Source organism: Lacerta agilis, chromosome 5 (assembly GCF_009819535.1).
Source record: "Lacerta agilis isolate rLacAgi1 chromosome 5, rLacAgi1.pri, whole genome shotgun sequence".
NCBI classification, from domain to species: Eukaryota; Metazoa; Chordata; class Lepidosauria; order Squamata; family Lacertidae; genus Lacerta; species Lacerta agilis.
In genome coordinates this window covers 42134462-42205471 of record NC_046316.1, presented here as the reverse complement: position 1 = coordinate 42205471, position 71010 = coordinate 42134462, and the positions used below count along the sequence as shown (strand labels likewise).

General features: G+C 41.8%; 2 protein-coding genes across 2 annotated transcripts; both read left to right on the top strand.

Moving 5' to 3' along the window:
* Positions 1–12783: 12783 nt before the first annotated feature.
* HMX2 (H6 family homeobox 2) lies at positions 12784–15232 on the top strand. Its single transcript, XM_033149466.1, is given in 3 exon segments — positions 12784–13392; positions 14600–14983; positions 14986–15232. Coding segments are annotated over 3 exon segments (834 nt in total). The 5' UTR covers positions 12784–13100; the 3' UTR covers positions 15144–15232.
* Positions 15233–23076: 7844 nt separating this feature from the next.
* BUB3 (BUB3 mitotic checkpoint protein) lies at positions 23077–37163 on the top strand. Its single transcript, XM_033149465.1, is given in 9 exon segments — positions 23077–23150; positions 23152–23196; positions 23198–23267; positions 25726–25795; positions 27649–27800; positions 31050–31208; positions 32193–32370; positions 32647–32863; positions 37031–37163. Coding segments are annotated over 9 exon segments (975 nt in total). The 3' UTR covers positions 37041–37163.
* The last annotated feature ends 33847 nt before the right edge of the window (positions 37164–71010 follow it).

Here is a 71010-nt window from a genome sequence, read left to right as displayed (position 1 = left end):
CAACAAAAGCCTCTTCAATTGTAATATCTGCTAATATCCCTCTCTCCTTTTCCCCCCGCCTCCCCCTTCCTGACAGATGTGGCCATTTAACAACTTTAGGCCGAAACGGGTGTGTATAAAATGCACCCATTTAGCTCTGACAGGGCAGATTTCACGCCCTGTCTGCCCTGGTTGTAAATTCTCCTCCACCTCTTCGCCAGGCCCAATATATCACCATTTCACCCAGGGCTTTTCCTGACCTGCAGGAGCATATGCCTCACTTTAACTCAGCAAATCAGAAGGAGCCAACAGACTGGCTGGCTCCCTCCCAGGCCTGCCATTTATTTATTTACTTATTTATTTATTCCTACCCTTTTCCCTGACAAGACTTAATGTGGCTTACAGATAAAAAGAACCACTAAAAACAATAATTACAACTATACAATTACAATTAAAAGCAGCATGTTGCCAGGCCTTTTAATCAGAAGCAGTCAGTTCCCAAAATCGTGTTGGAATGAGAAAGTCTTCACCTACCAGTTGAAGGACAACAAGGAGAGAGCCAGTCCATTTCTCTAGGAAGGGAATTCCAAAGTCTGGGAGCAGCTACCAAGAAGGCCATGTCCTGCGTGTGCCTGGGAGGGTGGTAGGATTAAAAGTAGGGCCTGATCTTCTGGTAAAACTCAGCGTAAGGAGAGACTTTTGCAGGACAGTCAGAGAGCTAGGTTTATGCAAGCACCAGTTTATGCAAGCACCAGTAATAGATATAATTAATTAGCTAATTTAAAGGCAAGTAGTAAGTATCAGGCTTGCAGTCTCTTGAGCTTGCAGCTGTTCCTCACAGCCTAAAAGAGTTATGGGTTCTAGGCCATTATGCTCAGCTTCAGCTGAATGGGAAAGTCTAGTGTAGAGAAACACATCCCTAGAAATGGAGGGAGGGAGGGTCTACCAGCACCTGTTTGCCCCTTTCCCTTCCTGGATCCACAGGAGTCCCAGTGGTGGCTGGTGTCCCATAGACCTGGTGAGGCTACTAAGAAGTCACATTTGTATGAGTGGATTTAGACACTAGGAGAGGATATATTATTTATCTTTCCTTGAGTGAGATCAACAGAGTACCATCCTCTGCAGCTTGAACCCTGTATGAAAAATAATCCAGGATGCTTTAAGGCAGACTGGATTTTCCCTTTTCCCCTCTTTAAAGGCAACAACCACACACACATTGTTTTGTGAAGAAATAAAAGTAGCATTTACTTACACAATTGAAGCAGCGGTTACAGTAGCAAAATGAAGGCAGGTTTATAACTACTATGTAAGTTACAAAAGTACAAAATGTAAGCTCAGAAATGGTGTCTGAACTGCAGAACTCAAGACACGCACATGGTCAGCTCGGAAGCATGATGAAGAAAGAAGAGGCTGTCCAGGCGGTAGTTACAGCTTCCTGCCAAGGCAGACCAAAGAAGTGATATCACGGAGTTCTCTCTAGCAATTTTTACAGAAAAGCTCTGTGACTCACAGCCCTTTAATGGGCCTATCTGGCAAAACATGAACTGCTGGCTTGACTGCAGTAATGTCTGACAACTTTGGAGGTGTGGCCAATCGGAGGTCAAGGAGGCATGTCCAAGTTCAGATTTTCTCCCCATCCTCCACCCTTGCAAAAGTCTTGTGGACACTTAGGCACCAGTGTTTTACAGTTCGCACCTGTAACTGTGGAAAACGACTTGTTCAGAAGGGATCCCTGATGCCACAGTTGTCCTCTAGTAAGAGAAAAGTTGTGCACCCTCCACTTGCTTCTCTCCCTATCCTCCTCCTCTGCAAATAACAGTGGACACTTAGATATTGCATTATAATACAGTTGTACCTTGGAAGTTGAATGGAATCTGTTCTGGAAGTCCGTTCGACTTCCAAAACGTTCAAAAACCAAATCACGGTTTCTGATTGGCTGCAGGAAGCTCCTGCAGCCAATCAGAAGCCACGGAAGAACATTCGCAAATTGGAACAATCATTTCCGGGTTTGCAACGTTCGGGAGCCAAAACGTACGAGTTCCAGGGTGTTTGGACAACCAAGGTACGACTGTACTTATCATTTAAATGTTCCGCCTTGGTCCAAAAGGGGTCCCTGCTGTCACAATTTCTAGTGTGAATTCATGCCACAATAATTGTACATGGACCATTGCACTGAATTCAATGGGGATTGCTCTGTAATATGTCTAGGATTGCAGCCTGAATCGGGTAGTCTTAAAACTGCAAGAGGACTGTTAACACAGGGCCCTATACATTTCCAGATCAATCAGAGAACATTAGGTCCACCCCCAGCTTACTCTACAACTCCCCCACCCACCCACAAAATTGTGGAATAGAATGGACGAGACTCCACTGACACCTGCACAGGGTTGGATAATACCAGTTGTTTGCTGCTCAGTGGCAGAGCACGCACATTGCATACAAATGGTTCAGGGTTCAATCCTTAGCATCACAAAGCAAGGTCCAGAAAGACAGCTGCCTGGAGCACCACTACCTGTCCATGCTGACAGTACTGTGGCAGGTGGATCAGGAGTCTGACTGCCTTGCACTGAGTCAAACCATTCATCCAACTGATCGTGGGTGGTCTCACCATCTGTAAATGTTTCCCTTGAGGTGAGGATGGGGAGAACATGCTTTGCTAGCAGCACCAAGCAGGATTGAGCCCTCTGTTGGGGTACCAGAGAGATATAGAGGGAAAATGCAAGTTGCAGAACTGTGTCAGAAAAGAAATTCCTGGATTAGCTTCTGCAAACAAGCCTGGCGGTTGGCAAGCTAGATGTAAAGATATTGACAAACAGGAGATTTGGGTGGTTTGCCAAGAAGATGGAGGGGCATAATGTCACAGGGGGGAAAAATGTCCCTTTTGAAATCTAAAGGTGTTATGGGACCAAGAGGAGGAGGAAGTAGGCAGAATTCCATGCAGCACTGGCTGGAGGAGGCTGCACCAAGAAACAGGGAGCCATTCTGGTGGACCCTGCTTTGAAATTAGGATTGTCCCTCCCCCCCAAAAAATAATACTGATAGACTTCTACCAGTTAGGCTGAACCCTTCTAACGTACCCTAAGGGCTTGAATGTGTCAGGACATTCAACCTGACTTAAGGCAGCATATCAAATGTATGTATGGGGGAAACCTTATATAAAAGGGGGACCACCAGTATGAAAAATCTGGTCTGTTTAGCTGTTTAGGAAGCTTCTGAGGCCTTCTGCCAAGGACTTCTCTTTTCAGCCCAGCTCTAGGAAAAAAATTAAGTGAGGGGCCTTGGATTTATTTCCGATAAGCCCAAAGCACACAGGCCTGAGCAAAACCTTGTGAAATATCCTTAGAAATAAGGGGTAGCTTAACCCCTGTGCAGTCTATCATGTTGGGAAGATCCTGGTGAGAAATACCAGAGAATTGCTTTTAGAGCCAAGGAAGCCAAATGTTGAAGTATATTTTTAAAAAGATTTTTATTGGGAGAAAGGGAAAACAGGAATAAAAAAGGAACAGAAAGGCAACAAATCACACACAGAGACTTTAATGAAATCAAAAAGCCAATCTAACTTGAATTTTATGTGCTTCCACAGACTTGTAATTCAGAGCATGTGCAGAGTTCATTGCGGAAGACATGGTTCTAAATCAGCAGGGCAAAATGATTAAAAAAAACAAAGCTTCACTTGTTTATGAAAAGTAGAGACCAGAAGCAGCCTGCCTCTGACAGAGGGAGGCTGTTTCGTGATGTCGGTGATCTCTGGGCCTGTCAAAAATTTATTTAAAGGCTAGCTCCGCTGCCCTAATGACCCTGAGCTTACATTACAAAAGGGCTAGAGACAGTTCTGACTAGCTGGCCCATTAAAAAACAACAACAACCTTGGAAACCTTTATTGGGAAATAAAAGACAGGAAATCTGTCTGTTGCAGACCAGAGGAGTGGTCTGATCAGAAGACACTGTTGATCTATATCAGAAGATAAAGTTTGTTACAGCCTCTCAGACAGAAAATCCCAGACACATCTCTCCTGTTCCCTGGCAGTAAACATACCAATAATACATAATTAACAATTTGCTGCCCTTTCATGACATTGAAAACCAACTGTCTGAAGCCGTTCAATCTACCTAATGGTAGGCTGGCCCTGCACAGAATAATCTTGGTTGGGATAGGGCAAGACTTCCTGTGTGCTGATTATGGTCTCTATCACTGAACTATGAAAATACACCTCACCCCCTTAGTTTTCAGAGGTGGCAAATTTTCCTCCCAGGCATCATAGGTCAAAGGCAGTCTGGAACTGAGGACTTTTCTCATAGGACAGCTTTCTATGGCTTCAGGAGAAGGTCTTTCCTTTTCCCGCAAATTCTGGAACTAGGAACTCTGGGGATTGACTCTGACAGTGTTCTGCATTGTAGACTGAGTATGTGCTTTACTACTGAATAATGACTCCTCCCAACAGAACATGCACATATCAGAAAAATGGCACAGAACTGGAAATCAGTGGGATATCATTGTATTCTGATGCAGCATATATAGAAAGAAACAGCAGCTCAACTTGAATAAAATATGGGGGGACAGTAAGCCCTGCCCTGCATAATCGATTTCATGACACGGTGTATGGACACTATGGGCAACGCCCATCAACTTTTGGGGGGGCTTGGCTTTGACCCCTAGGAATTGGCTCCTATGGAAAGGAAGGGGAAGAACATATTGGAAGTGCTGTTGCCTTATAGTTCAAATAGGGGCTAGAGCAAGAATTCCCAATGTTATGCCTGTGGGTACACATGCGCCCACAGTGGCCTTCTGTGCTCTTGACAGGGTCCCCTCCCCCTGTTGAAAATAGGCTTGAAACAAGTATTCTGTTGTAGTCAGTTAGGATTGGTTGTGATGGGTGCTTAGTTGCTGTGTGTTTGCATGTGTCTGTGTATATAGCCCAAGACAATGTCTCCAGTTTGCAGATGTGCTCACAATCCCAAATAGGTTATTGAGCCTAGCATAGACTCTTAACAAGCTAGAAATAATCTTGAGGAACTTCCCCACCCACCAGAGAACCATGTTGGTTGGGAAACTGCTAGACCCAAACGTGTAATAAGGGGTTGTACATAGCATCTCCACTCCACTCTAAGGGTTATCTTGAAATTTGAGAAAGAAACCAAGAAAGCAACCAGAGGTGGAAAAAAATTGCACTAATGAGTGATTTCATCTACCCTCACATTAACTAGGGAAATGAATAATTGGGTCATGATAAAGAAAGAAGTGAATCTTGAGTGGTTTCCAGGATTTGATGGAAGTATTGTCAAGCCATTTGGGAACGGTGACCACAGTGCTATTAAATGCAACATATACAGGAGTGGAAACTTGCCCACAAAGTCCAACCCAGCCACATTTAATTTCAAAAGAGGAAATGAGGGGATTCATTAAAAGGAATTTGAAAGGGAGGGTCAGCAGGGTCAAATCCCTTCAGGAAGCTTGAAGGTTATTTAAAACCACTAAAACAGAAGCTCAGGCACAATGTATAGCACAGACTAAAAGCGCAATCCTATACATGTTTTCTCAACCCCTGGGACATCAATAGGACTTACCGGTACTCCCAGATAAATGTGCATAGGATGGCAACATAAGTTCAGTGGGATGTCAGTGCTGTTAATAAGGAGGGCCATGGAAACTATGAAAGGCAAGAAGGTTTTCTTTTTTTAAAAAGGGAATTTTTTCCCAAATGAGAAGAATTGGAAGGAGCACAAACTCTCAATAAGAAGATAATGCAGTAAGCCGACAACTTACACACATTTAACTTGTGCACCTTCAGCTTTACGCACTTGGTTTATTTTTATTTTTTTAAGTAAAAAGGGGGTGGGCATCCAGAGAAAGGATTTTGGCGATTCCACATTCCATTGCCTCCATTGTCTTTTGACTATACACAGTTATGGCTTTAGGTGTCATCCCCAGATTGTAACCCCTGTGCATGTTGTGGCCTTACTGTACACCATGGATAGGCAAACTAAGGCCACGGGAAGTTTGCTGACCCCTGCTGTACACACATAAACAGAGAGCCTGCAGAACAAAAAATGAGATGGATGTTGCCAAACATAGTGAGTTGTAGCCAATGCTGTGTAAAGGAACTTGTTCCGTCAGTGCAAGGATTCATGCTTGCACACTGGGATTTTTTGCTCTCCTGCATGCTCCCTTATTCTGTTTTGGGGATTCTCCTAATCCTTTGGAGCAGATTTGGGGAGTGTGGGGGGCATGCAAGTGGGAGGAAGTTCTGTTTTGCAAATGTAAATTCTTACACTGATGGAATAAGTGCAATGGATACTGCCCCTTACAAAAAGTTTTGTTTTTTGGGTTTTTTAAAATTAGTAATAAGAAACCAGATTAAGTTAGGACCATTATATGACAAAGGTGTGAAAGGGTCCCTAAAGAAGTACAGAGAGATTGCAAGGCGGGATAGTTAGTTATCTACATTAGTCTGTATTACAAAATATGTTGAACAAATACCCACCCTAGAAAATTATGGGTTTGTCAATCTAACTTGTTTCTCAAGTAAATGGGTGCAAAGCATGATTAAAGATACATGTCTTAAAACATGTAGAACACAGATAGGGAAACTCTTTCAGCCTGAGGGCTGCTGTGCCTTCTGGACAATTTTGCATGGGCCAGAGGGCTTCCTCCGCCTTGGGGGTCAGTCTCTCAGCCTGCCCCCGCGGGAAGTTTTCATAACACAGTCTAGGGGTAAGTGGGTCGAGAGGCAAAGTAGATGGAACAATGAATTGGCTGGTTTCTACACAGTTTCACACCTAACTAGCCTCTATCTAGGCAAGCAAGAGACACTATCAGACTTCAAGGACACATGTTTTGGGACCCAAATTTGTAACTCATCATAACAATACAGCAGTAACCATGAGTACATGTGCCCCAGTACAAATATCCACCTGCCTCAAATGCCTGGTGGAATAAATAAATGTGCCTTGAACTGATGGCAAGCACTTCACAATGCAGATGATTGACACACTTCTAAGGGAAGGGAGTTCCACAAACAGGGACCACCACGAAGAAGGCCCCACCTCCAGCCACCAGGCCAACACTCATCAGCGATGCCATGAGTTGGCATAGAGACACACTCTTTGAAGTCTTTGGACACAAAGTTGTTATGGTCTTTATAAGTCAACGTCAGTACCTTGAATTAAGTGTTCAGTGGGATTTACTCTCGTGTAAGTCTGCACAGGATTGCAAAGAGAACTTCAGCATCCAAACATGCTACTTAGAGAGCAGAATCACCCTAGCACATTTTCAAAGAAAAATCTGAGCACATAGCTATTAACAATCTGTTCAGGATAACAATCTGTCTCAGGGCAGAGGGACAAGAGCAGCTGGTAGAATCTCTTTTGGTTTAAGGTTGACAACTCAGTTTTTGCACTGGTTTTGGCTGGAAAGGGATATTCCATCTGCAGCCTCAAGACAGGGGATACTTCTTCCTTAAGGCCCTTGAGTTACTACTGAACTAGCCCTGTTAGTTGCCACTAGTCTTCCAGGTCCTATTTCTGTCTTTGCTTGCAGGCAAGGTAAATAATGGCATATCCCTCTGCTCCTTAAATCCAGTGGAGATTCTAATCTGTATAGGTGACTGCCAGCAAAAGGCCCAGTGGGTGATTATGACTATTCAGACCTTTTAATTATTTTGTTGTTGTTGTTCAGTTGTGTCCGACTCTTCATGACCCCATGGACCAAAGCATGCCAGGCACGCCTATCTTTCACTGCCTCCTGCAGTTTGGCCAAACTCATGCTAGTCGCTTAGAGAACACTGTCCAACCATCTCATCCTCTGTCGTCCCCTTCTCCTTGTGCCCTCCATCTTTCCCAACATCAAGGTCTTTTCTAGGGGGTCTTCTATCAAATCTGGTTCTGGAACAGGAGGGTTAGTGGTAGATGTGCCCAAATACACTTTAGTCCTCCCTCACATTGGGAAACTCACCATTAGAGCAAATCCTGCTGTCCACCCAGTTATATTTATAAGCCAGCGAAGACTTGCCAATTTTTTTCCCCTGGCTGGGTTTCTATGCCTTTAAGAGCAGCAGGGGAGGCTGAAATGTACAGCGCAAAGCCTATGCATGTTTACTCAGAATAAAGTCCTACTGTATTCAATGGGTCTTACTGCTGAGCAATCCTGGTTTAGGGTGGCAGGCACATTAAGTAGGTGGGAGCTTCACCTGTAAAACTCCTACCTATCATACAGTTTTATGGGGAGGGGTACAACGTGACAACCTTTAATCCAGAGAAGGGCTATAATGTAAAGGGTGATGTTGCCCATAGAACGGCCTCCCACTTTACGTATCTGTCTACCTAACGCGCGTTTAGTGACAGCGGATAAGGCATGCAGGTTGGTAAATTATTCCGGATCGATGGCCTAAGATAGTGTGATGTCACAAAACTAGGAGCGTCGTTCTGCAAAGGAGCTGGAGAGAAGCGGCTTTCTCTCTGTCTGTCTGTCTGTCTCCTTTCTTTCTTTCTTTCTCTCTCTCTCTCTCTCTCTCTCTCTCTCTCTCTCTCTCTCTCTCTCTCTCTTCCCGGCCCCTTCTCTCCGGGCAGGCTTTGGAGCGAGCAGCTTTCGCCGGCTGCGGAGCTGAGTGAAGGACGATCCCTTACATTGTGTTTCAGTGCGGGGTCTTTCCGGGTTAATGAGCTGACATCATGATTAAAGCTGACCATTTGTAATGTGTCTGGAGCCTGTTGAAAAGCACTGAAAAGGTTAATGCGGTAAACCAGGACAGCACCTGCCCCGCACGAGGAGGGGAGGAGCCGGGCCACTTTCCCTAATCAATTAGCCCCTTAATGAGTCTATCCAAAGTAGTTAAGGGGAGTGAATGATCGTGCCGCGGCTCGCTCGTCATCTCGCTATCCCTAATTATTTTATAAGCACTTGATTCAATATGCCGAGGCCTAACACGGGGGCTGGGAGTTAATGAAAATGTCATTTGGAAACGTCTTGACATTTGTCTGTATTGATCGGAATCTTGCTTTTATCTCTCATTATGTATTTTGGGGGAGAGAGAGGAAGGGGATAATCAGCCTATTAAGAAAGCCCATCGGGGGGAAGAGGGGGAACCCAGACGTCAAAGAGGACCGAAGGAGAGGGGAAGACGTTGACTCTCAGGTCTCATCTTCCACGCCACACAAAAAACGCTTCTAGGGCTCTGCTGTCTCCCTTCCTCCGAGTTGGGCCTGGGTAGAAGAGGGGTGGACACTATGAAGGAAGCCTAGTCTTGAACCTCGGCGGATTGACGCACTGCCAGCGTCCATTGTTCCAGGACTCAGCTTGTAAGAGCGGAAGTGGCAGCGGTGGAGTGGGAGTCAGTCCCGCTGGAAATCGAATTCCGCTCTGGGATCCCTTCTCCACTTCCTCGGATCCCAGCTAAGCGCGGGCTTGCGACGCAAAAGGTGCACTGCACACGCTCAGAAGCGCTCTTGCCTTAGTTGCTGCGTCACCTTTTCAGAACTGAGCCTTGGCTGGCGCAGATCTGAGCCTAGAGAGGATTGCCGATCCTAGCCCCCTGGGAGTAAGCCCCATCCAAGTTCATTAGGACTTTTTTCTGAGTAGACATGGCAAAGCTTGCCCCGAAGATTATTATGGAGCCCCCAAAGAGCTGGAGCAGAATACTGTATGTCGGACATGTCAGGATCATAACCGCACTTTAAATTGCTTCCTTCACCAACGCAAACAATGACCCAATGAGAAATGTGGGAGGATATCCAACCCCAGAGCAACGTTGGGAGTCGGAGGGGGTAAAACCATCCTGAATGTAATTCTATCTTACGTTGCACATAAACCATAAATATGTACCTTCTGCAGTACTTATGAATGTAAAATGTTGAGATTAACTCCAAAATCTGTTGACAGTGCCTAGTCTTGAAACAGTGCCTTTGAGCATGTGAAGAGTGACCTATGGTCACTCAGTAATCATAAATGACCCACACACAACTAGAATTGATAGCAAGAACTTCCACAGTCTGCAGTGTGCCCATAACCCCCAATACCGCTTACATTTAGACAATGAGCACTGAAAAAAACTTGGTCAGCGCTTCCAGTATGCAAAGCTTATGCGGAGAGGGATTTGAACCCAGACCTTCCGCCTTCCGACCCAGCGTGCAAGCCAGTAAACCTGTTTGAAAGGGAATATCGTTTCCCCCCAACTTTGGGAATTTAATGTGGTGAATAGTAACTCTTGGTGCGCTCATTATTTACGCATTGTAATTGCTGCATTCTGTTATGCAGCACGGTTTCAGAATTCAACAGATCGAAATTTGCCCCGCTTCGCTGTTGCAGGTGACGCTATTCGAATCCTGCCGAACTGAATCCGTGGCTACTATAAATCAGGATCCACACTAAACTCACGAATCTTACTTCCTTCTCACTGGTACGTTCCAAAAGAATAGCAAAACTCCCTCTAACGCGGGTGGCGAGGGCAAAAGAAGCCAACAATCAGAGACGTGCCCTCATGCTCGGGGAATCGGGGCAACTTTGCGGGATATAGTTTTTTCTTCAACCCCGCCCCCCCCCCCAAGATGTACCCCCTTCAAAACTACTAGTCTCAACATGTTCCGGAGTCGCGAAATGTTGAGTCAGGTGCAAACGGAGGAAAAGACGCGCACGCGCGCAAATGGGTGCAAGATGGGGAGAACTGAAATGGCCTCCTGGTGAAGGGCTCCGCTGGCTGGCTGGCGCTATAAACAGAAGCAATTGCCCTTCGGAGGTGAGAATACATTTGCAACACTTCGTTGCAGGACCCACTTTTCCAAATAAAATAAAAGGGAACGGCAGTGCCGTTTTCATACTATGTTTGACAATCCCCAAACAGGGAACTTGAGGAATAAGCGGTTCGAAGATGTCGACGGTGGCTGGGGCGTTCGGGAACCAACCAACCAACCTGTTGGGATCTGTTTCGCCGAAAATATAAATGGCCCTTTCAACTACTGGCAACATTGACATCGCTTTTGCTCGCTTCTTCCTCCTGAGCTGGTGAATCTCACGCAGATAAAGCGCGGGAAGCAGACAACAGGCTCTTACTCCACAGCGGGGTCTTGCGTAAATCATTAAAACAGGCAAATGTTGCATTATGGACGTGCTCTTTTCATTAAGACACCTGTCTTCACGTGCCTTCCCGATGCGATTGGATGTCCCTCCCAGCTGTCCCTCCCAGCAAACAGTGGACGACTCTTGTTTCGATTCGTTTTTTTCTCAGCCTCCCCCCCCCCAAAGGAAAGTTTCTGAAAACTTTTGGAGAAAACGATTCTCTCCCTCCGCCTAGCCCACCCCTCCACCCACTTTTTGAGCGCGATCAAAGCTGTACAAGCCCAGAGGAAGCGGGGCGATTGTATTACAATCATTGGAAACCATTTATGTCAATCCTCTCAGAAAGCCTAAATAATTGCATATTGTTACATACGTCGTATATATCTATATATACCCTGCGCCATCGGGATGGATTACATCCCTTGGGGAAGATTAGGGATGTACCTGCATGAGTTTGGGAACGGGAAGGCATTTCTCAGCTTGTATTGCAAGCGGTCTCTCCCTCTCTCTCTCTCTCTCTCTCTCTCTCTCTCTCTCTCTCTCTCTCTCTCTCTCTCCCCCCCCCCTCTTCTGCTGCGCGCTCCTTGCCTGGGCAGCTTGGCGCCAGACAACTTGAATGCGCGCAGTCTTTTCATTTCCCCTGCAATCTCCCATCCGTGGAAAAGCAGGGGCTGCGGCTGTCCCCACCCCACCCCACCCTCCCCCCCGCACACCCCTCCCTTCTCCCAAGGGATGCAGATGAGTGACTGTCCCGTTGGGCTGAGGGTTTAAACAGCAAAGCGAAAACATTGGCTTTCATCAATGTATGGGTGTTTCCCCCCCCCCTTCTTCTTCCCCGATTGACATTGCTAGACAAGATATTTCGGGGGCTGCGCGGGGGATAAAAAGTGAAGATAATGAAAGCGCCAAGGACCCGTTGCTAGAATGCTGCCCTTCTGGTTTAAATACCAGATCTCTTTCCATAAGCTGTTTAATGCCAAGCCTCTTAGCCTTCCGCCTGAGCCCCAAATGCTTGCAGAGCCAGACTGGAAATGAATGGAGAACACAAATACACAAGTGCAGCGGGGCATGTGTGCATGCATTTAAAAGGGGGGGGGGGAGAGAGCTCTGAGGACTGTTGCATGAGGAGAATATTTTTTTAGGAAACACATATTGTATACTAGCCCAATTAGCCATATACAGTGCTAGGAATGTCATCTTTCCCCCTTCTCTCCCTGCTTTTGGTAGGAGAGGAGACGTCTACGGTAGAGTTGCTTAGCCATTTCCTGAACCACTGGGAATAGTTTAGGACCCCTTTGCTCTGAAAATCAACCCTGCTGGTTTCAGATTATTCAAGTGTGCTTCAGAACCCAACCTCCGCTCCCAGGACTTTAAAAATATATATATATAGGCAATGTTAACTATTTAACACCTTGGCAAAATGTTGGCGCGAATCAAACGGCCATATCAGATAGCTAAACTGTGTGATCATTTCAAAGCCTCATTTCGTTATTTAAGGCAACAAACCAAGGCAACTTCGATTCACCCTAAAGAGTTACAAATGATAAGGGCCAGCCCTGGAAGGGTGGATTGGGACACACGTCAAACCTGTGTGGGTTTTTAGCCCCGACTAGACCGTGGGTTTAATAATAATAATAATAATAATAATAATAATCTGGTCCGCTTCCCTTTCGTCTGTTTGGACGAGAAGGGTCAATCCGCCGATCACGTCGGTTTCAGTGGCCCTGCAAAGTCGGCGGCTGACAGCGTTCTAGAATTTTGAAACTTTCCGGGGCAGCCTGGCTGCCTGTGATTGGCCGAGGCGGATGTAACCTCCATGCAAATGAAGCCACGCCACCCCGCCGCCTGGAGATCAATAGAGATCTGAGAGAGAAAGGAGCATGCATTCAGGCTCGGCAAGCTCAGGGAAAACCTGCCAAGGCACGCCAAAAACACCCCCCCAAACTGGTCCCCCCAAAGGCAGGCGAGGTAGCCAAGCCCCCCAGGCAGCCCCCGCACCCTCCGACGAGACCCCCTGTCCCCAGCGCGCCTCTAAAGCGAGAGCTGTTCTCCTCTTGTTTCTTATGAGCCCAGGATGAGCAACAAAGAAGACCCGAGCAAGTGTTGTCCCGCAGCAGCTCCGCTCTCCAGTTTCACCATCCAGTCTATCCTAGGCAGCAGCACCTCGGAAGGAGGCAGGGAGCCCAGCTCCAAGCAGGCAGCCTCCGCCTCCGCTTGGCCGAGCAGGAAGAGGAGCCTCTCCATATCCTCCGAAGAAGAGGAGCCAGATGAGAGCTGGAAACACCCCGCTTGCTTCTGCCCCGACTCGCATGGTCCTAAAGAAACGTGCCACAAACACCACCAACCCATCAGTTTCACGTGTCTCAGTAAGTACTGGACCAAGGGGGAGGAAAAGAAAAGAAAAACCATTCAAACCCTCATTTACTTCCTGATTAGGAAGGATGATATGTAGGTGCATCTAATTATATTGGCGGACGGTGTTCTTAGGAATAATGCATGTGTGTGTGTGTGTGTTGGGGGGGGGACAGCTTTGCAAGTAACCACTGTTTTATTTGAGCAGCAGTCTTTCTGATCGCCGGGGTTTTAGGGGGAGAAATTAACCTAAATGACATCAGGGATGGAATACCGGTAGGTTGTGGAAGCCCAGCGAACAGCGGTTTGAGCTCTTCTGCGAATGTATAGGGTGCAGTTTTCAAGCTCTCTCAATGCTATTTGTTTGGTTGTTTTGAAATCTGTATTTGTTTCCTTTTGCGCGTGCTAAATTCGGATGTCATACAGATTAAGGGACCTTTTCGTTTTTAAGAGACATGTTATTATCTTATCATGCCTTTTCCGTCCAGTCTTTGGGGAGATCACTTCTTTATTATGATTGATAACGGTGATCTCCCCCCCCCCTCACTCACCCCCACAAAAAGGCAAGAGAAGTCGGAGGCTTTTCGCAGGATTCCCGAATACATAATTTATGAAATGTTAAGATATAAAAAGTCAAGTTCTCTCGATTCAGCAGGAAAAGGGTCGTATTTGAAAACACGGACACGCCCTTGCATCCAGTTGACCAAGAATTCAGATTGAATTTGGTGGCGCTTACAGAACCCCCCCCCCCAATAAGAAAGTATGAATACGGTGGCAGCTTTAAGCTGCATTCCTAAATAGAATAACTTCCCTGGGAGTAAATCCCATTAAACTCAGCGGAGCTTAGTTTTGAGGTGGCGAGTATGAGGTTGCGCTTTTAGAATTATAACCGAGAATGAACTGGATTGTAAAGGCTGCACTTGGAAACAGAATGAGGGCTGCTCCCCTGTGAGGTGCACTTGAAGTTTTTGCCTGACCTTGAAAGGACTTCATAAATTCCAGTTGCAACTCGTTTATAAAATGATGACGATGATAAATATTTTCTTAGGAAGATATAGAAGAACTGGAGCTCTGGAACAAGCAGCAATCGACTCCCTGGGTTTAGTGTTTGGTGGGATTCGTATATTGGTGTCGGTGGGTTGTGGTGTCTGACACGGCCATGCCAATCTGATCCGAAAGGCATCTCTACCCCCCTTCCTTTTTATTATTTCTCCCTCCAAGGTAACCCGAAGGGGAACAGCTCGGCGATTAGTTCCGACCGGACGCCGCCTTTCCTTTCTCCGTCCCAGCCGGACTTCAAGGAAGAGAAAGAGAAGCACTTCGGGCCGAGCTCGCCGGCTTCGGCGGAGCGGCAGCGGGACGGCTCGGAGCGGCAGGCGAGCTCGGCCAAGAAGAAGACGCGCACGGTTTTCTCGCGGAGCCAAGTCTACCAGCTGGAGTCCACTTTCGACATGAAGCGCTACCTGAGCAGCTCGGAGCGCGCCTGCCTGGCCTCTAGCTTGCAGCTGACAGAGACCCAGGTGAAAACCTGGTTTCAGAATCGCAGGAACAAATGGAAACGGCAACTCTCGGCGGAACTGGAGGCGGCCAACATGGCCCACGCCTCAGCCAGACTCTCGTGGGGATGCCCCTGGTTTTCAGAGACAACTCCCTCCTCAGAGTGCCGGTTCCCAGATCCATCGCCTTCCCGGCTCCCTTATACTACCCAGGCAGCAATTTGTCGGCCTTACCTCTTTATAATCTCTACAACAAGATCGACTATTGAACTGACGCAGCCGTCTCCACCCACGACCTTTTTTTCACCCGCCCGCCTGTTATTCATAGGAAAGGAGAAATGTGCTTCTTGCATTGTTAAGAAATACACCATGTGTATTCATTATTATGATTATTTTTTAAGGAAAAAACAAACAAACCCCAGACCATTTTATTATGGGAATCCTCTCTGGGTTAGTTTTGTTCTGCTTGTTTTCTAGACTGCCCTAGAGAGTGTGTCACTTCCAGCCCTCTCTCCCTCCACCCCCGTCCTCAACCCATTTTCTGACATAATAACAACGTGACTTCCAGACCTCGAGCAGAACAGGAAACCCAACACATTAACTCACGTTTAGAAAGAACCGCGCGGCTCTGTCTGCGTGTGCGCGCAGGTAGGATAAAAGCAGGGCGCTGGAGTGGCCAGCCATTTTCGAGTCTCCCCTCGCCCGCCCCCACTGTTCCTTTTTGCCCTGAGTATTAATTATATCTGCGGGAGATAATAAATAATAATAGTGTATTTCAGATCTGTACATATTTTTAAAAGAAAATAAAGCATTTTAAACATCGTTGGTAACTTGGATCAGATTGCTTGTGTATTTCAGTTGGCGTACACCCCCGCCCCTAAAAAAATAAATACAAGTATTTGGATTTTAGGTGTGAAAAGTTGGATGCGTTCTGCCGTCAGGGCCCCTCTCGCTGGAAGTCTGAAAAAAGAGGAAAGTTTCGTCTGTGCAACGATGGGGGGGGGGTTTCTCTGTCGCTGAGGTCGCAGGATATCTCGATTCATCTCCAGCTGCGCTCCTGTCCAAAAACTGTGGCAAATGTCACAGCGAAATAAATCCAAGAATAGACGGGGAGCATTGATCAAAATAAAGCTGAAATATTGATATATTCGCCATGCTGACAACGCTGCCATTCCACGTTGTTTATAGGCCATACTGAAAAGAGTGCGGCTCACTTCCTCCTGCGGTTAGGATCAGGATTAAAGTAAGGAGAAAGACATGCAGGAAGTTTCAAACTTCTTTCATACTATTTAAGATGAGCATTGTCGTTTAAGGATATTTAATAAACAGCCATTTTTGTATGGGCTCAAACGATCAAGAACCGATATTCCACACACCTTTAAAAAACAAACAAAAAAAAACACTTCAGGCTACACAGTCCATTACTAAATCCAGCTGTAGTTACTAAATTTACACAGGTAAAACTCAGAGGCAGGCAGCCCCGATCCTAATGGTTTTTATTTGTAATGGGGGTTCTGTTCACGTCAGGGGAACTTCCCTTCCCTTCTCACTTCCCCCAAAAATGTTCCCTGGGTCGCAGTCCTACCATCCCGAGTCTAAGCACATCTCCCGAAACTCTTAGTGGTTACTGAGGTGTAAAAGAGGGAGACTCGGAAGGAAGTTCCACTGAGTTCAGTGAGAATTACTCCCAGGTAAGTCTGTATTGGGCTGCATCCTTATTTAGAAGGGGAAAAAATCCATTGAAAGCGGCCCGATTTTCCGCTTAAGGTGCCAATTGGCTTAAATCGTTTTAACTGGCTTTGGATCTGCGCTGTTTAGAGGCATGCTACGTGATTCGCATCCAGCCCATTGATATTAACCGCAGCGCCACTTCTACTTCTGTGCCCTCCATCGTAAAACCACAGATGGGGCGCGTTCTTCTTTCTCTTCCTCCTCCCCCTCATTAAAGTGAATGGAAAATATAAGCTTCTACACTGCAGATCCGGGTAAAAGTTTGCAAATGTCAAACGCATTCGGATCAAAGCGGCTCATGTATATAGTTATTTGAAAAGAAGATGAACGTCCTTTATTAAGCGATCGGAGCTGACAAGTGTTTCCGGAAATGGGCTTTCTTCCTAGTTTGAGGTGTATTCTGTTAAATGCCAAGATCTCATGCCAGCTCCTTTTTAAATAGAAATGTGACATTATAACCAAGCCGTGATTGATCTGAGCGTTCACCCCAGCGCTGCGAAACACCTGCAGCCTCCGATGTGCCGAGAGGAGGAAGCGAATCGTTTAAACAAAAAGTAAATACTTCATCAAGTGTTATTTAAATCGTAGGCGCCGTTACGTGGTTTATCACAGCCACCTGTTCCTTGGTTCGCTCAGGATCTTATAGAGAAGACTATTTAAAATGCAATAAGTAACCACAATCCAGCTAAAATTACATTTACGTTTTAAAACGGAGAATGGGGGGAGGGATAACACCCCATATAGCCCGTGTAAAAAATAAGCTCTGGATACGTTCTTTCGTGGAAAATAATATTTTTGAAATTGTTTATCTGAACCATTTCCTCAAAAGCCAACGGGGCTAATTCCCTATTAAGTGCATGCACGGACCTTTTATCTCAGAAACAAATGAATTTAGGGCAACCTGGTCCTTCTATTTTAAACAAATAAAAGATCTATATAGAGCATAGGAAATTTATTATTTAAATTTGACCGCGTAAGTGGCCGTAAGTTCCACTGTAATGCACGGGAGATATTTTTTAAAAAAGTTTTCATTATGATCAAGGTTGTGTGAATATTTGTAACTAAATAAAAAAGAAGTTTTTCAGGATCTCACTGGTTATGAAGTGTTATTCAGATTGCCAACAAGCCGGATTGTTTCCAGTAGGAGTACATGGAATCAGTGCCCATCCAATCTTTTCCGCCTCTTGACTTCAGACTATTACTACTTTCAGTTTCCTTGAATGTTTCGGTTTTGCCTCACTATTCATTAATATCGAAGACAGCTTTCTCGGTAAAACATACGCAAAAACAAATGATTCGAATTAAAGTGGAATTTCAGTACAAGTTTATTGGATTTTAAATGACCCCTCTCTGTCACCCACATAGTACATAGCATCACAGACGTGCATGGTGTTTGCATATATTCGGTTTGCATAACTTAGATCCGTCACCCATCTCAATCGCACGCAGTGAAGCAAAACAAAAAAAAATCGTTTTGAGAAGAGCAATGGATGCATTTGGTTTCCATGCAATCCTTATCCTCGTATTGCAAATCGTATTGCTAATCAATCCTATGCATTATTGCAAACCTTGGAACTGGTCCAGCACACCAGGAGATATTTTAAAAGTGTTTTGCAGGCCAGTGGCGATACAGTGGAGATGCAGGCAGTTTGGCTCTTCTATGGAAGCGTGCTCAGCCACCGCAGGATAGTAGAGGAAACTGTGGCCGTGCTTAAGTCAACGACATAGTGGCCCCCAAGAGTTAGTATTGCACAGATCTCGTTGTTTCCATCACTTTTTAAAGGGTTGCAATCCTATACCCACTGACCTGGGAGTAAGCGCCATTGAATTTAGTGAGGCTTACTTCTTAAGCCAGCCTGCGTAAAACTGTGGTTGGTGTGTGTTAACCTGAAATCCTTCTGTGAACGGTTGCTTGCAGTTAATCTGCTTTAATTGCACGCATGACTACACATAAGGATTTAGCAGGTTAAAAAGGGGGGAAACAATGCGAGCTATACATTGCAATCTGCTTTAGCTGCGAGGTAGAGACTGATTAACCTTGGGCCGTCAAGTGTCTCCCCAGCACCTTCTTCCTCCATCCGGGAACTATCCCCAACTTGCTGCTTCTGCGTCGATTCAACCGCGAGGCATCAATGGCAGGGCTATTACAACAATATTTTTTCATGATCATCGCTTTCGCTATTAAGAGCATGCGCGTTTAATTTCCATCTGATACCGCTTGGACTTTTCTTTCAGAGGCGAATTGTCCTTTGTCCTGAACATGGGATTATGGCTATGCAAATATATCACGATCCAAGAACTCAAGGTATTAGGAAGGGGTTTCGAATGCTGCCTCAAAGCGAGAGGTATTGAATAGCAGGGAAGCCTAGCAAGAAGAGTCAAATGCTCGTATTCTTAATTCATGTGGTATACATGTGTCTTACTTGGCTTTAGATGTGAAATAATATTTTGGGTGATATTTATATACACATTACTGAAAACAGTTCCAGCAACAGTTCTGTAGGAATCCTTTCTATCAATATAATTATGAAAGTTACACATGGACAAAAGTGTTTGTGTATGATGCATGCACGCCTAAATGTTGAAATCCAAAGTATAGGCCTAAGGAAACACGATGTAAATAATCAAGAAGTGGGAATGAAAAAAATAAAAAAGCCCCGGGTTCCCCTTTCTTCCCAGTTTTCTCACATATACATAGAAACACGTGTATACATTTAAAGCCAAAGCTGCAATACTTTTTAATTCGGAGTCGAACTGAAAACAACCTCTATATAAACAACCTATATGGTTGTTTATACAGAGAGGTTGTTTTCAGTTCGACTTTCTCTCTCTCTCTCTCTCTATATATATATATCCCGTGCAGAGGAATTTTGGCAATCTTATACACACTCAGCACACAGATTCCATGGAGACTGCTGGATGCAAGTGTGTTTTCTGCTACACAACTGCTACGTAGTGGTGGACGGGCTGCAGCATACAAGCGATGGCGCGGGTGTGTACACAGGAAGATAAAACCAGGGGGCTTATGGAGGAAGCGAGAGACCTACCGAGCACTGGCCTATGAGAGTTGCTGTGGTCGTAGGACAACGACCCAGATCCAAAGCGCTCTTATTTGGAACTATCTCCCTATTAAGACGACAAAGGACCTTCTTTCTGCTCAAACAGGTTCGCCTTGAGCAGCCGCTTCCATTCATTCTCCAGCCTAAAGAGCCACGTTCACAAACGGCTCTAGAACCAAAGGCCTCCCCGTGGTGAGAGGAGCGCAAGGCTTTGTCCCAGAGAGGGGCACGTAAGAAAGAAGGAAGACTCAAAGAAGCAGACGGGGCTTCTGTAGGCAGGGATGGGGGGGGGCACTCGCCGAGGCAGCAGCGGAAGGCCGCGTAAGGGTAACTTGAAGCCCGTTGCATGCTGGGCGTTGTAGTCGTCGCTACAAAACGCTGCCTCGCGGAGCATGCCGGGCGTACGTACGTGAGCCGTTCAGTCATTTTAAACCGACCAATCGCCGGCTGAGGCTGTCGCCGGAGCTGGGGCTGCTGGGAGTTGGCTCGCTGTTCGAGGCGCGCGCGCGCGTGGTGAGAGGAGGAAGACGGTTGGTGCGTGTGAGAGTGAGAGAAAGGCCTCGTTGGAAAACTGGAGGACAAGGTAATAGGGACGCCCTGGTTGTTGTTGTTGTTGTCCCCTACCCCCGCGCGCCTTGGGACGGAGAGTCCTCGCAAAGCCTGGGGGACTCTCGGCCATTGCCTCTCCAAGCCCTCGGAGGGAAGCGCGGGATATGGAGCCCCCTCCCTCTAAACCGGAGCTGCGGATCCTCCTTCCAGGCCACGCCCATTCCCCCTATTCCCGCGTCATGCCCGCGCGCCCTAGCTGCCTTCTTCCCTTTCTGAGAAATCGGGGTGGGGGAGGGGGTGTTAGCCACTGCAGATTTCACGGTGCTTGGTCAGCTGTAGTGCTGATTAGTAGCGGGGAAAGGCATCTAATATGGAATAACATTTGGTTAAGGAGTAATAAGCAGGGGGCATCACATGAAGAACCCCCCCCCCCAAATACCTTAAGGTTTCTTTGTCGCTTCTGGGGTGAAACATTTAATAACAAGGGGGTAAGGTTTTGTGCTTGAAATGATGGTTCAATACAAAACCAGGGCTTTGCTGAATCAGGCCAGTCGTCAGTCTTGTAGGAAGCAGGCTTCTAAGATAACAAGATGCCATTGCAAGCAGTAGCCCTCTGTGACTCTTGCTCCCTAGCAACTAGTACCCAGGATCTCAGCTGGTGGTTCTGATATGGCTACCATGACCATGAGGGACATATTCTCCATTGTGTAATACCATGATCATGGTACTTTGATATGGGAAAACAAGCAGTGGTTTAATCTTAGAGTGCTTCTGTTTGGGGGAAATTCTCACATTCCTGGTGTACACCTTAAGAGATGCAGTTGGAACTAACAAAAGGGTATTAGATACATTGTATAATATGAAATCAGTTATACTAGCATGTTGATTTCTCCACATGCTATTTGATTATTATTCATTTCATTTCTATACCGCTTTATACTTTAAAGAAAAATCTCAAAGCGGTTTTGTTGTTGTTGCTAGGCAACACCACTGCCTCCTGCAGTTTGGTCAAACACATGTTAGTCGCTTGGAGAACACTGTCCATCCATCTTGTCCTGTCGTCCCCTTCTCCTTGTGCCCTCAATCTTTCCCAACATCAGGGTCTTTTCCAGGGAGTCTGCTCTTCTCATTAGTTGGCAAAGTATTGGAGCCTCAGCTTCAGGATCTGTCCTTCCAGTGAACACTCAGGACTGATTTCCTTTAGAATGGATAGGTTTGATCTTGCAGTCCATGGGATTCTCAAGAGTCTTCTCCAGCACCATAATGAAAAAGCATCAATTCTTCGGTGATCAGCCTTTATGGTCCAGCTCTCACTTCCATACATCACTACTGGGAAAACCATAGCTTTAAACTTCATAGACAAAAACAACAGGCAAAGCGGTTTACAGCATATCAAAACATCAATAAAACAATCCATAATCAAACATTTCTGAAGAAAGTAAAATAAAAGTATGCAGTCAAAGCAACATAATTAACAGAAAACTAAAATATTATCTGAAAGATTTCAAAATAAAACATTACAAAGGAGATCAGCTACAGAATACATATTTAACACAAAGTTAACAAAAAATCATTGCTAAGTGAAGTCAAATATAAAATGTACATTTAAAACAACATAATTAACAAGAGAATAAAATATAAGCATGACACGGCTGTTTGGCAGGCACAAAAAGATGGGGCAAAAGAATCAATAATTAGGGTTTGTTGCCAGGCATAGCGATGTCCCTCTGGTCTCACCAGGAGCCTCTTTAGTAGGGCTGGCTGAGTCGGCCCTGCTCCCTAGGCCAGGTGGAAAGGGCCTTGCAGGGAGCAGCCTTCACGACTCATAGTAGGGTGATGCTAAGCACTGATGTTCTCAGATCCAAAATAACTTGTGCATAAGCAATGTACAAGAGCAGAATTTGGTCAAGCTGCTTCTCCTCCTACCTTTCTTTTTGTGCCACATTTCTACTGTTATGGGGATAGTTCTTTCTTTTTTCCCAAATAAGATGTTACATTATAGGCTGCTCAGTAACTTGCCAGATATTTATTAGAATAATTTTTTTAAATTCAGAGTCAATGTAAAATTTTGTGCATGCATACAAATAGTACCAGTTCAGCAGTAGCTTAAGGTATTATCTTTTTATGATCTCATTTTTTTGTAATTGGTGAAAGTGCATTTTAACCATAGTAAAATTGTGATTACCTAAAAAATGCTTAACAGCAAACAGGCATTCGGAAAACCTTTTTCCAGGCTTAAAAATAAGTTTGCTCACATGTTCTTGAGGTATCAACATACAGTTGTACCTTGAAAGTCGAACAGAATCCGTTCTGGAAGTCCATTCAACTTCCGAAACGTTTGAAAACCAAAGCGCGGCTTCTGATTGGCTGCAGGAAGCTCCTGCAGCCAGTCAGAAGCTGCAGAAGCCCCGTCGGATGTTCGGCTTCCAAAAGAACATTTGAAAATCAGAACACTCCCAGTTTTCAGTCGTTCAGGAGCCAGAACATTCGACTCCCAAGGTGTTCAGTAGCCGGGGTACGACTGTACTTGTAATGTGTTAAATACTAGAAGAGTGGGTAACAAGAAATGACAGCCACCAAAAATTATATATAAAATACAGATTCAATGAAAGTAAATATACAATCCAAGTTCCTTACTGTAGTTCATTGTTAGGATTTAAATTATAAATAGAAAATGTTTTGCAAAGTACTTAATAGAATGTAGTTAAATTGGGTTGGCCGCTGTGAGAACAGAGTTCTAGACAAGATGTGCCAGTGGCCTGATCCAGCAGGCTTTTCTTGTTGATGTATGTAATTTCTCTTTAAAATCTACCAAAGAGAATAAAGAAAATAATAATCTATAAATAACTTTTGTATTACTCAGATGACTGGGTCAAATGAATTTAAGTTGAACCAACCACCGGAAGATGGAATTTCATCAGTGAAATTTAGTCCTAACATCTCAGTTTCTGCTTGTTTCATCTTGGGACACTTCTGTTCGATTGTGATGTTCCCGCCAACACCATGAGACTCAAGTATCAACATACAGGAGCTGTACTTGACTGTGCTTTTTATGTAAGTCTTTTTTTTACTACTTTGTGGTTTTACTATTGGAGTTATAAGAAGGGGATGCAAGGTATAATTGACTTAATTAGTAGGTTACTTAAGTCTAGGCTGGATTCCAAAGTGCCATGCACAGTGTTTTGCAGACACAGGGTTTTCAACTCCTCCCATCTGACAAGAAACTACCTCTTGAAGACAGGGATGCCCTCTAGAGCAACCCACCACCCTTTTTGTGCACAGAAACACTTTGCACTTGCACATGGGCTTCTCTGTATCCTGGCCTTTTATTAATGATTGAGCTATATGTTAAGTATGCCTTAAGTTAAGTAACAGGTAGGTAGCTGTGTTGGTCTGCCGTAGTCAAAATAAATAAATAAATAAATAAATAAATAATTCCTTCCAGTAGCACCTTAGAGACCAACTAAGTTTTGTTATTGGTATGAGCTTTCATGTGCATGGACACTTCTTCAGATATCTGAAGACGAATGTACACGAAAGTTCATACCAATAACAAACTTAGTTGGTCTCTAAGGTGCTACTGGAAGGATTATTTTTTTTTATTTTTTTAAGTTAAGTAAGCTAAGCTTGTTTTGATGCTTGTGTGGGTCTGATGTTTTGTTGTAATGGGGAATGAAAAAAGAATGCTAAAGATAGTCTTGTTCTCCAACAACCAGTGAAAACTTTTAAAAATACAAGTTTCCTTCATCATTTTTTTTAAAGGTACCCTTACTGAGGTTTTTGGTAATAAGCCAGTTTAACAGGTTAATAATTATTTTTAATTGGTTAAGACAGATGGCTGAATAGAATTGTTCAATTGATAGTTGTGTTTTGAAAACTACGTATTTTGATTGTAAGCCTGTATGGAAAACTGAGAAACCAGTAAAATTGTGTGGTATCGGTGGTCTTCTGCTCATGCATTACTTCTGCTTTGTCCTTCACTCTGTAGCCCCCTGAATATCCCCAATATCTTGTTTGGAGGGTCTGCCAACCCACTGGAAGAGAATATAGTGGTAGTGGTAATACGCAAAAATGGGGCATTCTGTTCCATGAGCAGAAGTCTGCTGCACAATTAGGTGGACATCACTTGATGTCACCCACTGTCATTTGATCTTTTTGTTGCCTAGTCAAGTACAGTATTTCATTCCTATATAGTTATTGTCAGGATCCTTCCAAGGGTTGCTCATGAGTAATGACAGAGCCTTCAGTTGCTAAAACTATTTATTGTGCATTCCTATATACAGTGTAGAGCTTGTTCAAAACATGACCGCTCAGTCACTTGAAGAATCCGGAAGTGCCGCTCTTTGGTTTCCTGCCCAGCACCAAAGTCTTGGGATCCTAAAACGACGTCTGCATTGCCTCCTGACCCCCCGATGCTGTGCTGGCGCCGGAAGCAGCATCTCTTCCTCAAATGCTCTCTGGCTAGCGGTGCTGGGTCTTTGCCCAGTTTCTCCAACCCTCTGCACCTCCTCCTCCCTTGGAGAGACCTCAGGGGAAATGCTGGAGGAGTTAGAGTCTGTTGACAGAAGTGGCTGTGGTTCCCTGTAACTTAGTGAGACCACCTCTCATGAAGGGCTGCTCTCCCAGTCCTCCTCCCGAGGAGGACCTCTTTCCCTGCCCTCCTCGCGAGTAGGACCTCCTCCTAGCCCTTCCTCTCGAGTATTCCTCCTGTCCCACTCCTCCTGGGGAGGAGGACCTCTCTCCCCTCGTTCCTCCCAAGGAATACCTCTGCCCTGGCTCTCTTCCCGAGTAGAACCTCCCCTCGCCCTCTCCTCGCGAGGAGCCAGGCGATCCCTGACAGTTATGCTGCAGGATTTCATCAACATTAATTATTTTGGAAGCAATATCAGATCACCGTTGTCAAACACATTTAATAACTGAGAATTTATTTTCTAATCTTCAGTTTTATAATTTCGTGCATAGCCTTTGCCCCAGTGAAGGAGCCGAAGCCACTTGCACAGGGGTGGGGTTCCAATTCCTCCCACAGTTATAGTAACCATTGTGGGTGACCTTTGGCTGTACAGTGGTACCTCAGGTTACATACACTTCAGGTTACATACTCCGCTAACCCAGAAATAACGCTTCAGGATAAGAACATAAATCGTGCTGTGGTGGTGCAGCGGGTGGTCCCATTAGCCAAAGTGGTGCTTCAGGTTAAGAACAGTTTCAGGTTAAGAACGGACCTCGGAACGAATTAAGTACGTAACCAGAGGTACCACTGTAGTGCTACTGTTGTCATTCAATCACTCTGTTCTCTTGTGGAAATAAAATAAAATGGGTATGTAGCCAGTAGGAGAGCAGTGCCATCCCAAATTCTTATATGTATGAGTTTGAAAGGGTCATGCTTCATTGATCCCTTGCTGACACTGTTGGATAAGACTTTTTAAAGCAAAAATAATGCCTTTATCAAATATTTGTTGGTTCCTTGGAGTACAGATGTAGAGCATAAGTGAACAACTTTCTTCTCTTGAAGGACCCTACGCATGCCTGGAGTGGAGGATTGGATCGACAGTTAAAAATGCATGACTTGAACACTGATCAAGGTAAGCTAATTTATAGGTATAGTAGAATCTGCAGAAGTAGGAGAAAATAGATTGTTTCAACAGTAGATTAATTCACTGAAAATTGTGTCATGAAATAGAAAAGTATTGTGACTGGAATTCTTAGGGTATAAATACAGACAGCATTAAAGTACAAATTAAATGTTTTTCCTTTTCTGTACAGTTCATATTTACTATGTCATTTGGCTTTATGTATGCACTTTCTGTAACTTCCATTTATTTCTGTATAGTGTTGCTCTTGATTTTATTTAGTGCATTTAAAGCTTTATTAGTCAATGCAGATTTTAGGCTAAGGAAAGAGTTAGTATTCCATGCTAAAAACCCTGTGGTATTTTGTCTTTAACTGAGTATAAAAAACATTTGCAGGGTGGTACATTTTTATTTAAAAACAATCTTTTTGTTTTATTTACAGTTCTATTTTTGAATGTTGAGGAAGGGAAATTATCAAAATTGCTTGTATAACCTTGTTCTATGCAGTATTTTTCTATCCTTTATGGTTTCTTTTCCCTTTAGAAATGTATTTATGGACTATTTAACACCCGCAACTTGGTTTTTACAGTTGTTTAGACTTGCCTGAGATTTTGGCAGAAGGGCATTATTCCACGTATATGTGCATACATATGCATATGAACTATAAGATCATAAGAGTGATGTGCGGGGCTTGAATTGTTTTAAGGAACAATGGAGAAAATGCTGTAAACGGATAGCTCAGTCGGTAGAGTTATGAGACGTTTAATCTCAGGGTCATGGGTTTGAGCCCTATGTTGGGCAAAAGATTCCTGCATTGCAGTGGGTTGGACTAGATAACCCTTGTGGTCCTACCCACTCTACAATTCTAAATATGAAATCCTTAAACTGTGATTAGATTTTTATTTTGGGTGGTAGAGAAATCTGGGGGACATCTGTTGAGTGAGATTTTGAGGTGTGAGTATGATTGCACATTCTGACTTGATAAGAGGACATTTAACATCCACCCCTTTACAAATACCCTACAATATTGATAAATAGTCATTGTAGTTGATGCAGGGATAATAGGATCAGACACCTAGCTGTTTGGAAGCAGAGTAACTGAATTTCAGGAAGCTGCTTTTCATCATTGTAGAGGATGAAATTAGATGCTGTGACACTGTAAATGGATAAGAAGTTTCCAGGCAATGGTTGCTTGATGTCTTGAAAGATATTGGAGAATTGGGTTTGGAGGAGAAAGCTATTTAGAATAACTTCTAGAGGATTAAAAAAAAGTACTGATTTCTTTCCTAAGTTGGAGAAAGAATCTGAAGTATTATAGGATTAGTATTCAGCATCACTTTAAAAGCTTCTAAAACAGTTTAATACTACAGGATACATTGCTAAAATGGATGATGCTGTGGAATAAAGGTTTATTGACAGTTTTGCTGAAAGTGCCTAATTACTCACAAGTGGCAAAGGCATGAACTAATGTGGTCATGCTATATTCACCTACTATTAGATCTTTCAAACACACCATTCATGACTCAGATTTTCAGAGGACCCCAACAGAGTTAGGTGCACAAATCTCTTTTGTTCATTTGAAAATCTCTGCGTGGATACCAACACCCCCCTTAAGCTTCTTTGAAATACTGAGTTGATATCTATTAGTCTGCATTTAACACTTCAGAAGTGTATGTCTATTGAGAAGATTAGAGGATCAAGCGTCCTTTGAAAGATGTCCCAGCATGCACATACATTAGTGAATGGTATATCAGACCCTGTTACCTCTGTATGAATATTGTTTTGTCCTTTTTATTAAATTTGATTATCAAAAATATAGTGCAACTAGGTGTTCAGATTATTACTAATCTTTTTTAAAAAAACAGACAATCTTGTTGGCACCCATGATGCTCCTATCCGATGTGTTGAATATTGTCCAGAGGTGAATGTAATGGTAACAGGAAGTTGGGATCAAACAGTCAAGTTATGGGATCCGAGAACACCTTGTAATGCAGGAACATTTTCTCAACCTGAAAAGGTTTGTATTTAAGCAATTTATAGTACAGTACTTTGTGTGCCTATTCCGAAGTAAGCCCTATTAAGTTCAATGGGGCTCTTTTTTTAGTAGACTTGTATTTTTATGTGGTTAAGGAATACATTTGAGCAATTAAAGTATTAATATATTTCAGATCAGTTCATTGATTGCATTAAAAATTTATAAACTATTAATGAGGGTAAAATTACAGACTTAAGTGAGTTTTTGCATGATTAACAAGTACTACTTAAATACCATAAAAATACAAAGTTAACTCTCAGTAATTAATGCAAGCTTAGCTACAAGAGGAAAATATAATGGCACTCTTCAGACATAACACAAAACCATGGTTTGTTGTTAAGGGCTTGAGCAGCACAAACCTTAGACTTGTGTGCTGCTCGACACACAAAGGGACAATATTTAAAGCTTTAGTCCTCTTTTTTGTTACTAAACTGCTTTTTCCCATTGCTCAACCTTTAGTAAACTGGTTTTTAGAAACCATTGTTTATTAACAAACCAGGATAAGACTTGGGTACAACAGGGAGATCCTTTTGCTAAAGCTATATTCCAGAAACCCAGCTGGTAGTATTGCCTGTATGTTATATTGTGGTGTCAGTACACTAATATAGGAAGGGCTTTATTGGTGTATCCATTTATGCCAATGTAAACAGGAAATTTTGACCATCACAGCTTGATTTCTTTCAGCTTCTTATTCAGGGTCCATGAGTAAGGTCCAAGCAGCTGATTTGCAGCCTGCTGTAACTTTGGTTTACAAGTACTGTAAGCAAAGTGATGGGAAAAAGTTATGGCCAACAATAAACCTTGAGTTATGCATTTTAGAGTAACTTGAACTGTGCAACTTTTATTTTAACATGTTAGTGCAGCCTTATGGTATGAATAGCTGCATGTTTTGATAAATGGATGAGATGAGGCTTTAACTTCTTCAGCTCGCTAAACAGCAGTTGTATTAACAGTATTTAAGAACTCTTGCTAGTCTTCATTTACATAGATGAATACATGCAAGTGTAAAACTTTTTAGTTTTTGTCACTACTTTAAATACTTTCTAATCACAATGGTGAGCTGTCAGTCTGGACCACATCATGTCTAAATAGCCCAGTACTGTGGGCACTACATAATCTGAATCTATTGGCAAGATCTTTGATCAGAATAAAAATGTGTTGTTTTTTACTTGTGATTTATGGTTGCATGTAGCATGTAGAAAACTGATGAATTGCTCACAGAATGCCATATAATAGACAGTCACACTGAATCAAACTTCTTATTGGTATAGCAAGGTTCATTATGTCACTTTTTTAAATAGTATCTCTGATAAATGTGTATACCGAGCCTATTTCATGATATTGGTTTCATTTGATTTATGGCTATGGGGTGCTGTAAAGAATACTTCACAGGTATGACACCAGTCTGTAAAGGAGATTTAAGGTACCGGTAGTTAACACTCCTGATGCAGTTTTTCCTATATAATTTTTCCATAACATGGTTTTTGTGTTATTACATTTTATACTGTATGCATTCTTGTATAGTAATTTGCTTTGTGTCACTGTTGTTTGAGACATTGACAATTTATCATCATCAATAATAATAATAAATTATTATTTATTGAATTTATATACCGCCCTATACCCAGAGATTTCAGGGCAGTTCACAGAACAAAAGCAAAATATAAAACCACAAAATATATAATCAAAATAAAAACAACCTACCCCCCAACCCACATTTTAAAAGGACATAGGATATCAATCAAATTAACCAAAGGGCTGGCTAAAAAGGAATGTTTTTGCTTGGTGCCTAAAGGTGTATAATGAAGGTGTCAAGGTGAGTTTCCCTGGGGAGCGCATTCCACAGACAGGGAGCCACTGCAGAGAAGGCCCATTCACAAGTTGCCACCCTCTGGACCTCTAGGAGAAGGCACATGAAGAAGGGCCTCGGAAGATGATCTCAGGGTCTGGGTAGGTTCATATGGAAAGAGGCGGTCCTTGAGTTATTGCAGTCCTGAGCAGGTCAAAACCAGCACTTTGAATCAGGCCCAGAAACTAATTGGTAGCCCGTGCATTCTGTTTACATTCTGTTAGTCCTAGTAGAAATGAAAGATCTGTAATTAGATACCAGATCTGCCACATGTTAAGCATATGGAATGAAAGCATGTATAGTATATATATTTTTAGAAAGGTAAAATTGAAATATCTAATATGTAACTAGTAGCTGTTACTTGAAAGAGTTTTACCTGTTAACAGATTAATTGCTTAGTTGCACAACTTTTGTTTTTAGTTTAAACCGATTTAAGCAACATTTTCTAGTTTATCACAACCATTAATTTTTTTTATCGGTTAGTTATGCATGCTGAAATGGCCAGAGTAAATAAACAGTTGAGTGTTCAGTATAATATATTTTTGATGTTCCTACCAGCAATTTTTTCTCTGTGTGTAATTGACTGGTAGGTTATTGTTTTCTGAAACAATAGACAAACTGTTTCTTTAAAATTATTTATTTAATCATGACACAGATGTAATGATGCTTGATCTGCTAACAAGGGATAAGAGATTGAGAGCAATCTGAGCTTGAGCACTATCTCACCTTACTTCTTGCAGATGGATCTTCCCCTTCCCACCCCACATTTTAAAGAATTTAAATTCACTTTTTTGCTGTCAGAGCCTAACATTACATATGCACCTGGGTTTTAAAAAATTAACTGTGTGTATGTACTAACAATGGTTAGCTCCAAACCACAACTATGATTATAAATGTATATGCAATCCATAGTTTGTGCTAACCATAGTTACTGAGGATTTGTGAAAGCTGGGTTTAGATGAATTGGCAAGGACATTGTTATAACTTAAAGGGTAGAATTAGCTTTTTGTAGGTTGGTTGGGAAAGGAATGGTCTCCCTTTGAGGATGGATAACTTTTAGCAGGGACAAGATAGATATAATAAGGAGGAGAAACAAGAAAAATTGCATCTCTAAGCAAAGCTTAGTATGTAAAATTTTGGTATTCTACATGGGTAGAATATTGATCTATATGTATGGGTAGACTATACATCTTGTATAGCCCATGTAGAATGCATTTTAGTGTTTCATGGAGAGTTACGTCTGCTAGTCTTCTACTTTAAAAAATCTTTTGTCACTGAACATGTTAATGGAACAGGTACTTTTCTACCTTTATGCTGCTAAAGTAGAAATCCCAGTACTGAATCTGGAAAATGTAATGCCACTTTATAACTTTGTTTCCAAGGTCTATACATTGTCTGTGTCTGGTGATAGATTGATAGTGGGAACAGCTGGTCGGAGAGTTTTGGTGTGGGACTTGCGGAACATGGGCTATGTTCAACAAAGAAGAGAATCAAGTCTTAAATACCAGACACGTTGCATCAGAGCATTCCCTAACAAACAGGTATTTAAATTGTGCTGCACTATTTCAAATGAAAGTTTGTAGCAAAATAGTCTCAGTTATACCAGCTTTTGATATTTATGATTATCTTGACTCAAAAAGTTTGTTTTGAATCTTGCTAGTTTTATTGCTGTCTCTAAAACAAATGATATATTTGCTGTGCTTTCCTAAGGAGGTTTTGAAGCTGCTAATGGAGTGGGAAACTAGTGGAAATTTAATATTGTATTTAATTCTAAAATTATCACAGAGCTCTGAATTATGCAGGAGCAGTAGACTGGCATAAATGCCATGCTCCAAGAAAATTAGTGTTCTGGGAAATACTGTTACAGGATTTAGATAAAAAACTATTTGCTTAGGAGTCATTTTCTGTGCTGGGCATGGCTCTTTCCTGGATCTATCAAAGCTACAAAGAATTAACAGAAGAACAAGAGTGTCTTTGTTTCTCTCACTATTCCCTTCTCTGGGGTTCAATGTAGTGTTTGGCCATTATTTTCTGCTCTTCTTGAGGTGGGAAAAATATAAAGGAAAAGCCTAACAGACTTTTATTGATGTCAGATAGCAAGACCTAGCTAGCAGATATAGAGTTGTCTTATGCAGAGGAGGCATTAAATGAAAGTGAATTTTGTTAGATGTTATTTATAAGCAAAAGGGTTCCTCCAATGAGGTCTCATTTGGAATCTGTTCTCACTTTCTAAAAGGCATTAGTGTGTGCCCTGATTAGAGTTAATGTCAGAACTGGAATGCAACATTCTTTATCAGGACAACACCGCTAAGAGAATAACCTATAATTCCCCTGGGAATCTTCTCAGACATTTTCACAAACCTTTAGGACTCAGAGTGCACCTGTGCCTCTCAATAGTTAAATGTGACATACAAAAATGGGTTGTACACATCTTATAAATGTTCCATCAACATAGAGCAGTTCATAAAAAAAACCCCCTATGATCAGTCATCGAAATAAGTGAGGATTCTGTCTGTGTCCCATAGGGCTATGTGTTAAGTTCTATTGAAGGCCGTGTTGCAGTTGAGTATTTGGATCCAAGTTTGGAGGTACAGAAGAAGAAATATGCTTTCAAATGTCACAGATTGAAGGAGAATAATATTGAACATATTTATCCAGTCAATGCCATCTCTTTCCACAATGTCCATAACACGTTTGCTACAGGTAACATGAAACTTTCTTTTTTTTATTAGTGCTGTTAGTTGATAATTCTTCAGTTATATTGACCAAGCAGTCAGCTGGTTTGCATACTTGTAAAACTGGTAAGATTGTTTCATGTGAAAATTTTCTGCAATAATTCAGAACCTATTTTATATCCTGTACCATGTGCTTCTCCCATTAAATAACTGAAATTTCCTTGCACTTTCTAATTATATTTAATTGCACAAATATCAATAATGCTTGTTTCTGCTGCTTTGGCTCTTTTCAATCTATTTGTAGGTGGTTCCGATGGCTTTGTCAATATTTGGGATCCGTTCAATAAAAAGAGACTCTGTCAGTTCCACCGCTATCCTACAAGCATAGCATCTCTAGCCTTCAGTAATGATGGAACCACCCTTGCAATTGCATCGTCATATATGTACGAATTGGATGACGTTGAACATCCTGAAGATGGTATCTATATTCGGCAAGTGACAGATGCCGAAACAAAACCCAAGTGAGTAAGTTTCACCTGTATTTGAGCTTTTTCTACCGTTTATTCTAGGATTTATTAATTTTCCTAAATTCATGAATAGCATTATTGATTCCTGGTAGATAGTGCAGCTTGACAGTAGGACTAGAGTTGATTTTATCTTGTTCTCCCCAAGCTTTCAATATCCGTAGGTTGATAGACGGCTGGTGGATAAAATTGTCTACTTGTTTTGTGGGAGAAGAATGTCAAACTCTCATTCTTCTTGAATAGGAGCTATTATATGAAGTCATGGCATTATTGCCAGCTCATTGCTTTAAAATTAAGTTGAAGAATTCAGGATAATACATATGAGAGAGTCTAATTATATTGGATTTTTAAGATTTCGAACTATTGACAATCTCTTTGCACATAGATCTAGGCTTCTCATCTATAGTACACCAAAGCGGAGCTGCTATAGTGATGGAATAAATTATAAGAAAATAATTTTGAAATGGTATGTGTAACTCTTTAATGTCCAGAATTGTGCCGTGTTTCCTGGTAAAGAAAATACTAGTTCTTGCACAAAGCTAAAATGAATTTAGCCTAAAGCTTAATACATTGTGAGTTTATATCTTACATTCAGTTTTGCCACTTGAGTATATTACAGTGCTAAGAAAACGCATATGCCTGCAGTGTTTGGAACCTCTGTGGGTATTAGCTCTTCCCACTAGTCCCACAGCTGCTTGCTGTCTCTCATTAGCATATTTGCCTTCAGGATGGTGGGGAGCAGCAGATATGAGCACATTTGCTGGTAGGGAAAGATAATATGCAAAAAGGCCTTTATGCTGTATTATTTATAGGGATGGGTAAACTCCTACTCCTTGCTTGCTGGAACCCTATGATCTGCCAGTCAGACCTAGGTACACAATAATGCATACATAGACTTAGAATTAAAGAACAGAGTGCTTCTGAGCCCATTCTGAACCTATGAATTAGTTTTTAGGGCCAAAACTGAACTGAGCTTAAAAGACATTTCACACAAAAAAGCAGTCACAGTTGGGTTTTTTTCTTTTTCATTTCAGCACCCTTAAGGTGGAAAATGTTTTTGTTGCTAAACATTTAGGAGTCAGAAACCCTTGCTGATCACAAGATCTACCAGTACCCCCTGAGCTAATTTTTGCTCACCTCTGCTGTAGTATAGGTGCGTATAGGCGAGAGATACACATATCTACCAACATTCTTAGCTCTTTACACTAGCTTCTTCTTTCTCTTGTTGTGTACATGCACTACTTCTGTTTATGGAAGGAGAGTGGCTCTTGTTGGTGGGAAAGCTCTGTGTGGCTTGAACTTCCTCCTGCAAGAAATTGGCAGCTTAGAGTGATTGTGGGCATTCTCACACTTGGTTGCTTATTAAGATGTAGAATTTGCCTCACATAACATCCAAAAAGTGGGTATTTCTTAATTAAAACTTAATCTGCTTCTGGTGTGGACTTCATGGAAGTCAATGAAGAGTGGCTTTTCTAAGCCCATCTTGTGAGTACAGTTACTTGCCTCAGAATAATGTCAGGCAAATAAGCTGGTGTGGGCATTCAGGGTCCCTGCATTCAGGGTTTGTGGGCATTCTAAAATATTTGAAAATGTATTCTCTGTCTTTTCTAAATGCCTTTGCTCAGGGCATCTTATAGTAAAGCATCATCAGGTTTTTTTATTATAAAAAAATCAGTACAGCTAAATTAAGCTAAAAGTAATTAACATTCAGTTTGTTGTGTTGAAGGAATGTTCGTTTTGCACGGGAATTTCAGAAGATAGATGCCATAACGGGGAGGGTATTAGGTTACACCTCTACCAGACCAAAGGAATACAGAGCTGTGTCTCCCATGAGGACCATAACAAAGAACTTCAAAGGGTTTAGGTGTCCTGGAAGATGCTGTGTCCCTGTGCCTTGGCACTTTTAAAAAGGCTTATTAGCACATCTAGGTTATAAACTTGGCAACTGTACCTGTGTTCTTGAGATTATTATTTTTTAAAAAAACTGTTGAGGGGCTTATACAGTAATGGTGGAATTCATTGTTGCGCTATGGCGAGCGTTTTGTCTACACAAGCATTTCAACTCCCCCCTCCCCTTTTCTGGGACTACTCCCAACTCGTCCAAGCCAATTTGGGGGGTTCATTGGGGAGGGAAGCTCCATTGTGCAAGTGAAGTCTTTGCACAGGCTTCCATTGATGGGGCTCATTGGGTGAATCCCACCCAATATGTTTTCAAGCTAGAATAGTTAGTGTTGAACTAGTGCCAGAGATATCCAGGCCAGTCATCACATCTCATTTTAATCTACTTCTCTGAGTTGTTTTGAGGATAAAGTAGAGAAGAATTGTGTACACCAAAGTGTTGCATCATGGTAAAGGATGCAAATAGGAGACAAAGATATGATCATGAAAAAATGAACTAAAATGAACAATACCAAATTAATGCTAAACGTTTATTTAAAATTTCCACCTTTTTCTTTTTATATTTATATGCATAATTTATTATGTAAAATCCTGCTATTTCCCATACTTTTGTATTTGTTGTGTGATAGAGAAGCATCATACTTGGGTCATGCAGAGAACCTACAATGATCTTTACACCATTGGAGACTTTGAATTATGTTGTGTTGTGTTGGATTCAGAGTGACACTCTGAAAAAAACAGGGATCCAGCAGAGGCGCCTGTTGAAAAGTGGGGGGTGATTTTTGCTGATGCCATCTCACACAGTGTTCCAGAAGGTCTTCCAATCCTATGGATCAGTTTTTCTGGGAAGGCAGGGGAAATGAGGAAACAACAAAAAACACCCCTCTCCTTTTCCCAGTAGGAGCATTCCAGGCAGACTTTTGCTTATAAAACTAACTGTATAAATTTCTTTATTTCTTTATTACAAACTTTATTATACAACAGTGCAATCCTAAACATGTCTACTCAGAAGTAAGACCTATGAGTTCAGTGGGACTTACTCCTTGGTAAGTCTGTATAGAGTTGCAGTACAGGCTACCTTTCCAAACCTCTTTATATTGTTCAGTTGCTGTATTGTCCTCTCTAATCTATGTTGAGTGAGATACTGACATTAGAACATTTAGTAATGATATTTCCTTTATGTTTAGCATAAGGAAATTGCTGTGCTGCTTCTGGGGGGTACTGCAAGCACTCATGGTATTTAAATTCTTAAGAGCCAGCATCACAGTTCTACTTTCCAGGCATAACCAGGACTTAAAAGTATATTTAGATTTTTAGTCAATTTCTCCTAGCCTTGACTTTGTCATGCTGTCAGCTGTTACACTAATATGAATGGAACTTGCCAAAATCAGTATAGTGGGATTAAAAAAAAAGATATTTGGAACTACTTCCCACATTACACCATGTTAATGGGAGTGCTCCTGCAGATTACTGCATTAATCAGAATTGTAGCATGGGAAGCAGTTTTTCACTCGATTGAGGGCCTGGCCATATGACTTTGATTTCAGCTGTTTCTATCCTTGCGTTGTGTTTGCTAATTATAGGGATGCTTCGTTCTGCTTTCTGAGGAGGTTAATCTTCAATTTAAACAATATTTCCTCTTGGCTGTCCATTATTTTCTGAAACAGATGGTTCATCATTTCCTGGGCTGTTAAACACAGCAAGGTTAAGGTTAGACTCCTGGGAATTAGTTAGTTTTGAATCTTATTACAGGATGTAGAAGCAAAACTAATAAGAATAGTACTTAATAACATTTTGTTGCTGCAAACAATTATTTATTAGCAAACAATTGATCCCAGAAGGGCAAATTGTTTGAGTCGGTAATGAGCTGAGACAAGGCAGAGCATATCTGTGTATTCGCAAAATAATTGTAACATAATTGCAATGCATTTAGACAGGCATCTATTTGGACTTCTTTCTGCCTTTAAATGAATTTCTGAAACATTAATATGCTTTTCAGACATGTTCCTTTTGCCAGTCTTCAACCAGACACTGAAGAATTCTTGTAGTAATCCATAGAAGTTAACTTGTGCCAAGTGATAGTGTCTCCTAAATTAGAGCTTTTCAGCTTCAGTTGCAGGCTTTTAATTGTTAGATTTGGAAAGGCAAAGAAATGACATGTATGATGTATGAGGTTTAGTCAAGTTGGAACACTTTGTTGAAAATTTATTTGCAATGTTATGAAAAATCAGATAGTTCTCTGAGACATGCTTCTTTATTTTGCAGGTCTACTTAACTTCCGACACAAAGCTTCAGTAATTTTCTCTTTCAAAGTACGTCCACTTGCTCGTTACAAGGCTAGCATAAAGCAAATCCTGGATTAAATGAAGATACATTTCCAATAATGCTGTCACAGAAAGTAGTGTTTTGTGTAATCATTCAGTATACTCATATCATTCTTTTATTTTTAGCTTATCCATGAAACACTGTTGTCTTCAGTCTGAACAGTAATAAACTTTTCTTTAGTTGGTTCCTTTGAAATACGTTATTTTCTAGTTGAACTTTTGTACTTATTTAATAGTAGTTTAAATAGTTTAATAAATGCAGTTTTCAAAATAATAATGCTATCATAAGTCTTGGATTTATCAGTGGGGACATCTACTTTTTAATCTGTTATCTTTTTGAGCATGGTAGGGTGAACCACATATTCAGTTTTATGTTGAATAAGGGCTCTCTTAGGTTGGCCAAAGGCTTAGCTTGAAAAAACCTTAGAAGCACACATTGTCTCCAGCTCTTGCAATTTACCTTTGCAAATTGTATTTTGTCTTCCAACATGGCTGGGAAGATGGCAAAAGGGGGATTTAAGATGCGTAGTGCACCATTAAAGAGTGATGTCAGCAGTTTCAGAAGTTCTTTCTCAGAAAAGAATAAACTGGTTTTAGACATTTGCCCCCATTCAGCAAGAGAAACTGCTATGATGATTTATTGCATATTAATGTATTATATTCTGCTACTCGGTAACTCTGAAGGCAACTTTATTGATAATACGCAAAGAAAAATACAAAGCAAGCCAGTTAATAAATTAAATTCCATAGTAATAGGAAGCAAAGTGATAAAATCAAGGGGTGATCGTATAAGAAGTCATCTATGTACATTCCACCCAGCAACACTTCAAAACAATTGTGAAGCATTATTAAAGCTTATAAATACCTGGTGGCAGGGATTGTAAATTGGTAGGAGATAGGAACCTAGCTGTTTTGGAGATGACAATGTTTAGACATATGTATTTTGCGAAATTACATTCAAAATGTGCATTTAAGTATGTATTTAAATTAATTTTCATGCCTTTATAAACAAAACATGGATGTGGAAAGAGGATAGAAGGAAATTTTGAATTAACACATGTGAAAGTAACATGGAACAGAAACATACATCCATTCATGCCTAGTACATTGCTGCTTCAGAACTGAGTATGCTAAGTATTTGTACCTGTACCATGGTTCATATGCAGCTGTGCTGGAAGCTGTCTTACTTTGGAAGCATTAAAAAAGAAACCACTACCTACTATTCTCTTCACTCTCAAAACACCTTTGAGAGGCCAGACTTCATAGCTTGTTCTTTTATTGGGCTGGATCACATTTAGCTTTGCGCCTGCCCAGTCTATGAGTGATCATCCAGTTGTGGTCTCCTACTTGTGCAGCAGGTCTGCACAAATGGGACGTTCCATTGCCTCCCTCCTGCAGCCCCTGCCTTCATCTGAATCTACTCTGGAGACATTTGGAAGCAGTTTGGGACAGGCTGCAGGGACAAGGAGAGAACGGGGAAGTTTGTTATGTCCACTGGCCTGAAGTCTCATTCAGTGTCTGGGCGTTCTTCAGGTTATGCTCCTAAAACAATAAAACCTGGAGAGTAAGTATTTTTGCAATAGGAACAAGTGGGATTTTTTTCAGCAGCTAAGGTTTTCTCCTGGTTATCACCGACATGTCCAAGATAAAAACTGCCATTGGGAGAATAGTGGTAATGGCGGTAAGCAAATGGGAGCCTGCATAGGTAATACAGCAAGATAACCTGGCATGATGCAGAATGACAAAATGGTTGGGACAGGGCAACAGCTGTGTTCATGACTGAGATAAGAATATATGCAGTAAAGATAGGCATTCTTTCTCTAAGGAGGCAATTAATCTTCCTTTTATTAGCTCTCCTCCAGAAATATAAATACAAAGGTTTCGGAGCCAGAAGAAATCATACGCAATGAGCTTTCTTTCTCCTCTATGAGAAACGGCTGAGCGAAGAGGATATACAGACTCCTGATCAGTGTAATTGAGTTCTAAAAAGCTCCTTAAGTCATTGCCTCTTGCTGAATGGTTGAGGGCATTCCAGAGAAACATGGAGTCACAGCCATCATCCTAATAGACTCATCCATCATCCTTGCCTGCTTGCAGGGGTAAAAAAAGTCACAAGATGTCTCTCAAGAAAGGATTATGATAGTATATGATATTAGAAGCCAAGTGGCACCTGTGCCCCTAAATACTCCGGCGCTGTACCTGAATGTAAATGTTGTCTTGATTGAATTAATGAGAATATGTGCAGAACTGTAGTTACATTAAGACTGCAATCCTAAACACACGGGGGAATAAGCCCCATTAACATAACAGAACTTAGTTCTTAGTAAACATGCATAGGCTTGCACTACACTGCTATTTCAGTGATTCCGTATTAAGGGGGGGAGTTGTTAGATCTGTGTCATTAGAAAATGGCTGTGATTCCAGTGAATCTTAGAAATACTTATCATAATCTAATATCCACAATTCTAACAGAATCCACAATTCTATTATTCCTGTCCACATGTTTTCTCCTGCAAAAAGGTCTTCAGAAGAATGCTGCACACAGTAGTTAAACAGTACAATTCACATGGACATAGATTCCTTGAATGCTGTTTTCAGAATGGTAGAAACCCCCATTGTTTTATAAGCCCTGCAGTGTCTTTCATGCATATAGCAGCCCAAGGGGTGCTGTTTGGTGGCTGCTGCTTCTGGCTGGAGATTTTACATGCTTATACTTCACCCACCCAGGCAGTGGGCCAGGGATGTTCAAATGACCATTGTTTCCACATTTTGCATAGGCTTATTTTCTGGAGTCTTGCTAGAAATAAGTCATTGGCTTAATAATAATGGTCTACCTTATCCCATTAGAAGTACTGATCATTGCCAGGCCACAGTCACCATTTTCAGATTAGGATCTTTGGTGTGCTGCTTATAATTTAGCTTGTGCTCCTGTTTGTGGGGCCATCAGATTTCAGCAAAAGTCAAGATTTTCCTTTCAAATATGTCATTTCACAGGAATGAAGTACCACAACCTAATGGGTTATGTGACTCTGAATTGTTTAGTTATTCTGAATTGTTAAATCCTTTCTCTTATTAGCTGTGTCATGCAAAGTCTGAATTTTGATCAGCATTTTTATTTTATTTTAAAGATTTAAACCAGGGACCCCCAAACAAAGGTCCGCAGGCCATTTACCCAGCCCACGGCGAGCCATTTATCCAGCCCGCGGCAACCCCCGCTGCCGCAGCTGCCCACTTCTGGGTCGACAGAGCGCCGGAAATAGCTTGTGCGCATGCTCAAGCGTCATTTCCAGCGCTCTGCCAACCCAGAAGTGTGCCAGAAATGACATGCGGAAATGATGTGCACAAGCTATTTCTGGCGTTCCGTTGACCCGGAAGTGCGCCAGAAATAGCGTGTGCGCACGCGTATGGGCCCATGCTCCTCCAACCTGCCACGCAATCGGCGCTGGAGGAACCGGCCCGAGGACCCCAGATTTAAACCCAGTGTGGTTTTTAGAAAACGATCTTGAAAGACAGCACCTTGTACAATGTATTACAGTAGTCTATCCCAGATTTCTTAGCAGTCACTTAAAAAACTATTTTCACTCTTGATCCCATTTACAACTCTTGATGATTCTCCTTTTTAGCATAGGTTTTGAGGACATGGTCACTCCCAGTTTGGGCTATTCATCTCTACAGCATTAAGTCTTGATTGATTTTATTATTTTACTTCACTTTCCAGACAAGTGTTGCATGAACTATTGCAGACTAAGTGACCCAGATGTTCTGTATCATCTTGACCGGGGTCAGCAAACATTTCCAGCAGGGGGCCCGGTCCACTGTCCCTCAGACCTTGTGGGGGGCTGGACTATATATTTTTTTTTGGGGGGGGGGAGGAAGGAATTCCTATGCCCCACAAATAACCCAGAGATGCATTTTAAATAAAAGGACACATTCTACTCATGTAAAAACACACTGATTCCCGGACCGTCTGTGGGCCGGATTTAGAAGGCAAATGGGCCGGATCTGGCCTACCCATGATCTTGACTAATCAAGTGACAGCTATGGTTGTGTGAACCATTCATATGCACTAAAGATGTTGTGAGAGGTTCTACCCTTTATGGCTACTGACAGAACCATGAGCTTGAAACTTACAGAAGGTTCTTAATACACCTCAAATTATAAATTTTGAAAAACTTCATTCAATTGAAGCATATATCAATTTTAAAAATTTTTTAAGCCAACTCAAATTCAAAAGTGTAAGGGTTTTTTTGAATTAGAGTTCTTAATCTGAGAAACAAGAGTGTGCTTGAAGTTTCTGAGTTGGCCACAATTAAATCATTTCCCCCATGCCCCCTAATGTCCTTAATCAACCCCCCAAAAGTATAAATTATTAAACATCTTTTTGGGATTAAATTTTTATTCCTAATTATACGCAAAAGATATATATCATAAAATATTCATCATATAATTGTGATTAAAATGTACAATCTCCCCAAAGATGTGATTAGCAATTTTAAACACCCAAAACTTAATTAAGCAGGTAATGGGTTAGAGCTAAGTGAGACTTTTATAAGGGTGGGGGGAATTAAAATTATATTTTAAGAAAGCTTTTTACCACTAGGTCTAAAGATGTCAAGAGAACAAGCTACAAGGACTATAATAAAAATGAAGGTGGCACACATTTTTGTGTGTGTATTCATGAAAACCAATAGTATTTGATTATATTTTTTTCCTGTGAGCTTTTAAAACCATCTTGCCTCATCTTGTAGGGAAACCTTGTTGCATCTAAAGCTTTCTCTGTTTCTTTGCAATTTCTTCTCATGTTTAGTGCATGATTCCATGTATTTTCTACCAGCTACAGTGGAACCTTGGTTCTCGAACGGCTTAGTTGCAAACAAATCAGCTCCTAAACGCCAAAAACCCGGAAGCAAGTGTTCTGGTTTCCGAATGTTTTTTGGAAGCCAGACGCCCGATGCGACCATCAGCTATTGTTTCCGGGGCGCCTGCACCAATTGGAAGCCGTGCCTTGGTTTCAGAAGTTGAACGGACTTCCGGAATGGATTACGTTCGAGAACCAAGATACCACTGTATGCTGAAATATGCAGAGCTCCAATTCAGTGAGATCTATAATGTGAAATCCAATGTTGCATGAGTAGATGTCCCTTACCTCCCTGAATCGCCCCATATATCCCCAAACCACCCACACAGAGTCTGGCACAGAGGAGGAGAGAGGACAGAAAAGTAAAGCGGAAGTCCATTCCATTGGTAGACAGACAGACAGATACAGCTGGATGATAATAATAATGTCACCCATTCAAGATTTCATGAAGGATTCCCTATCGATGGAGAACTGAGTACACTAACAGATACTAGGCACATTGCTTCTGGCCTAATCCAGATAATGAACCTGGGCCAATGTAACCTTGTCAGAAAATGAGGAACACTAATCAGCTGCTTAGGAAGCAGCCCTAAAGAACTTTTACAGCACTGTGATGGATTATTTAGTTAATTCCCAACGTTTATGCCACACCTTGAAACAAATGTTCAGCACAACTAGCAAAATTAGTATAAAATACAATAAAGAACTACAAAAAAGCAAGCCCACATTCATTTTTTTAAAAAAATAATAATGAATTAGATGATAATGATGTCATCTGTCAGGGAGATTATATAAACAGGGTATGGCCAAAATTCTGAAGGCGAAAAGTTTTCTTAAAATGGAAAACCTTAGGTCTGTGGTAGAAAGCTGTCAAGGGAATGAAGCAGGTTTCCTTAGGAAGGGAGTTTCAGAGAAGGAGGACCTCATTCTCATCCAAACTAGTTGTGGGCAGTGGGCGCACGAGACAGCCTGTTGTTGATTATAGGTTCCTACAGGAGAAGAGACATTATTTGTATTTGGCAAGGTTGAATATAATAATATATAATATTATTTTGCTGCTTGAGACAAACAAAAAGATGGCACCCACCCCCATTCCACTTTGAAAAGCTGTCCAGACCAGTACTGACTCTTACCCCAAAATTGGTAAAGGAACAACATCCATCTCTAAACCTGAGGGTAGCAGGCTCCATTACGGGGTGCAGATCAGCCTGTGTGGTGCACAGAATCAGGGCTGGCCCTGCCATTAGACAAAAGTCATGCAATCTCCTCATGTCACAGATGGAGAAAGGAACCAGCTATTCCTTCTGGGTCTTCTTCTGATGAGAACTGTTTGTACCATACAGACTGCTATGCATCCTCAAAACTAGCCTGCTGCCTTGAGGAGCAGTGGAGGAGATGTCCACTGTGCCAAACTCTGTGTGGGTGGTTTGGGGATATATGGGGAGAGCTTCAGGGAGGTAAAGGACATCCATCTCCCATTGCCATCATTACCAAAAGATTCAACTGCCAGCCCAGTCAGTTGCTGTACCCACTGTGGTCCCTTTGCAGAATTTGTTTTGAAGGAAGGAATTTTGGGATCTCGGCCCAGGGAGGCCCATGATTCAGCCTGCTTCCAGAAACTAAGGAGGTCTGGGCTGGGACAGTACCTGAATGGGAGACTAACTGTGAGCTTCACATGCACTGCTTTGAGTTTCATGAGAGATAAATAACAAGTGGTTATGCGAAATCATTAAATAGGCTGCTTTACCCATTGGTTGGTATGAGTAACCTCCACAGATAAGGGTAATAAAGTCATGTTTTTGATTAAATATTTTATTTTAATATTTCATTCACCTTTCCTCCAAGGAGCTCAGGCTGGCTCCTCCACATATTACCCCTACAGCCCTGTCAGTTAGGCTGAGAGTGAGTGACTCGCTCAAGGTCACCCAGTGACCTTCATGGCTGAGTGGGGCTTGGAATCATGGTCTCCCAGGTGCTAGTCCAACACTCTAACCACTGTACACCACTGGCTCATTTATTAGGTGAAGTACTAGAAGTCAGCTAGGAAGGGCATCACAGGGCAAGGCCTACAACTCAGTGGTGGTGGGGGCACCAGCAAGCTCTGAAGTTCCTCCTCCCTGTCCCCTCAAACGCCTTTTGAGTTTTCAGAGCCGGCAGGCATGATGAGCATAAAAGCAACAGGCGAAGTGAAAAACCACGGATGAATTTGCTATGCATGATGGTAGCGGCAATTCTTCAGGCGCGCAACCATATTGCTTTTCAACCCACTTCTCATGCAACAGCCTCATTTTAAGCAGACGCTCAAAAGACGTGCTTTTAACCTCAAAATCTTTCCCTCCTAATTTGCAATATACAGAATCGCAAACACATTGCAGCCTCAAGTAAGTACATTTTTAAAAAAATAAAAAAATGTTAATACTCCCCTCCCACACACCCCCTCCCAATCCCGAAGGTTTAATTTTCATGATTATGTTAGATTATGAGTCATTTTAAATCATGGTATCCAGTAGAGACTGCTCCTACTCAGCAGCTCTTTTCAACAGTTGTTTATGGTAGTTTCAGCCTCTTTCTGCCTCTCGGAGGCTCTTTATTTTTAAAGCAAGGCAGACAAGGCCTAAAATTATTCCATTAAAGAGGTGCAATTTTTGTAATGGGACTTAGAGTGCTCTGCAGAAGTGCAGGCAAGTTTCTTCAATATCCTGAGCATTATTCGCTCATTTAGTTAAATGATGTTTCTAATTCCCTGGTAATTACATGTAATGAGGCACTCTTTCTCTTCTTGATGAGACTTTAGCTTAATATGAGATGTCGTCTTTTTTCCCTTTTTTTTTAAAAGGGATAATTACCCTTCCCAGGAAAAGTGGGGTTTGTTGTGCAGAATATAGCAAATTATTTTATTTCCTGCCATCTTGACTGCCAGTAAATTATAAAATTAAGTTTCAGAGAAGCATTAGCACCATTTTGGAAAAAGGCTTGAGATTCTATATTGCAACCCCCCCCCCCCCATCTCCTTTATTCATCTGCTGATGTCCTCTGGGACCGTTGGGCTATTATTTAAAAAATAGATGTTTTTCTGCCAAACCCCAGTATTTGGTGGCTGTGTGGTAGCAACATGGGTTTAATTTTCTTGGATGAACTCCAAAGCTAAATTTTCTTGTTAGCTGCTTTTTGTGTCAGGTAATTATCTTTATAAAGTTAAGCAGCACTTTCTTTTAATCCTCTGCCTAGTTTTATTTTATTACTTTATCATGTTCATTTCTTTCTTTCTTTCTTTCTTTTTTAAAAAAGAAAGCCTAACAGGTTAACAAGATGGCAGAATATATTAATAAGCTGCTTCAACTCTGATTTTAACATTTTGGCTTTGTGTTTAATTTACTGTATAGCTGAAATGGAAGAGCTGTACAAATAAATCTATGGTTTCAATTACCCGGTTTGGCAGCTTTCATTGTGAATTTGCTCGATTCTCTCCTCCAACATTTAAAGTTGTGTGGACAAATTAATTTTGGTCTAGTTTGTAGGTTTAAAAAAAAAATTAAAGGGAAATTCTTTATTATGTTCAGTTGCCAGCCCATTTCATCTTCTGGAATCAACACATTTTTTAAAAAAAATATTTTTATTAAACAAATTCAAACAAAACATATTATCAATCAATGTAACCAATGTTGCCCCCCACCCATCCCTCCCTCTCCCACCCCCCAAAGGCTTCCCTCAGCTCCCCTCTCTGGTTTGTTTATACATATCCTTCTCTGCATGTTGTAAAATTGTATATATCATTACCTTATCATATGTTCTACTAGTAAATTTGTGGATGTTTATTCAAAACCTGCCATGGAGTCCAAATCCTTTTGTTGATTTTTTAAATAGTTTGTAAAAAGTTCCCATTCTTCCTTGAAGTCATGGTTGTCCTTCTCACGTATTTTATATGTTAACTTTGCCAACTCCGCATAACTCATCAGTCTTGGATCAACACATTTACCTGTGTTCTATGCTTACATGTGCTAGATACCGGTAAATACGACTGGAACAGGATGCACATTTCTAATCAAGTGATCTGATCCAGAGCCTGCGTTTGATAAGCTGCTTCTATTGTCCCTTGCACAAGGGGGCATCCCTTTACAGGGCAGGGAAACTCTTCATCTTCAAAGAGACACATGCATGGAGCTGCCAGTCCGCTGAAAGGTTACAAGGAAACGAGGGAGAGACAGCTTCTTGCAAATACGATACATGCAGGAGAGAACTGCTTACTCATATGTTAGTTTAGCAGATCAGGCTTTAGTGTAAAACAAAATAGCATTTTCTAAATAAGGCATTGCTTGCAAAGGAACAATATAGGCAATTTTTATTTATTTAAACTCTCCATATAACAACCCCAATTGCTGGAAAGGTCTCAGGCAGGAATCCAGCGAGAGAGAGAGAGAGAGAGAATGAATATTTAGCCATTATGCTGAAAGAGCAGAAGTTTGTATTCCTGTCCTAAACGCAAAGTTATATATGATGCTCAGCCACATACTATTTGTCTCTGATGTTTTTTCTTTTGTAAAATGTTTCTGCCGTGGTTGCAATCTAAAGTTGTGTGTGTCTTAATCCTTTTTTCCTGCATTTCCCCCATTTCCTGCATTAACACCCCTCTCACCTTGGCTGCTGTTCACCCCATGGGAGCAAAAAGTCACGGCGAGAAAAGCAGCTTGGAGCATGTGCACAGATTATCTCCCCAAGTAGCTCTCCCTCTCTAGACTGCAGCCTCTGTGAGGACAGTGTGTATTTATTTCTGCAGCCATGTTTTGCAAAAAGACAACAAACTGCACAACGGAACATCAACTTCATGTGCGGACCTAATGTTCAAAGGGAACTCTTTCCACTCTCTCCAACCTTTTTTTACGGGGGTGAGAGGGAAGATCCTATGGCACACCTGCAGAGCTTGGAACATAAATAGCAATTGATGTCATATTTGTTGTGCTGCAAGTCAGTTGCTTTTGGCATCCCTCTTAGGACTCTTCCTCTTCAGTTGATGTAATATTAGGGTACCAGAAGTTCACAAATTCCTAGATGTTCACACATAAACTTTGGTTTATAGAACTGGGGTCAGATCTTTGTGTCATCAGCTATGTATTGGTGCACAACTCTAGATCAGTGAACTTTTGTTCATAGCATTGAACTATATGTCATCTTCCATCTGCTGACATGACTGATACCTCATAGACACTAGTCATTATAGTCTGATATTTAACATCCACTCTTTTTCTTCCCCCACACTCCTACACAGTGGAATATTCAGTTTGGAGTGTTATAAATGCCTTTATCCAGTCTCATTGACATTTTAAACAAACGGTGATATATTTAGTACAATAATTACAGTTATTTGATTACTTTTCTCTTAGCCTCAAGTAGAAGGCAACTGACATATGTGAGTGCCCCTGAGACTAATACTCTGTAATAAACCAACATTATTTATTACAAGATGCATTTTATTAATAGGAATTGGCAGTAATTAATTCACTCAAGTTGATGTTACTAATGATTACATGTAATTCATGAAATATTTATGTAAGAAGATGGTGGATGAAAATGATGCAAAGGTCATTTTGCTAATTAGTTAAATATCTGCTGCAATTCACATGAAATGTTTTACCTCTGTATTGTTTCAGCTTTGCTGGAATAATTCAGCTATGAAATTGGGGAGGGGGATCCCTAAAGAAAACAAAATGGTAAAGATTATGATTATTGGTTTGAATGCATGCTTGGGCTGTTTCCATTCTTTATTCATTTCCCCCTCTCATAAATTCACTTCCTTGTTCTGAGTGAAAGATCCCACTGAGAGATAAAGCCACCTCAATCTAATTTAGGTTATCGGTTTCTGGTGTGTCTCCCAGTTTAAGGATAAGTTAATATATCTTTGTCTGTTTAACTTGCTGCTGCTGCCTTTCTTTTGAATCAAATAATGCCTGCCCAAATTAATAGCAGGCATCTGAACCGGAAAGATCATGGAACCAAAGTTGCTCTCTTCGATTTTCATATCAAAGCTCTTCCTGACACCAGCAAGCACCAGGTTGGTCTTTTATGCCTATCAATTTGGCTTTTATCCAGGGCTTCAATTATACTGTTTTTTGTAGGGTTTTTTTTAAGAGTAGATTTTGTCTCAAGAAGGGCCATGGCTATACCAAGTCCCTTTACCATAGCCATGAAAAAGATCAATGGTATCTGTGATGGCTATTTGTAGGTGTAGCGGTGAGTTGCATTCTGGTCTAGAGGTTACTATGGCAACCCATGTCGTAGGCCTCTTCTTCTGGGTAGGGGGGAATCCTGGCTACAAGAAAATTGGACCCTTTGACCTACCTGGGCTGCAGTTGCTGCAAGAAGCGAATAAATGGGGCTTTGAAAAACAGTAACTTATTGGGGCGGTGGTGGGGAGAGTCTAGATGCAGGATGCTTCTCACAATGAGGACCAACACCACAAAAATGTTTCTGCGAACAGCCTTCTTGCTGCCATTTTGTGTCTCACTCATCATCACATCATTGTTTTCTGGTGGAGATTGTTACCAATCCAATACTGCTCACGGGTGTGAGACTCTGGTCCTAAATTAATTTAAGAAGGTTTATATACCCCTTTTGAGACCAATGGCCTCAAAGCAGTTTGCAATCACTAAAGTAAGCTACCAGAGTGCTCGTTTAAAAGACGTCAGTGAAGGAGCTTGCCTGACTTTCCCTGGGACTGAGTTCCATAAATGGAAGGCCACTGCAGAAAAGGCCCTGTTCCTTGTGCTTTGCCGGTCGGAATCTGAACAGGGTCACTGACACAGATATTAGGGAACATGTAGGCTGGCATCAGAGCTGGTCTATTAGAGTGAAGCGATAGCCTTAAGTGTCAGATGTTGGGGGGCAGAGATGCAGTCTCTTGTTTGAGCCTCCAACCATTCCACTCTTGGAGGATAGATATAGCATATCCTGTGTTCCCCGAACTAGTCTACTGCTCCCAGGTGTACTGTCCTGCTTCTAGTATGTAAGATTCATCTGTCAGTTCATTTGGTTTCTGTCTGTGGAACGTCACTGGGAAGGAGTACCTTTTTGCCCTTTGCTTCAGGCAGCAAAATGTCTTGGGCTGGCCTTGACAGATAGCATCAGGCCGTCCCTAAGGCAATCTTCTGGTCCCAACCCATTTAGGGCTTTAAAGGTTTTTGCTTTGAATCAAGCCTGGAAATGTACTGGCAGTCACTGGAACTGGCGAAGTCTCAGTGTGATAGGATCTGATTGCTTGGCTCCAGCCCAAAGATGGTGAGATGCCTTCTGCACCAGCTGTGGTTTCTGAGCTGACTTGAAAGACAGCTCACACAATGGCCTCTGTGTGGAGCTAGTAGCAGGTGTTCTGACTACAGCAACGACAGAGAGGAAGCCTCAGGTCTAGAGGCCAAATGCAACCTCTGTGTCTCTCCACCTGGCCATACCCCAGCCACACACTTCAGTGACCCTGCTTTGTACCCTTCTTGGGAATTTTGGCTTGGTTAGAATGTGTCCCTGAACTCCAGTAATACCTCCTGCTTGTTTGGATAGAGGAGAGAGAGGAGTTTGTAGGGACTAGCCAACTGTACAGAGGAAACATTCACATTTGTTGCTCTGCCCACCACTGTCATGTGACCCCTTGGAAGGTTGCTCAGAAGGGAATGCATCCCTTGGCCTGGAAGAGGTTCCCCACCTTTTCTCATCAGCTGTTGCCATGTTGCAGCATAGTATTCAAGGAAGCAGGAGAGAGTAAGGTCCTTGAAGGATGCTTCCTTCCAATACATATGACTGGTTGAGCATGTTCACGCTAATGAGATCCAATGGATTTTATGGATTTGAAAGGCAAATATGGACAAAAGAGAGACCAGAAATCCAGATTCTCTCTCTCTCTGTGTGTGTGTATGTATATATGTATATATATATAGAAGTTTTGCAAGGGCGGTATTTGATGGACTGTGGCCTATGTTATTGACAAAAATCCAAGAGTCAACAGATAATAAAATGGAACACAGGGATATGCACATATCGTTTGGCTGTCAAGTGAATTCCATCCTACGGTAGCAGTTCGTGCTGTTACAAACCATTTTTGGTCTGTATTTCAGTTACAAACAGTCTTCGAGATGGACAATTGGCTCTTAAAAGTGAACAGTTCTGAATTGCCTCAAATAAGCTTCCTATAACAAGCCACTGGTTCTGATGGAACAAATTTAAAATGCCTGTCTCCTTATCTTCTGTCGACATCATTTTTCAGAAGGGGCAACCAGCTCAAATTAAATAGTTTCTGTGCAGACAGTCTGTCTGTCTTATTGGGCTAAGAATGTTGCTCAGTTTGAAGAACTGTACTTCAAAAATGAAGATGAATTAGAAGTTCAGCAGAAATTAGAAGAAGTATAATGAGAATGCATTTAAAAATAAGCAAAGACTTATCTTTCTGCCATGTAGAAGTCCAAACTGGTGTAGCTTAACAGTTTCCAGAAGAATCTTATTTTTATTTAGGTATCATTTATCATCTGGGATGAATTATTTAGCAAAAAAGAAGTAAGTGTGTGTGTATATATATATATATATATATATATGTATATATATATATATGATTTAGGTTAATTTGAATCTGTCTAGCCTGTGACTATATTGTACCAATAAATCTATATTAACTTCCAAAATTACTTTTTGAAATAGCTCACATCCTTTTGCTATAATCCGGAGATTCTAAGCTTAATTATTTAAAATAAATTAATCAAAGGACACAACTCAGCCAGAATTAAGCACATCTTATTTCTGAATCACTACATAGGAGTAAATAGAACTTACATGTGCTTAAATTTTGGCTAGATCATGTCCAATGTTTCTAGTTCTCAACATTCAAAAAGAAAAAAGAGAGAAATATTTATTTCTCTTTTAGAATAAGCGCAACATATCCAGCAATTTGATTTTTGTCATATTAATGAGCATTGTATATGGATCTCATTCGCGACAGGCATGCATATGATGAAGAGTGAGGCAGAAATATATTTAATAAATAAATATTTCAATAAATATGTCAGCAATGTTGCTTTTTATCCCTTTACTGATTATTTAAATATTCCCCAAATAACGAACAAAGGATTCTTGAAACTATGCAGAAAACTGTGACCTTGGGACATTATTTCTTTCCACTATACTTTCATCACTTCTGAATTGGTTCTTAGAATTTCACAGCATCCCTGTTGGTTTGCTAGCAGCTTTAAATCAAAACAAAGATAACTTTCCATCCTGTTGTAAAAATGCCACGAGAAGATTAAGGTTGCTTAGGATATAGTTTTCCTTTCTTTTATGTGTTTTGATCTTGTAGGAAATGGGAGGAAAAACACCTCCTTCATTTGAAATCTTTTTCTGGAAGCCAACTTTTTTAAAAACAAGCAAACAAACAAGCCCAGAAATAGAGCTCCATTTTCAAGGAGCTCAAAATGATGCATATTGGGTCTTTCCTATCAAGCTGAAAAATACTGCCCGAACCAAACCTCCATTTAGTTACTTAAAAGACAATAGAAAAATGGTTTGTGTGTTCAGCCTGGACCTCTGAGCCAGATATGTAGACCCATTGACTTGCTTCCACTGTGCCAGAGTCCTCAACACTGAGATGGGGGAAGCGGGGGGCGGGGGAAATAATATTTAGTAGTCATAGCTGTTACTTTAGGCTGGGGATGGGGGCAGTATATGTGCTAAACATGTCATTTTCCCAGCCCTGGCCTTGTGGGTTTTTCCTTGATCAGTCCTGATGCTCGACTGGACTTTACATGAGAACGGATGAGAATGAAGTTGCTGGCTCCTGTACAGGCAATCACTCCTTGTCTTCTAATAAAAGATAAAAGCTCAGATGGATCAAGAACACTTCAGTCACAGCCTGGATGGGCTGCCAAGTGAGTAACAGAGAGTTGCTGAATCACAGAACTTGTCATTGGTTGCTCAGCACACTGTAACCTGCAGCACAGTGGTGTAACTTATGGGTCCTTAGCACAAGTGCTGGGACTTTGGGAGATTTTAGCCCAGGAATTGGGGAAGCTGTGACCCTAAAGATGTTGCTCCCATTGGTCCCATCCAGAGTGATAGTAACTGTAGTCTAACAACATTGAGACAGCCACGGCTTCCACATTCCTGCTTTAGCCCTATTGTTGAAAGCATGAGCACACAAAAAAGGTTTCTTTTCTCTGGGCTGTCATACTAAACCAACTAGTGTTAAGTAAGGAAGGTTTGATCCATGGGATCTCTGACACGCACACCTGGCAGTATCCCCATTAGGATGGGCAATAGGCCAGGTTGGGCTGGGGTGTTGTCCAGGGGTTTTTGTTGGGTTTATTTGTTGCTGTTATTGATATTAAATTTTTGTATCTTTATTTTTAGGTCTTATTATGATTGATGTGTCTATGTGGAAATTGTTCCGCTTCATTGTGTACTTTTTGATGTGTTGTTGATTGTCTATGACTACTACATAATTATGTTTGTGATTATGTAAATATTCTCATGTTGTAAGCTGCCTGGAGCATGGCTTTAATTACGGAAAGGCAGCATACAAATAAAATGGTGATGGTGATGTCAGAAATGTGAGACCCTCTGTTCTAGAAGTGGCCGAGCACAAACTGACCAAGCTGGTGTGAGCTCCTGTATATGCACACAATCAAGTATTTGTGACAATGCTGACAGTGCTCATAGACAGTTGCTAAAATTTGCTAGGTTATCATAACTAATTGGCATGGCAAACTAAGGCTGCCCTGGGGGCCGGATCCCGCGCAATCGCCTTCTAAATCCGGCCCGCACACGGTCTGGGAATCAGCATGTTTTTACATGAATAGAATGTGTCCTTTTATTTAAAATGCATCTCTGGGTTATTTGTGGGGCATAGGAATTCGTTCATCCCCCCCCTCCAAAATATAGTCCGGCCCCCCACAAGGTCTGAGGGACAGTGGACTGGCCCCCTGTTGAAAAAGTTTGCTGACCCCTGCTAATTGTGTTCCAGTGGTCCTGCAAAACTGAATAGTGAATTTTCTGCTAGCCGAATCATTGCTGCCACTGGATTTGCACCCTCAGAAAATGCCATATTATACATGATAGCTAGTTTCTACATGGACTAGTTAGTCATAACCATGTGGATTTCTTAACTCTCATGGATCAACATAGAAGCTTTTATTCCTTAAATTAAGATAATACCTTGAAATATTTTATTAGAATTTGCAAGTTCTCACGGTAACAATCCCCTCCCTACCCCCACCAAATCTCCCTGTTTCACAAAAGATGGACTCTGGGTTTTCAATTTGTGTTGAGGTTTCTTTGCCATGTGTCAGCAAAACGGGCCTCAACATTTGTCCCTAAATTTCTGTGTCATTTACTTTTGCTTGCTCAAGATGCTTGAAGATTGGGATCGCTCTTCAGTATGATGCTAAATGTTCTAAATGTAATGTAGCTTTATAGATTAGTATTAAATTCTTTGGCAGGGTGAGCCCAAGCAAGTAGTAAGCTAAGAAAACAACAGATCAAGCTCCATCTCTCGGAATTGTAATACTAAAACCAACTATGTGTTAAATTGCCTCTGAAAGAGTTTACATGTATTTCTGGGTTTTGTGAGCTTGCTGCCCATTGCAAAATCCTGCAGTCTATTTTGGCAGAGACTTAAAAGCCCTATTAACTGTAATATGGAAATATAATCATATTTAACAGGAAAATCTTTATGGATAATTTAAAGAAAAAGCAGCCTCCAATGCAGACAAAGACTCTAACATATAAAAGAATGGAACATTTGTTAAATGTTTTCCACCCTCTTTTGAAAATACATTTGTAACCATTATTTTGGTGTCAAGTTTTCAGATGAAAGCTTGTTACCCTTTGCCTCACTAGCTACACAATGTGTAATCCAAGGAGGGTAGCCTACTGATCTTTTTAGTTTTGTTAGTTTTGTTTAATGCTGAATCCACATCATGTCGAGAAATATCCAGAGTGTACCCAAAGCACATTTCCCCCCCCTTAAATAATTCGGGCACTCTAGTTTATTCACCACAAAGCTACAATTCCTAGCAACCCTTTAGAAACTACAGTGACCATATTTTTTTGAGGGGAGAAATCTGCTTTGAATGTACTTTATAGAAGAGCAAGTGTGGACTATGGGTTGAACTCTGACCTGGGAGACCAGGGTTCGAATCCCTACTCAGCCATGATGCTCACCTTGGGCCATTCCCCATCTCTTTGCCTAACCTACCTCACAGGGTCATTGCGAAGATGAAACGAGGAGGAGGAGGAGAGCCATATACACCACTTTGAGCTCCTTGGAAGATGAAGGTGGTATCTAAATGCAATTAATTAATTAATTAATTAATTAATTAATTAATTAATAAAACGTATATCATCAGGATCATTTCTTTTATTTCTTATTTTATTTTACATATACAAAATTATAACAACCATGCAAATCAACAGTTACGATATTCCTCTGAATCTCTGGACTTCCCCCCTCCCCCTTCCCCATTATCGAACCTTTCCTGCTGCATCTTTTTCAATAGTCTGTGTTTATATAAACTCCATTCTCTCCATAGTTCTTGCTACGTTACAAGTGTTATTGCAATCCTGCTATTCTTTTCATCTGCTTACAATGGTCTGCAAGATAAATTACAAATTTCCCCCATTCTTTGTTGAGGTTTTGGTCTTCTTGGTTCTTGAGCTTTCCGGTCAGTTTTCCCATTTCTGCATAATCCAACGGTTTAACTTGCCATTCCTCTCTGGTGGGAGTTTGTCTTCTTTCTAGTTCTGGGCTAATAGCATCTTTGCGGCTGTCATTGAGTGTATGTCTAGAGTCCCCAGGTGAAGTACCTGTTAGAGTGCTTCTGGAATTACTGGTTTGGAACCCCTCGCATCATGTGTCTGTTCCTCTCTAGGATCTGCTCCGCTCTGGATTCTGCTCAGGAAAGGCTTTGACTTAGTACATGAGTTGGCAGCCTCATGGACACATATGCCAACTGAAGAAACTGTCATGGGCACCACATACACGGGTGTAACCAGGGGGTGCAAGGGGGGCATCTGCCCCCCATCAAATAAATGAATTAAAATACTTAACTGACTAATTATGTCACAGATAACTCTATTCTCCCCCGCCCCAATAAATCCTGGCAGCACCCATACACACAATTAAACCAAGCACCCACCACAACTGATTCTATTGGGAATGGCAGAATGACTCTTCCAAGCTTAATTTCAGCAGGGGGAGGGGATCCTGTGGGCAACTGTGGGGGCTATGCTGGTGGCCTGTGAGTTGTGACTCAGTGTGCTGTGACTTTTGTTGTTGCTAGGGACTGGTAGATACAGCTCCCTTGCTCTAGTATGATCTTGCTTCAGCTGGCTTCAGGACTTGGTGGTTGGGTGGGCAGACAGACAGACAGCTTGATGTGACCTCCCTCTGCTCTCTCAAGTTTCTTGGACAGTGAGGGCACCAGTGGGATATGTTTTTCTCCCTGGGTGTATGAGGCCGTGAGTTAGGGATGAGTGGAAGGAAGGAGAAGAAGGATGGTGCTGGTGAGATGATGCAGAAAAGAGACGGCGAGTCTCATTCCTAGGATGCTACCTGGCCACTCAATCCAGTGACAGTGGCATGATTTTGGTGACATGAGATGGCACGAGAAGGTGAGTAGGTCTAAAGATCTGGTTGCACCATGGGCTACTGATCATTGCAGGACTTCTCCTGATTTACTCAGTTGTGCCTCAAGTGGGATTTCCTCCCCATCTTTCCTAATGTGGGGTTGTACTCCCAGTTTGAATCTCAGATGCAAAAACATCACCTCTAGCCCCTGTGCTCCTGTGACTGAGAGAAGACAACAGCCCCATCATGTGTATCTGCAGCTTGGCCCAGGAAGTGTGGCAGCTGCTCTGTTGAGCTTGCAGTGTGGTTTGGATTCCAGACCCTTACCCTCAGTGGGTCTCAAACTCCTGCTTCCTAACCATATGGAAGCCTTCCCCAAGTTGCTGTACCCTCCAGATGTTTTGGACTATAGGGCAGGTGGGGTAGGCTTTGCTAACTGCAGCCCCAGCATAGGGGAAAGGGCCCTATGGAATGAATCGCTGGAGGCTGCTACTGCTGCGGCTGTCAGTGTGGCCCTATTGCAAGGCCTGGCCTCTCTCTCTTGCTGCTTAACAAAAGAGTGGTCCCCCCCCAGTGGCTCTTGAACCTTAGTCCCTGGAGGGCTGTGTACGTTATATAAGAATGCTGTGTTCTTTGGGTTCCTCTTGCATCTGTCTATCTATCTATCTATCTATCTATCTATCTATCTATCTAGCTCCAATACATATTGTGACAATAAAGGGATTGGCACCCCTGCATGCCCTTCTTCACGCAGCACATAGTTAAACTATGGAACTCATTTCCACAGGATACAGGGACAGCCAGAAACCTAGATTAGGCAAATACATGGAGAGGGCTATCAAAGGCTACCAGCCATGGGGTTTTTGCTGTGCCTCAGCTGGCGTTAGCAATGCTTCTGAATGCCAGTTTCTGGAAACCAGAGGAAGGGAGAGTGCTCTTGTGCTTCAATCTGGTTGCAGGTTTTTCACAGGCATCTGATTGGCTCCTGTGGGAACAGGTTGCTGAATTAGATGGGCCATTGGCCTGACCCAGCAGACTTTTCTTACGTTGTTATGTAGGGATGTCTGGCCCTTGGCGGTATCAGGATTGCTGCTGCCTGAAGCACTGGAGCAGATTGACTGAAGGGACTCTGGTGTTGTTTTGGCACATTACATGTGTAGCAACATTGGGTGCCTGCTAGAGTTTGCAGCCTATATGGGTAGGGGGGATGCCTGCATTTCTATGTTGCCTTTATATTTTCTTATCGTGTGTCCCTCTGCCCCCTGGCAGATATGCCTGCTGTTCCTTCAGCATAATTGGTGTTTATAGGATTTCTTGGCCTGAACAGTGTAGAGAAATCACACACTTTTGTCTTTTTCTTTTTTTAAAAAAATCTTGCTTTCACTTGATACCTGATGAGATATCAGGTTAAACACCGATTGCCTACCAATCATCTCAACATATTTACAAATTAGCATTTTTAGCATATTTGGAATTTTGATGACAAAAAGCAAGTGGTTCTGATGAAAGCAAGGGTTTGAAGGTGCCATGCAGCAATTACGTTAATTCCTATCTTTTGGGTGCTTAGGAGGATACTCAGGCCCGGTAATAGAGGCACTTTTTACCGTGCTGTCCTGGGGAAGCCGCTGATAACATTTTCCAATCTCAAAAGGTGCTTGATTTCTCCATTTGTGTTCAGATTTACCTTGGTTCTGCAGTTAGCAAAGCCCAACCCACCTGCCCTATACAATTTGTAGTTCTCAAACCTATTTGAAAAATAATAATAATGTGAATGGAGATTTTACATCATTACAATTTCCTTTCCATTTAGGAAGCATCTGCTGTCTCGATATCTTGAAGGTCTGAAGAGGCCACAGACCGCGAAGCAGATGAAGCCATTATTAAAATGAAACAAAACAACAACAACAAAAATGAGAGGGGAGAGACACAGAATATGCTACAGTACCCGCTGCAGCAACAGGCTCAACATTTTTATTAGTATTATTATTTTTACCTTGAAAAGGTTAAAAACATTTTGGTCCTTTCAGAAAATGTAATTGCATTTCAGACTTGTTTTGTGTGTGAGTCTGTGGGAAATGCAAGTTAGTTCTCTTGCATTAAAATGGGCACTTCTTCCCTTCTCTCGCTTTTTTTTTTTTTGCTAACAGGCTTGCCTATTAAGTAAACATTTAAGACGTAATTGGACCTTTTATCTGCACCCTGTCACACTGAGTGATCAACCATTTATAAGCAGTCATATAAATGTCACTTTAAGTACTGGCCCTTGCGGAGATCCAAAAGCTATCAAGAAAGACAAAAAGGCCTTGGTATTTACTAAGACAACATGAAGTTAGTAGGGCTGAAAGGTGTTCATTGCTCAATTGACATGATTGCAGTTTTGAAGGGTGGCTTTTTAGAAACAACAACAGGTTTTAATTGGAGATGTATCCTTTGAAAACATCCCCAGTTTGATCTCACTGAAATAAATTATTTGTGTACCCCTTGTAACAAAGGCAATGTCTTTGGGATGCTCTACGAAGGTTGTTGTTGTTTTAACATAAAGGTAAAGGTAAAGGGACCCTTGACCATTAGGTCCAGTCATGTCCGACTCTGGGGTTGCGGCGCTCATCTCGCGTTACTGGCCAAGGGAGCCGGCATACAACTTCCGGGTCATGAGGCCAGCATGACTAAGCCACTTCTGGTGAACCAGAGCAGTGCACGGAAACGCCGTTTACCTTCCTGTTGGAGCGGTACCTATTTATCTACTTGCACTTTGATGTGCTTTCGAACTGCTAGGTGGGCAGGAGCAGGGACCGAGCCACGGGAGCTCACCCTGTCACGGGGATTCGAACCGCCGACATTCTGATCAGCAAGCCCTAGGCTCTGTGGTTTAACCCACAGCGCCACCTGCGTCCCAGTTTGTTTTAACATACATGCATGATAATATCAGGTAGGTATATATGAAGACCCACTACCATTTTGGGCTAAGGTTCATTTGGAATTTTAACAAGGTACCTGTCCTGTCACAAAATGTCTGCCGAAGGGGTGGGGGTGGGGTAACAGAATAACACAAAATGGCTGCCACCTCCAAAAGAGACGGAATCCAGAATGGCCTAGGCATGACAGCCTTACTCCATAAAGCGTGTTCTCCTTCATGGAGAGCACGTGTTGCAGTAGGGGCTAACAAGTCACCCCTCTGCTGCTGGGCGGGTTAGTCTGGATGGCCACAACTGCGATTGGGCTCTGGCTGTCATTGGGGAGATTCATATGTTGCAACTTGTTGATGGACAGCCCAGAGCCTATAAATGATCCTGCACGCAGCGTCGGAGCTCTCCTGGCTTCGTGCATCGGATTATCCGCCCTCCCTCCCTGTTATTAGGCCTCTGCATTGACCTTGCTATGCCTGTCATGGGGTCGTCTGCGTTGGAGCAGGGGCCTGGTAGGAATTTTTCCATTTGGCTGATTGGCTGGTGCCATTTGGTTTTCGCCTACTGCGTAGCAAATAGTCACAACTTGTAAGGTTGGCGGTTAGGCATTGGTTATAAATTGGTTGAGGAGGGGCAGAGTTGGCTGTGGTTGCCCCTCCTATGCTGCGAAGGGGCAGGTTGGCTGTGGTTGCCCCTTCAATGCTGCTGCTGCAAGGGGAATTCCGTTAAAGGAATCCAGGGGCTCACCATGCTTGTCCGTATCCCCCGGTCGGGGGCCAGGGCCCACGCAAGAGCCCCTGGGAGCATTAGGGGAGAACGGGCGCACTCTCTCTCCCAAAAGTGTTTCCCCCTATACTGACAGGCGGCTGGATGTCAGTTCTGTCCCCAGAGGGACAGATAGTCTTAACCAATGCCTAAGCAACCACTCACTTATTTTGTATTCAATAAAGTTGTGGCCAAATTAATGCCAAAAACCTTAAACTTATATCTGGTGTGAAGTGTGTTTTATTTGAGGGGTGGATTGGGGACCTCGACACGCAAATGGTGCAGAAAGATGCCTGCTTCAGTCAACACACACTGTCTCATAGAAAGAAACAATGTGCAACTCTCCTCAGTTTAGAATGAAACAGTCTCTTCTGCATTGTTGATTTTTGAGGGATCATTTACTGAATGATCTGTGTTGCGGTCAGCACTATGGTAGCTCCATGTGACATGAACACAGTTCAGTGCCAATCACCTGGTGACCATCGAGTCCAGCTGGTGCCAGTGGTCTCCAGCACACTCACTGTTTTGCCTTGTTAGAGAAGGCCTTGGCTAACGCAATGGGACTTTCCCCTCTCCCCTCCATCTTGTGCACCCCAGGCGCCCCCCCCCCAAATTGGCTCTGAAGGGTCAGGTGAACCCACAGGACAGCACACAGGAGGAGAAGGAAGATAATTCCATCAGGCAAATAGAAATGCTTGTGCTGATACAGTGATCACCTTATTGCTACTTTGAATTCCTCCCATATCATGATCACATGAAAATGGGTTAGTCCCAAACATGCATGATGAATAGAATAAATTCTGGCAATGGTGCTGGGGTGATGTTCCACAAACTGTGGAAGATTTCACAAAGCACAGCACAAGCATGCATTCTGAGCCACGGTGCAAGACCTTGTGCAACATGATGCACTTAGCGGAGGTTTGATAAAGTCCAGTCTTTATTGAGGATTTGTTTTGATTTCTTTGCAGTATGAGCATTCACCAAGCATTCACCCTGATTCGCTTTGCTTGCTGTTTATACCTCTTCCAGTTAATCAGTTGTTCATCCCCCCATTTCCAATGCATTTCGCTGTCATTTACTCATTCTCAAAAAGCTCCCCCCCCCTTTTTTACAAGGATTTGTTTTACTGGGATAAAAGAGAACTTTAGTTCACTTTAAAGCTGCCAACCTAAATTTCCTAGTCTGCACTTGAATCCCTCTTGCAAAATACTGGCAGACTGGAGGCTCACGGAGTGTATATATCTATATGTCCCATTAACAACAGTCCATGCCCAAATATCTAAAACTGCAAATACACACTTCAACCAGCACTTGCAATGTCTTTTTATACAAGTGCCTGCAGTGCTTTGAGAAGCGGGAAAGCCCGATACGGCCATTGCGAAAAGTGTTGAGCGAAAAGTACAAGCATGTGCGGTAGAAGGTGAGCACTTTATGGCTAAATACATGCTTCCTGGTCATAAGCCAGATTCCATTATGCTGCTGGATGCTGCCAGCGCACAGTGAGGTGCCTCGATCTCCTCCTGGGCCACACTACAAAATATGTATTAATTAACAATCATAGGCTCTTTATGGTAGACATGTGGGCCTGTAAAGACCAGAATGAGGAGGAATTCGGGATGCAGCAGCAGAACTTATTTTGAAACCAGGACTCTCTTGAAAGAATTCCAGCTTTCCATTCTGTTCACCATCTGTGCATCAGGCGAAGGCACAGCTGCCCATATTATCATATAATTTTACGCCTAGCCTGCACCAATTTGATGGCGCACACAGAGGTTTCAGAGATCTTTGTGGGATTTGGCTAGGTGGCTCCCATTGCCTTTAATGGGCATAGCACTGCTAAAAACCTCAAAGCAGCTCTAAAATTGGACGAGAAAATCTTTTTGCAAGGGCAGCCAAGTTGGGGAGGATCTCTAGGTGCCTTCACTAAAGAAGGGGTGGGGCGGGGGAAGCAGAATCAGAAAGTGAGAGAGAAAGACAAAGGCTGTGTTCTTCAACATTAGCTATTAACCATATGGGAGAAGATGTAGATGTATCTATGGGAAGAATCCACTTGGTGGGTCTATTGTTTGGCTCTCCAAGTCTCTGAAGAGGCACCTCTCAGCTGCAATGCAGCTTGCCATGTGGACTGGCGCTCTTACTTACAGACTCCCATGCTGCTACCAGCTGCTGCCAGGAATGTGTGTCTTTGCAAATCAGAGAGAATGGAGCTGATTCATATGATGAGTTGCTCTACACAATTCGGGGGCAGCCCTGATATGTGGAAGCTGATGGAAGTTGTCTCCATGGGGCACTCATAGGGTGTGTATTGCTCCAAATGCTTTTCCCCTTTTGCTGCATTCAGACATACAGCAGAAGTCATGAAACCATTACAGGGCAAATTTCTGACAAGGTGACTATTGGTTGAAAAGCTTCAACAGCTCACAACTGAGGATGGTTTCTCTCCATTTTCCATTTTTAAACTCAACTCTCCAAATACCTGTACATATTGGTTTGCAATTATTTTTTTTAAGAAATGCCCCCATGAAAATGCAGCACATTGCAAATTTCTCCAAACATGCAGATTTTTCTCTGAAATTTTGGCTAATGTGCTCAAAGTTTATCATGACAGTCTTCTTTGGGGTCCATCCCAGGCACCCAGCAGAACCAATGAAGGCACCGGAATTACTTCCTGTTTGGTAATTAAATTAATTTCAAAAAAATCATTTCCTAAAACATAGCCACCAGTGAGCCTTTCCACCATAAGTGGAAGTACATGCCTTTATTGGACCTATAGTGGATTTATATAGGAAAGTCTGATTGGAGAAAGGTGCCATCTAAATGGTGTCTATATTCACACTCCAACCTACTGTGTACTCACTGCATTTCCAGTGCTGGGTTTTTAAGCCGTGTTCACATGGTGTTTTCCAAAATGCATATGTATCCTGAACTTTGTGAAAAGATGCTGCTGTTTGATGCATTGTTTCTCAGACCAGTTTCACACAGATTAGAGTCCTTCAGCTGTTCACATAGTGTAAAGACACCCCTGTCCTGTCAACACTCCCTGAGGTGGACATGGATTTTTCCACACAGAGGCCCATATGTACAATGACCTGATTCTTTCCCCTAAAAAAGAAAAGAAAAGGAATTTTGCATGTATGTACTTGTAAATGAAGCACTCGTGTTATGTGCAAGCCAAAGGGGAGGAGAGTGTCATGCTTGCATCTCTCTTACATGAAGACAATTGCTGTCTGGGTAAGTGTCTGAACAAGACACACCTCATAATTCCCCTGCCTCCATCACATATTCAAGGATATCTCTGAAATAATGAGGACTAGTATGATCTTATATTCCCCCCCCCCACCAAAAATTAACCCAAGGAGGACTGGATGCTTGGAAAGTTAGGGGGAGAAGTAAACAGCCCATAAATTGCTCGTGGTTGCCCCATATTATATAATACCTATTCTGGATGATTCTCTGCGTTTTGGATCACCATGATTTATTCTTATGTAGGCTATTCTTCTCCTAAAGCTAGACACATTAAAGATCTTAACCTATTAACTTTCAATAAGATTGTTTTACACTCATTTTAGCAGTGTCTTACCTCATTGTTTGTAGTCGCCCTATGAATCGTTTGTGTCTTCCTGCCCTCAAGTATTGGGAGGGGGAAATTCATTCTTCCTGCAATTAGTATTCATGGTTCGCTAAGCAGAACTAATGCAACAAATCTTACTTGTTTTTTCACTGAAGGTTATGTTACCTGCATTTTCAGCTTGGCCTAGGGAAATGTCTCTTTAAGCAGAAGGTATTTCTGACTATCTATTACCTTATTGTGTATTCGAAGGCAGCCCTGTATATGGAGGTTTTTACTGTTTGATGTTTTATTCTGTTTTGCTGGAAGACACCCAGACTGCCTGGGGCAACCCAGTCAAATGGGTGGCATATATGTACATAATAGAATTATTATTATTATTATTATTATTATTATTATTATTATTATTATTATTATATTCTTCCATTTGGGCATGTGAGATTTTTCTTCTCAATTTAGCACTACCTGACAAAAACAAGTCTATATTTGACAGAGAAGTAAGGGGAAATAGAATAATATTTGCCCAGTGTTTTAAAAATTATCAGGCAGGCTTCATACACCATGCCTGAAAATTTCATCCAATTCAAACAAGTTTTTTTTTTTAAAGTTCTAAGTGGTTCACTTTAAAAAACAACAACAACCTCAAGTCAAAAGTATTATTTTATAAACATCTGAAATGTCCACTTAAGTTTTTGTGTTTTTATAATTTACATACACACAGAGACTGCTTCCATATGCCACCCAGGGTCATTCTTAAAAGTTTTTTGTGCCCTCAATTTTCAATTAACCTTACCTTGGAAAATCCTATGGGTCAATCAGGGCCTTATTTAGAAACAAAATAAAAAATTAAAAAAAAAATCCTTCCAGTAGCACCTTAGAGACCAACTAAGTTTGTTATTGGAATGAGCTTTTGTGTGCATGCACACTTCTTCAGATACCATGCATGCACACGAAAGCTCACACAAATAACAAACTTAGTTGGTCTCTAAGGTGCTACTGGAAAGATTTTTTATATTTTTTATTTTGTTTTGACTATGGCAGACCAACACGGCTACCTACCTGTAACTGGCCTTGTTTAGGTTTGATGAGGCCCTAAGCTACTGAAGGTAATGGGGCCCTTTATATGTCCAGCTGTCCTTTGTCAACAACAAATTGTTACTCTTTTTGTGTTGAATATATGCTATATGGTAATTTATGGACCTAATAGGTATCTAAAGCCATTTGCACATAACAAAATATGTATTTTATCAAAGTAATTGTTGACCTGAAATACAATTAAGAAGAAGTATATTAATAGTGAAACAATTATTGAGCTCTAACTGCAAGGGACGCAGGTGGCGCTGTGGGTTAAACCACAGAACCTAGGGCTTGCTGATCAGAAGATCAGCGGTTCAAATCCCCGTGACGGGGTGAGCTCCCTTTGTTCAGTCCCAGCTCCTGCCCACCTAAGCAGTTCGAAAGCACCTCAAAGTGCAAGTAGATAAATAGGGACTGCTCTGGCGGGAAGGTAAACAGTGTTTCCGTGTGCTGCTCTGGTTCGCCAGAAGTGGTTTTCTCATGCTGGCCACATCACCCGGAAGCTGTATGCCGGCTCCCTCGGCCAATAATGCAAGATGAGCGCCACAACCCCAGAGTCATCCGTGACTGGACTTAACGGACAGGGGTCCCTTTACCTTTACCTTAACTGCATGTAGGTTTTATTTTATTTGTTTTTATCTTATATTTGGGAAATGCACATTCAGTTTTTTTCCCCTTTAAAGTTTCTGGAGGCCCCCAAGAGAGTGGGGCCCTAAGCTATAGCTTGTTTAGCTTATACGTACATCCGGCACTGGGGTCAATATACCGGTAGTTTACTGACCACTTCCACCCCTCTTGCTGTGATTTTGCACTGCCAAAAGCTTTTGGTGTTTCTGAAGATTCCCAAAAACTGTCCTTAAAAACATTTTTTTTTAAAAAAACTGGTCACATCTGTTTATATACTTCAGCCACGCCCACTTTGACATACAGGGCCTGGGGGAAGGGGTGTCAATGCAATTACTGAAAAAAGTTAGCCACTCTTAACTTAATGGCTAAAGTATATAATAACAGTATCCATGCTCATAACTCCCTGGGTGTATGGAGTTGGGAAAATCATGGTTGCAAAACCTTCAACCTAGGGATAGGTACAATACCACACTGAGTGAGATTTTCCAAATGTATGTGCTTGAAATTTTTGTGATCAATGACAAAAGACCAGACACTCAGAGGGTGGGCAACTTCACAGAAGTCAATTGAGCACTAGCTACTTTAACAGTTACAAGTCCTACCAAAGAAGTAGAAAGTTATTTTAACTTGGTGCATTTGGTAGATTTTTTAATTTGTAGTTGTTATTTTTAATGGTTTTTATTGTAAAAGTATCATTAGCTTAAGCCTTAGGGATAATCCACATGATTCTGAATAAATCCTTTCCCTCATTTAAAAAACAATCAGACATAATTGTTGTCCAAAATATACAGGAAGTAAATAGCAGTGGCAGCATTTTCTGTTGTATTTTTATTCCTGTTCCCCTACATTCATTAATAAGTTAAAGAGGTAAAGAAGGAGGTGTTTTTTTGTTTTTTTTTGGAAAAAGTATTTTACTGGGTCCCAATGTATCTTAGTGTAATGGTTTACATATAAGTGATTGTAATTGCCAAAACTACAGTAGAGTATTATTAGTTATAAAATGCACATATAGTTATATGTCCAACAGACAGCAAAGAACTGAAATGCAGTTGTATCCAAGGGAAAATAATTACAGCAATAATCAGTGTAATTCATGATAATGGCTGAATTGAATTTCACACCATAGCTCCAAGCACTTACATTTAATGAATGTAGTTTGTGCTTGTTTACTTAAAAGGGTTTTTAGCAGAAAATCGATAATGTAACTTCAGTGTTTCTAATTGCAAATACAATTTATTTTTTTAAATAGTCATTCAATAAGGATTTTTGTTGAGAAAATTAAGGTATATAAGTGTGGCAAACGTTGCCACTTTAATTAGGATACCTGTACATTAGTAGCATGGTTGCTTAAAATTATTACGTATTGATTAAAATTGATATATGTTCCATTTTAAGGGTACGCAATGTTCCAAACCTTGCAGAGTTTTGGGGGTTGGTGAGCAACTATGATTGTGCATATCATTTCATAATCAGAATGTCTCCATAAATAAGTTATCATATGAAAAACCATTATGACAGAACCAAGGACATAAGGCCTGGTAAGGTAAAAATAAAGGTACCCCTGACAGTTAAATCCAGTTGCGAACGACTCTGGGGTTGCGGTGCTCATCTTGCTCTATAGGCCGAGGGAGCCAGCGTACAGCTTCCGGGTCATGTGGCCAGCATGACTAAGCCGCTTCTGGTGAACCAGAGCAGCGCATGGAAACACTGTTTACCTTCCCGCTGGAGTGGTACCTATTTATCTACTTGCACTTTGGCATGCTTTCAGACTGCTAGGTTGGCAGGAGCAGGGACTGAGCAATGGGAGCTCACCCCGTCGTGGGGATTCGTACCACCGACCTTCTGATCAGCAAGCCCTAGGCTCTGTGGTTTAGACCACAGTGCCACCTGCGTCCCTGGAATATGGTGGCAATTTAAATGTGTTGATGTGAAAGTAGTTGGTGGGGTTCTGCTTTGTGCTAACATAGAATGGTAATAATAAGACAATGTGCTAACAGATCTGTAATGATAATTGATTTTGGCTTATTCTTACGTTTATGCATGCTTTTACTCCTACTTAAATGCTTTAGGTATTGGCAAAAAATTGCTACTTTTTAAACATCAAAGGATACATTGAATTAGTATATCCTTGTTGATAGATTGAAAGCACAACCTGGTACTTGTTTCTGTATCATTTGTAGAGAAAATCTCGCATAAATTTCAGGCAGACCAGAATCTCACTGTTACTATGCCTTCCATAGACATTGGTGAGGTTATTGGTTGGGTCCAGAGTTGTGCTTAGCAGAGTACTACTGGAGAAAGGGGATGAGAAGGGGACTTTTGCAGATTCCCCTCAGCTGTTTTGGAAGGCTGGGGGCCTCTCTGGAGCAACAGAGAGATGCAGGGGAACTAAGGTTCCAACTAGTTCCCACTGAGCTAGGGAGGGAACCACACATAGAGACCGGAGTTTCTATTATGGATTAATCATGCTTCTTAAAGTGACACACTACTGCTTCCCAATACTATCCCACCACAAGCTTTTAGTGTGCTATAAACAAACATGGCAGCTGCTACTGGTGGTTTCAGGATGTATGGCAACTACTAATTTGCTGGGATGTTTTAGGGCAGGATTGGTCTCAGTAGTGAAAGGAGGATAACCAAAACCCCATTTGAATTGGCATGCCTAGTGCCTTCTGGGATGCTGCATTAAGAACTCCCTGAAGATCCTAGGACACAAGGTAGCCTCCTTTATTGTCTGCCTCACACGGACACAAAGCGATGGAAGTGTTTGCTTTTATGTTGCTGATAATGTAGAAGGTGAACTTTACAAAAACGGGATACTGCTCGGAAGTCCCGTCTGTGGAGGTGAACAGAAGATTACAGTTCTTTATGCATACATGCAAGACAAAAGATAACACCCACTTGTTTAATAACTCCATGCATAAGATATAGAAGATTTTGATCCCATCCCATCCTGTCTTGTAAAGTGAAGTTGTTGATTGCTGCTGTTTTCTCTTACTCATCACTCCACACAAAAAATGTCTCAAAGTGAAGTACAGATCCATGAAATGCACAGAGTTAACAAACACCACGGTAACCAAACCCTCTTGTCGTCTTCAAAATTCAGTGCAAGAGTGTTCACACAAGGCTTTGACTTGCAGCTCAGCAGGACTCAGCCCAGGAAACCCATTCCAGTGCTAAGAGTCAAAATAGCAACAATAATAAAATGGGTGAAAGATTTCCTTGCAGCTCTGTACATTCATACATAGGTTTCATAGTTTAAGGTGGTTTTTTTTTAGCCTTGCATATTTTCCTCTGCTAAAGCAATTTATTTTTAAAATATGGTTGGTGAGAAGGGAAGAATGGGTAAATGGCTTCTGTTTATAATTATAATGAGCACTGGAGTTTTTCTCCCTTTCTTATTAGCACATTTCCCCCTCTTTTGCTTTAGTTAAATAAATTACATATACTTTAACTATAGAGTTTAATTAATTGTATTTAATTCATATTTGCAAACTAATCAATTCTGGAATTAATTAGCTTATTTGTTTGAATAAAGCATTTCAACTCAATGTTACAATTGATTACATGAAATTCAGTTCGTTTTCTTTCCTTTTTTAAAAAAACAACAACTTAATAGGCATTTGTGGAATTTGCATCTGTAATTTTTGTGTGTGCTTAAAAAGAGCTCATGAACATTCAAGAAAGTGGGTATCTCCGGCATAGGAACATAGGAAGAACATTGTTGGCTAAGGTCAAAGGCCCATCTAGTCTAGCAAGCTGTTCTCACAGTGGCCAGCCAGATGCCCATGGGAAGCCTGCAAACAGAACCTGAGTGTAACAACATTCTCCCCACTTACAATTTTCAGCTGCTGGCATTTAAAGGCACACACCATCTGACTGTGGAGGTAGAACATCACCATAGCCACCAGTAGCCACTGATAGACTTATTGTCCATGAATTTTCCACCCAAGTTGGTGACCACCACTACTTCCTGGGGGATGGGCAAATTCCATAGTTTATGTGCTATGTGAAGATGTACTTTCTTTTGCCTGTCCTGAATCTTCTAACATTCAGTTTCCCCAGGTACTATAGAGGCACATTAACTCTCTTGGGTTGCAGTCCTACCCCTTCTTTTCTGGGAGTAGGAATGGGGAAGAAATTTTATTCAGTCTGCATTTATAAATGAATCCACCTAATTCACCCTTGTTAAGGTTGCTGAGAGTTGTTGGGCGACAACTCCCCATTCCCCCCCCCCAAACTACAATTAACAGAGTTCCCTATGAAGAGAGATTAATTGTTAAACCACTTTGGGAATTCTGCCTCTGACAGGGTTGCCAGCTTGAATAAAATATGGCAATTCAAGTTGCCAACTTGAATAAGATATGCCCTGCCCTGCATAATCGATCGCAAGATGCAGTGCATGCACACAATTTGAATGGCATTGCTAGTCAACATTATTGGGGAGGCAGCTTCCTCCAATATTTCAGAGCTTTCCCAACTTTTCATGTTGGTGACACACTTTTTAGATATGCATAATTTCGTGATCCAATAATTCAGTTTTACTAGCATGCCGGAGGCTAAACTAACCCCTTTCCAGCCCCGGGAGGAGCATAGGAAGTGTTTGAATGACAGACCTACACACTGCAGCTGCAAACTAATGTGTCAAGACACACAGTTTGGAAATCTCTGCCCTAGGAGTTGGTTCCTATGCTCTGGGAGGCAAATGAGGGTCTCAGTACCCTTAACAAACTTCAGCTCCTAGAATTCTTTCTGAGAAGCAATGATAGTTTAAAGTGGTATCATAGTGATTTAAATACATGGGGTCAATCTGGCCTAAAGCTGCAATCTTATAAAGCCTTACAGGATAAGAAGCCTCATTGAGGTCAATGGAACTTACATCTGAGTAGACATGCATAGGGTTGCACTGCTAAGGGTGGGGGTAGACATACAATAGATATGAAACCCTACATAAGCATGGGCAGACCTAGAAGAAATTGTTGAAATAAGACCAAAAACCCTATATTGTTTATCTCTGTTTAGCCACAACATCCTCCTTCCCTTTCGTCACTTCCCCTTCTAATATTCCCTTTTATGTCTTCATTTCTCTTTTTTATTGTTAAGGAGACATTTCACTAGGGAGTGCTAGAGAGAGATGGATGATCAATGGGAATGATAGGGTAGACTGGATCTGTGTATTTTAGAGCTTATCATTGTTGTTTTATTGTATTGCCATTTTGCCAATCGATACGATTTGCAAATAGGAAAAAACGACCAATATTTTTGGGGTGGGTGTATAATGAATCAATTCTGCATAGATAGATTGATTAAAAAGCTTGTGAGGAGGGGGCAGAAGGATGGATGCTTTGTTAGTGTGGCTGATGAAATTTATCTGGTTTCCCCCACATAAACCACAACTGACCTGCAAAAGTGAGGGAGTTTGGAAAAATGCAGACCACCTCTGAAGTCCTTCCTTTTTAACCACCAACGTGGACCTCCACTGGAGAGTGTGGAGCACTTTCTGGGTCTGTCCGTTCCTGTACAGTATGCCTGTATCTTCATATATTGTAAGATGTTCTATAGCTATGGGGTTCGTGGGAGAATAAATGACCACCGTCGTCATTATTAATAAAACAGTGATTGTGAATTCATCCAATCTATGCACAGATGAGGAGGACAAATTAAGTTATTTCATAGGAAGTAGATTAAGACACAAAGGTTTTATTTTAAATAAAATAAATAGGAGGAAATAGTTTGGGATTTGTGTGGTGATTATTTTCTATGGTTACCTGCCCTCTCTATTAGAACTAGTGTTGCATTTTCTGGCAGGTTCAGGAAGGCATTTTACTCTACAAAAACAACTAGCTCTTTTTCCTGTCTATGATTACTTGTAATTATGCTTTCCCTGCTATTATTCTAATAGGCTGTCAGACTGCACAGAGGAGGCGTTTGGAATATAAGGCTGCTTTTATGGATGGACCGCTGGAACACTTAATATAGCTCTATTTTTGAATTATCAGATTCTATCCTTTTGAAGTCTGCGTTAGTGGAACTCCTATTTATGAGATGTGCTGTGCTTAAAGGTTTGCTATTGATGAAGAGGTCCAACAGAGGCCTTTATCGTAAGTACCGTAGCATTCTCCCCGAGAAATAAATAGCCTTGCTAAAAGGTATGTTGTGTACCAAGGTTGCAAATTACCAGCCAAGTACCTTATAACTGTATACTTCAAAAATACTACCGGGCTTCTTGCTTATTCCCTCTTTTCTGCAGAAATGAGCAACATTTTTAAAGACAAAGGAAATCTATTTGCCATCCAGCAATATTGGAGAAGAAGAACAACAAAAAAAACCACCCCAAAACTCAGACGCTATTTTTGTTAATACAGAGTGCTGCATATTAATATTAAAACATACTTCTGGGTCCATTAAACAATACTTGATTCAAGTCATTTGGGGAATGTTTTCAGCATTTCTGTTTGAAAAATGATACAGGTCAGTCATTTAGCTGGGAAATTCCTTCAGCACTAAGGCAGCTGATTTAAAAGTCTCT